Below are 72,089 nucleotides of genomic sequence, written 5' to 3' on the forward strand. Positions count from 1 at the left end.
CTTACTCAATTTGGTTACAAAGTATAGGTGTAAGCACTGCCCGGGATCCTTGAGATCCTTAGGGAACTCTGACGCACCTAGACAATGACATTGTCTATGGAATTTGGGCATTTGAGGCTATTAGAGGCTCTCGAAATCTAGGCCTATTTGTAGGCTCCCTATAGAATGACTTCTTATTTTTCTTATCTACTTATATAATTCATTCATATGGTTTGCAATAATTTGTAAACAAATATTGGGGTAACTAGTGAAAAAGGGTGGGTAATTACATATTTGTGGGGTGATATGGGTAGAAACCATGCCTATAGGACTTTATATTGTTGTTATGCTTGCCTTACCATGTTAGAAATCATGCCTATAGATATCAAGTGGTTACATAATAGAAATCATGTTATAGGTCTTAAAATCAACTTCATAAGTAGATACCATGCCTATAGAATATAATCCAGTCCAACTTCTGTTATAACGGATATTTATATGTGCTTTAATTTGTTATCATGCCTACCAGTTTCTAAAATTAGTTTTAAATAACTAGATATCATTCCTATAGGGAACACCACCAAAAATCCTGCCTATAGATTTAAATTATTAAGTCAATCCAGTCCACGATTAGTTCACTTCGAAACTGGTTTAATTAGTGTTTTATTTTCCTTGAAACATTCTCTTTCAAAAACTGCCTTAATCTACCATTAGATAGCATGCCTATAGGGATTCAAGAGTATTTTCTAAAATCTGCCATGTTTTTACTATATAAAGCGTAATTATCATCATTCCGTGTGTAGGCAAGCTTATAGGGCGTTTCTAAATCCTGTAACTCTGAAACTGTCTTTGTGACTTAATGTCATTCTGATTTTAACAGACTTTAGAAATCAATAGTCAAACTGATAGGGCCATTACTTCTGAGTTTATGAAATAAATTGTCTATCTTCTGTGCCTTGATATTCACTTAGATATCATGCCATAGGATATTGTTTAACAAAAGGCCCTCAGTTGTGCGTGAGTCATGCAGCTTATGTGTATTGTTTGAGGAGGTAAACTTAAGCCTCTAATTGCTCCCTTTTATCTTATGTGCTAAGGTCCTAATTGTTCTTGCATGTCGCCTTAGTATTTTCACCTTTAAACCTTAGGGGTCTGTCTAGAACCACTTATAGGTAGAGGTCCTAAATTTCCTCCAGGACTATTAAAAAGGGACGGATAGCAGCACGCAATAGAGATCGCTGACCAACACTCACTTTAATGGCCACTAAGGGGGTGGAAAGGATAGATATGGGATATGATGACTACGTGCTAATGTCACATGTAGCCCCTCATTGAGGAGTGTTTACCGGACTTTATGTGGGTGATTCTATAGGCTAACCAACCTAGGACCCCTCCTTTCCCAAATTCCTTGTGTTTTAAACTTTCCTTTATGTATACAACTTGTTCAAAAACCTTTGTCTTATTATTTGAAGCTATACAATGTCCAATGTCCTTTACTTGTAAATTATTTGATTCAACTATTTGTTAATGGACTAATCAAAAATTTAAGTTCGGTCGGGACCCACAGTTATGGACCAAAATGGGTGCCTAACACCTTCCCCTCAAGGTCATTTCGAGCCCTCACCCTAATCTTTGGTAATACAAACTAGTCGAAAAGTTAATCACTCTAGTTGCCCTAACGCACCATAACTCGTTAGGTGACGACTCTTTAAATACCCAATTCCCAAAAAGGAAATAAGTTATTACCCCCAAGAATGTCGAAACGGGGCGCAACAACATGGCGACTCTGCTGGGGATACCTTTTCGTCTCTTACCATAACGAACTTATTTTATGAATTAGTCCAAGCATGCTTTATCACGTACCCTTCTCCCTTATTTGAATTTAACTATCCGTTTTCTTTTAAGCATTTATGATTCTTTATCCCTAAAACTGACTTGTCTCTTTGTTTTCTTTTTCCTGTAACTATCTTTCAATTATTTAAATGTTGTATTTATTTTTCCTACATGCAAATACATGACTACATGTTGTTAATTGCTGCATAAATCATGCTTCACATCATATTCCACTCGTGCATATGAAATCCTATAGCAACGGTTTAATGAGTGGTTGCTCTCTTTCTATTTACTACCCTTAAATTCGGAAAGGCTTATTTGCAGTAAAACCATTCGATCAGCGGTGCAGTCGACGGTCTCGTGTCTTCCCTCTCAAGTTGTCCGCTTGAGGATACCACTCTAAAACCCCATAGTAACCTTACTCTGGTTAAAATTGTGCATGCATCATGGTCAAACCTAGTCAGATTAGTTATGTTGTCCTCATAATGATCCTTTAAGATAAGCCTTATCCAAAGTCCATCGGGTTTTCCATAATCTCAATGGACACAACCTCGTTCTGTGCATTAATTTGGAGAACTAAATGCCGATATGTTGATTATAAATAGTCCGAGTCCGGTGGGGGTAAGGTCTAACCCTTTTGTTTTGCAGAAAATGAGGCACGAGGTCCCCAGATTCGGTATAGTTAGCAATATCCCACCATTTCTGCTAGATTGGTGGGAGGACCTTTCCTCAAGTGACAAGAAACATGTGAGAAAGTACCTGGGTGACCTGCCTTCCTTGCTAAATATTGAGCCAAACAACAAATTGATCGAAGCTGCCATTTTATTCTGGGATAGTGAAAGGGTTATGTTTCGTTTCGGTGACATAGAAATGACGCCGCTTCTGGAGGAAATTGGAGGGCTTGCAGGATTGACATAGGATAGTCCTAGGCTATTGGTACTAGAGAACCATACGAGCAGGGGATTTTTCAAGATGATGGGGCTGAAGAAGAATGTCGACCTAGTGTGCTTAAAAGAATCATACATACCTTTCGAATACTTGTACGAGAGGTATGGTCATAGCAAGTCTTTTCGTACTTACCATGATGAGATCTCTCTCACTTCTATGGGTCACATCCACCACAGAGTGTTTGTATTCATTCTATTCTTCCTAGGCCTGATAGTGTTCCCAATGAAAAAGGGAAGAATCCACACTAGGTTGGCCATGGTTGCCAAGACTCTGATTGAAGGGATTAATAGACAGACATATACCATAGTCTCCATGATCATAACCGACATCTACAGGGCTCTGGAACGCTGTCAAAGAGGGGTCAAGCATTTTAAGGGTTGTAATTTGTTGCTACAGTTATTGTTGCTGGAACATTTCCAAAAGGTCGCTATCACCAAGAATTTCCTCAAAGGGCTTGGAACGACCATATTGCCTTCCATCACCCTAAGCAGATGACTTACATTCCAGACAGATTTGCTAAGCCAGAAAGCGCCAAATAATGGGTAGAGTTCTTCGACAATCTGATCGAGGAACAGGTGCAGTGGATGGTTGAATTGTTCCCAACAGACAAATTTATTATAGGATCCAGGGATGCTCCGCACTTGGTGCTGATCAGGTTGAGAGGGATATACCCATACGTCCCTATGCGAGTTGTGAGGCAAGCAGGTAGAAAACAGGTTGTACCAAGGGTTATCAAGATGAGCCATTTCAGGGCAGACTTCCAAGATGACGATGTCCCTTACAAGTGCCAAGCTCAGCACATGTGGCAGTGCAAAATCATTGGGGAGAAGAACACTGTTAAGCCAAACAGGTACCATGTAGGGTGCGAGCCTCTATACCTAGTATGGTTGGAGGACAATCTGAAAGGAATGGTAACACCAGGGGCCAGTCGAGGGAACAGAATCATAGATGAAGAAGCTAAAGCTCAAGTCAAATACAACAGGTTGCGCAAGAGGATCCACGACTCTGAGAATGAGCACCGGGAAATACATGAAAAGAATGTGAGGTTGATCGATGAGTGGAAAGAGATTGCAATCACTTCCAATAGGAAACTGGAATATCTGGAGTGAGGAATAGTGGAGCTAGAAAGCAAAGCCATAAAGAGGATTGAAAATTGCGAGAACACTAAAGGAGCTGAAGGAGGACATTTGGCCAGAGCCTACTTGCTGCTGGGGCTGCGCGAGCTGGGGGATATATATGTTGGAGCCCGGAAGATCGAATTTGGGGAAGGTCCTTCTAGGACCAAATAGGCTAGATTTACTTGCTTTTCCTACAAATGTAATAAGGCCAAGTGCTAGTAGTGACTTATTTTATTATTATCTTAGTGTCGTTTTAGGATTCGTCTATTTTTATATTATGAAATGAAGCATTTATTGGTATTTAAAGTTCTCCAAATATATTTGTCTCTAGGCCTACCTCGGGCGCAACGAGACTCCCAAATTAAGACGTAAATTTACATTTCTGCAATAAGTGTTTAAATACTGCAAATGTTTCAGGACCCTCACTGACTTGTTACCTTTTTTGTTTTTCTTTATTTTGATTATTCCCATCCCCCTAGGTTGGTTCACTCATACTGGCCTCATCAGCATATCATACCAGATCTATAGGTCCTCCACCACCTCCTCCTCCTCCAAGCAACACAAAAGTCCAAGGAAAAGCAAAAATGGACGACATGAGTCGGATCCGTAAGGAGAATATTAAGAATGCAGATGGTCATAGTACTCCGACCCCAAATGATCTAGTTTTGATACTGGAACAAAAGATACTGGAACTGCAAGGAGAACTTGAGCAGGTCCGCAACTTGGTAAACCTATCACTTACCCTAAATGTCCCTGACATCAACCAACATAACACTAAGAACCCGCACCTCCTCAAAGCACACAAAACCAACACCCATAAAATCCACCCACACCAAATCAATATGCAACTCCATCCCCAAATCCCAACCCATTACCAACTCTGCCGAAACAACACCATCAACCAATTCATTACCCGCCAACCACCACTTACCACACTCCCCAAAACACACCGCCACTCATTCCCGATCCCCAAAACTCCACCAATGACCATCACTATACCCAAGTTCCTAGCACCCATCAAAGTAACCCTATATATGTGGAAACTATACCTCATTCTACCCAACCAATCCCCTGTGAACCGGAATCCTACGAGAAGGACTTGCTCATTAAAAACATGTCTGAGGAACTCAAGAAGTTAACAAGCCGAGTTCAAGGTGTTGAAGGTGATAGAGGAATGGAAGGATTAAACTATGTAGACTTGTGCATATAGCCGGATGTCAAACTGCCAGAGGGGTACAAACCTCCCTAGTTCGAAATGTTTTAAGGTACAGGTGATCCCAGGGTTCATCTAAGGACCTACTGCGACAAGCTTGTTGGGGTCGGGAAAGATGAAATGATCCGGATGAAGCTCTTTATAAGGAGCCTTGCTGGGGATGCTTTGTCTTGGTATATCAGCCAAAATCCCAAGAAATGGTACAATTGGGTAAGCATGGCGTCAGACTTCATGGACCAGTTCAGGTTCAAACAGAGAATGCATCGGATGTCTTCTACATTTAGAATCTTAAAAAGAAACCTTCCGAGACTTTTCGTGAATACGCTACTCGTAGGAGGTCGAAATAGGCCAAGGTCGGGCCCTCTTTGGATGAAGAACAGATGAATAAATTCTTCGTCAAGGCACAAGATCCAGAATATTATGAGAGGTTGATGATTATCGAAAATTGCAAATTCTCTGACATCATCAAACTCGGGGAAAGAATCGAAGAAGGAATCAAGAGCGGGATGGTAACAAACTTCGAGGCACTTCAAGCCACGAATAAGGCACTACAATCAAGTGGCATATCGAAGAAGAGAGATGTTGGGGCAATAATGGTGGCCTAGGGCACAAAATCTCCACTCACATATCAAACACCTCCACCCACATATCAAATACCTCCACCTACATATAAATCTCCTCTTCCCACACACCAAGCATCACCGCCTACATATCAACCTTCATCTCCGAGATATTCCCCACCAGTCACAATCCATCACACTTATAATTCCCAACCATCCCACTTCCAATCACCACCAACTCGCCAAAATTATCCAAGAACAAGACCCAACTCCGACCGCTAGCCACCCAGACAATACACTGCTATTGTTGAGCACATCGACCAACTGTATGAAAGGTTGAAAGTCACAGGTTACGTCACTCATGTTCCTGCTGTGGCACTAGGAAATCCATCCTAATGGGTCAATTCAAATAAAACTTGTACGTGTCATTCTGGTATGAAAGGGCACACCACTGCTGAGTGCCAAATATTGAAGGATAAGATCCAGACACTAATTGACAACAAGGTCACACAAGCAAAGGAAGCCATACCTAACGTCTGGAACAATCCCCTCCCTGAGTACAGAGCTGATGATGTACATGTGATAGAGACAAATGAAGAATGGGACCCCGAGGGGTCGACGGGCTTATTCAAGAAGGTGATGACTTTAAGGTTGCAGTCACACTTACTCCTATTATGATTCAGACTCTAGCACTAATTGAGGTTGAGGTAATTGCATCAGTTCCATTCGAGGTGGAAGTGGCTCCGCCCGCAGCCACCCCCGATCCAATTGAAGTAGAAGTGGTCACACCTTTTATTGTGACAGTATCAGCCACACCCCCATTCAACTCAAAAGAAATACCTTGGGATTATGTTGCTGAGGCTCGGCGAAAAGGGAAGGCCAAGATAGAGGAATTTGACGCTACACAAGGAATGACTAGAACCGAAAGAGTCTATACACCTGAACACCTGGGAGGTTCAAGTAAGGAGGCCACTACTGGGCATCCTATCATTGAGACCGGGCCAAATGACCTGTGGAGGAAAGTACAAGCAAATGAGTATTCTGTTATTGACCATCTGAACAAAGTCCCTACTCAGATATCTATCCTGTCACTATTATAGAATTCAGAGGCACACAAGAACACTTTGATGAAAGTACTGAGCGAGGCTTATGTACCCAATAACATTACTGGTGGAGAAATGGCCAACATGGTTGGGAAAGTTCTAGAGAGCCATAAGATTATCTTCCACGAAGATGAGCTACCACCCGAGGGTTTGAATTGCAATCGAGCATTGCATATCACAGCGCAATTTGAAGACAAGTTCATTACCAGGGTCCTGGTTGATGGAGGTTCAAGCCTAAATATTTTTCCATTGGACACTCTCAAAAGGTTGGACAAAGGTTTCCATGAGATACGGGTAGGAAACATGAATGTGAAGTCTTTCGATGGGTCCCAGAGGGCCACAACCGGGGAAATCAACCTTTGCTTGCAGATGGGGCCAACTTGGTTCGACGTTGAATTTAGGTGCTTGACATACTAGCCTCATATAATCTTCTGTGCGAGCCATGTATCCACGCCGCTGAAGCCGTGCCTTCCACACTACATCAAGCCTTGAAGTTTGAACGGAATCGCCAGTAGGTAATCATTCACACAGATGGAAGTAACCCCATCTACACTAGTCAAACCATCCCGGCCATTGGACATAGAAGAAGGCTAAGAGGGGAGACCTATCATCATATTGAACGGGTCAATGCTATCGAGAAGGATAAGTGGTGGACTAACAAAATAGAAAGCATACTAGCATGATCCGGATATGAACCCGGTAAAGGATTGGGAAAGAACCTCCAAGGTATCACCAAACCAATACAGCTGAAAAATCATGGTACCACCTTTCGGCTCGGGTACTAGTATACATGGAAAGAGTACATGATAGGTCACCTCCATGGAGTGGATCGTATTACTCTCTTAAGAAACCAGTGCCACGTTCGGAACAAGTTTTTCATTAGGCTGACACAATATGGGGGACTGCAGAAGAGGAAGCACTGGCTGGGTTGAAGAATTTGTTCTTGGAGGATGAAGACATGGAATGCAGTGGCATAATTGAGGAGGAGGAGGAAGAAGGCCTCACTATTCAGACTGTGGCAAAGGGAGCTATTCTCAGGAACTAGACCGCCACACCATCCCGAGCATGTCGAGTCCCTAGGAATCCTGACAGATTTTACTTCTATAGTCGTTCTAGGTATTTAAGACTTCTAATAATCTCGTTTTAAGATCTACTTGTTTCAAAATAAATGCTCGATTCATCGAGCCAAACTTTGTCTGAATAGTGTTCTCAGTTTTAATCAAATGCATTTGTTTTTTATCATTATTCATTACTATCTCTAAACGTTTTCCTTCTACAGTGTTATTATTACTTTTCTTGATGAACCAGTGACTGTGATATGTAATGTGGCAACACAACGTGAGAATAGTGATTCAGAGGAAGAAGACGAGATACTTGAGGAAATTGTCAGGGAAGTCGAGAATTTTGAGAACAAGCCTAAGTCCAACCTGGACAAGACCGAAGCAGTAAATTTAGGAGACGCCAAGACCGTCAAGGAGACCCGCATCAGCATTCACTTGTTACCAATAGTGAAGGAAGAGTATGTCCGTTTCCTAAAAGAATATGAGGACATTTTTGCATGGTCATATGATGACATGACCTGCTTGAGCATGTCCATAGTTTCTCACAAGCTGCCTACTAATCCTATGTGTCCGCTAGTAAAGCAGAAACTCAAAAAGTTCAAACTAGACATGAGCCTGAAAATTAAAGAGGAATTTACCAAGCAGATCAAAGCCAAAGTTCTCAGGGTAGTTGAATATCCAACCTGGTTAGCTAACATTGTTCCAGTTCCGAAGAAGGACGGGAAGGTCAGAGTATGTGTTGACTACCGATATTTAAACAGAGCAAGTACCAAGGATGAATTCCCGCTACCAAATATACACATCCTGATCGATAACCGCACCAAGCATGAACTCCAATCCTTTGTAGATTGCTTCGAGGGTTATCACCAGATCTGGATAGATGAAGAAGATGCAGAAAAGATAGCTTTTATTACACCATTGGGTGTATATTGTTACAAAATGATGCCATTCAGTTTGAAGGACGCTGGGGCCACTTACATGAGAGCCATGACAACCATCTTCCATGATATGATACACAAAGAAATAGAGGTGTATGTGGACGATGTCATTATCAAATCCAAGAGGGCAGCAGATCACACAACGGATCTAAGAAAGTTCTTTGACAGGCTAAGGAGGTACAATTTGAAATTGAACCCCGCAAAGTGTGCATTCGGGGTTCCCACAGGAAAGTTACTGGAATTCATCGTCAGTCATCAAGGGATCGAACTGGATCCGTCTAAAGTCAAATCTATTTAGGAGTTATCGCCACCTAAGAGAAAAAAGGATGTGATGAGCTTCCTATGATGGCTCAACTACATCAGTCGATTCATAGCACAGTCCGCAGTCATATGTGAACCCATCTTCAAGATGCTGAGGAAAGATGTCGAAACAAGATGGATATAGGATTGTCAGAAGGCTTTTGACAAGATTAAGGAATAATTTTCCACACCAGCAGTTTTGGTCCTGCTAAAACCAGGACGACCTTTGCTACTTTATCTATCTGTGTTGGATGGGGCCTTCGGATGTGTTTTGGGACAACATGACAAGACAGGGAGAAGGGATCAAGCCATATACTACTTGAGTAAGAAGTTCACACCTTATGAAGCACAATATTCTCTACTTGAACGCACTTGCTGTGCTTTAACCTGGACGTCCCAAAAGTTAAAGAATTACTTCTGTGCCTACACTACATACCACATATCCAGGATGGATCCTCTAAAGTACATATTTCGGAAACCCATGCCTACTGGGAAGTTAGCTAAATGGAAGATACTACTAAGTGAGTTCGATATCGTCTATGTAACTCAAAAGGCGGTCAAGGGACAAGCATTGGCAGATCACCATGCTGAAAATTCGGTGGGAGGAGAATAAGAACCCTTGAAAACGTATTTTACTAATGAAGAAGTATCATTCATAGGAGAATACATTACCGAAGCATATGATGGTTGGAGAATGTTCTTTGACGGAGCCGCAAATTTCAAAGGAGTGGGCGTGGGAGCAGTTTTGGAGTCAGAAATGGGTTATCATTATCCGGTATCTGCTAAACTCAGATTTCTCTGCACCAACAACATGGCGAAATATGAAGCCTACATACTAGGTCACAACATGGTGGTCGATATGAACGTTTAGGTGTCGCTAGTGATTGGTGATTCAGATTTGCTTATGCACCAGGTACAAGGAGAGTGGGCCACCAAAAATTCCAAAATATTGCCATATCTGCACCATGTGTAGGAACTGAGAAAGAGGTTCACGAAGATAGAATTTCGACATGTGTCTATAATTCAGAATGAATTTTTCGATGCATTGGCCACCTTGTGATCTATGATACAACATCCAGATAAGAATTATATTGATCCCATTCTAGTAAAGATCCATAATCAGCCGGCATATTGTGCCCATGTTGAAGAAGCGATGGATGGAAAACCTTGGTTCCACGACATCAAGGAGTATTTGTCGAAGGGAGAATACCCAGAGCATGCAAATCACACTTAGAGATGCATGCTCTGGAGATTGTCAAATCACTTCTTCCATAGCGGAGGGAACTTGAATAGAAGAACTCCTGATTTGGGTTTACGCAAGGGGAGCTTCTAAGATACTTCAGGATGTGCATGCTGGGACTTGTGGTCCACACATGAATGGTTTCGTCTTGGCTAAGAAGATACTCAGGGTAGGTTATTTTTAGATGACCATGGAGACCAATTTCATCCAGTATGTCCGCAAATGCTTTCAATGTCAAGTGCATGCCGATATGATAAAAGTGACGGCGAACGAGCTCAATGCAACAATCTCACCTTGTCCATTAGTCGCCTGGGGAATGGATTTCATTTGTCTGATCGAGCCCACGGCTTCAAACGGAAAAATGTTTATTCTGGTAGCCATTGATTACTTCACAAAATGAGTAGAAACTGCATCTTACAAAGATGTGACCAAGAATTGTTTGTCAAGGATCGAATTGTTTGACGATTCGATGTTCATGAATCCATTGTCACAGATAATGCCACCAATCTCAACAGTGATCTGATGAAATCTATGTGTGAAACTTTCAAAATCAAGCACAAGAATTCTACAGACCTCAGATGAATGGAGTCGTAGAAGCCGCCAAGAAAAAAATCAAGAAGATACTAAGGAAGATGGTAGAGAACCACAAATAGTGGCATGAGAAGTTACCCTTTCCTTTGTTGGGGTATCGCACCACGGTTCGCACATCAACCGGGGCAATGCCCTACATGCTAGTTTATGGTACCGAGGCTGTCATCCCAGCGGAAGTGGAGATTCTTTCTTTAAGAATCATACAGGAAGCTGAACTCAGCGATGCAGAGTGGATAAGGAGGTGATATGAGCAATTGGACCTTATCAATGGAAAGAGGATGAACTCAGTATGTCACGGCCAACTTTATCAGAACAGAATGTCCAAAGCTTTCAACAAAAGGGTCAAACCAAGACAGTTCACACTAGGGCACCTAGTATTGAAAAAAATCTTCCCGCATCAGGAAGAAGCCAAAGGGAAATTCTCTCCCAACTAGCAAGGTCCGTATATGGTTCACAGTGTACTAATAGGAGGAGCACTCATACTTGCAGAAATGGATGGAGAAATCTGGCCAAAACCAATCATTTCAGACGCAGTCAATAGATACTATGCTTAGATTATGTACATTTCCTCATTTGATGTAATTGAACTACGCTTGATCTGATTCCCGTTTAAGAGGGGATACGTAGGCAGCCTTATGGGTTCGGTCATATCATAATAAAATTTTCATTTCCCCCAAGAGCAGAAACTATGGCAGAATTTTTAGGAGGATCCTCAAAATTCTGGAGCAAGTCCAGCCAGTGCCAACATGTGTCAGACAGTCAGGAAACTGGGGCAGAATTTAGAAAAGGATTCTCAAAATTCCGAAGAAGGTTCGGCAAGATTCATTTTCCACAAACGGTCAAAGATCATCCACCAAACTAGGGCAGAATTTTTAGTAGGACCCTCAAAACTCCAATATGAGAGAGCTGCAATGCCTTCGAGATGTGTTATAGTCACTAGTTTGTCCAAAATTACTTGATATATCAATACATTTCCAAAACAACTCTATTTTTATCAATAATTGCATATTTTTGAAAATTCTATTTCCATAACAGTCAGGTGTCACCCAGGGGAACTAGAAAGGCTTTCAGAACGGAGCAAAGCTAAGCCAGCCGACAGGAGCACGAACCAACCTTCCCCCTACAAAACTTACAATTTTTCTTTGAACATAGGCACATTTGACGTAATGATAGCATTCGCAAAACATGTATACACAAAGATAATTCACTATCAATCAGGCCATCAGACACCGAATATATCTCCAGCTAAGACATATACTACTCTTATTTACTATTTGCTCTCTGCATGAGGCTAATCTCTGTCTCCCTATTTGCATGAGTCTAATCCTTGACTCCATGAGGCTAATCCCTACCTCCGTACCTACATGAGGCTGATCCTTGCCTCCCTATTTGCATGAGACTAATCCATGACTCCACATTTACATGAGGCTAATCCTCGCCTCCCTATTTGCATGAGTCTAATCCCTGACTCCACATTTGCATGAGGCTAATCCTTGCCTCCCTATTTGCATGAGTTTAATCCATGACTCTATGAGGCTAATCCCTGCCTCCATATTTGCATGAGGATAATCCTTGCCTCCCTATCTACATGAGTCTAATCCTTGACTCCGTGAGGCTAATTCCTGCCTTCACATTTGCATGAGGCTAATCCTTGTCTCCCCATTTGCATTAGTCAAATCCTTGACTCCATGAGGCTAATCTCTGCCTCCCTATACTTGTATGCGGCTAATCCCTGCCTCCCTATTTGCATGAGTCTAATCCCTGGCTCCATACTTGCATAAGGTTAATCCCTGCCTCCCTATTTGCATAAGTCTAATCCTTAACTCCATACTTGCATGAGGCTAATCTCTGCCTCCCTACTTGCATGAGTCTAATCCTTGACTCCATACTCGCATAAGGTTAATCCCTGCCTCCCTACTTGCACAAATCTAATCCTTGACTCCCTATTTGCATCAGTCTAATCCTTGACTCCGTACTTGCATGAGGCTAATTGTATGCAGTGAAATCAGGGGATCTATTTCCCACTATTAAAGTACATTCGGAAAGTCATGACAGTATCTCGAGGTTATGGGATCACGATCGAGCTTCCTTTATCGAGGATCATTCGCGAACCAGCAGAGATTCCGAGGATAAGGATGTCGCTAGCGACCCGATGAAGGTTTCGAGGATGGGGAATTCCCGAGGCAGGCGGCTAGACTCAGCAAACTCTAGTACCTTGCCTCGCCATCCCATCCCCGTATCTTTACATTTAATGCAATCTATCTCTCTCTCTCTCTCTTTCTTTCTAACTTGCTCGTTCTCTTACTTGTTCTTCACTATATTGCTCAATACCGGTCTTAAAGAGCCGTGCTTAATTGTATCCTTAATTGTTATCCCATTCCCGGCTTCCCCCGATAGCTCAAGCTCGACTCGAATCTTGACCCTGAGGTCCCTATCGACCGGTTCTGCATCCGGGAAACAAGCCCCTTCGGTTTGATTACTGCCTCATTTTAGCTTGCACTTCATCGTTAAACTTCACGTTCTTAGCATCATCTGCTCTAACAACTAGATCGAGAATAGATCATGTATTTTTAGAATCCCATTTAAAAATTTAATTGTTGTTACCATTTTCACGGTAAACAATTTGGTGCCCACCGTGGGGCTAAAAATAATAGTGATTATTTTCTTGTTGGTTTCATTGCACAAATACACATTATCTTTCACACTTTTTCTTGTTCAAGATCCTTTGATTTTAGGTCAAAATGTTTGGCTCGGTAAACGGAGTTGAAAACGACAACCTCCAAAATCATGGGGAAAATGGTGTGGTTGTCCCGGCCACTGGAGCACCTCCACAGAATCCTGATATCGCACCCGGACCAATCCTAGTGGACGCAAATTCGCAGGACGCACAACAAGTCGACGAAACTTCTCATACCAACAGGAGCATACGACACAACGACCAAAAGGAAGCTAAAAACCCCAGCCCAGGAAGAACAGGAAGCTAGTCTTCATGTTATTTTTGAAATGTTGCAGGCATAGCAACTGGCCATTGCTTAGTTGCAAAGCCATCCGAGAACCCCCAGCACAACGGCACCAGCGATAGCTCCCCCCACTGAGCGAGTACTCGAAAGGTCAAGAAACAACGGGTCAGTGGCTGACCCAGCCATAGTAAAGATGCACGACGACCTCACCAAAAGGATCGAATTAGGTGAGAGAATGATTGCAGCTAACGATAAAAAGGTCGAGACCTACAACTCTAGGGTGGATCAGATCCCGGGAGCACCCCCGGTCCTAAAAGGTTTGGATTTGAAGAAGTTCATACAGAGGCCATTCCCCGAGGAAACGGCCCCAAAGCCTATTCCTAAAAAGTTCAAAATGCCAGAACTCCCTAAGTACTACGGTACTGCCGACCCCAATGAACACGTTATCGCTTATACTTGTGTAGTAAAAGGTAACGATATAAAGAACGACGAGATTGAGTCTGTATTGCTGAAGAAATTCAGAGAAACGCTTTTGAAGGGGGACATGATGTGGTATCACAACTTGGAACCCAACTCCATAGATTCATTCAACATATTAGCTGACTCCTTCGTAAGAACGCACGCCGATGCCATCAAGGTAGCAACAAGGCAGTCCGACGTGTTCAAGATTAAGCAAAGGGAGAATGAGATGCTGTGAGAGTTCATGTCTCGCTTCCAGATTGGAAAGGATGGAGCTGTCGTCGGTCTTCGATGACTGGGAAGTGCAGGCCTTCACCCAAGGCCTGAACGAACAAAGTTCAATGGCCTCGAAGCAGCTGAAGCAAAACCTGATCGAATATCCGGCTGTGACATGGTCAGACGTCCACAACCAGTATCAGTCAAAGATTAGGGCCGAGGACGACCAGTTGGGAGCCCCTTTGGGCTCAGTGTACCCAAACAGACTCCCAGTAAAAAAATCAAAACAAAACAAACAAAGATACCAGCCATATCTCGAAGATAGAAGGAACGCCCCGTGGCACAAGCTACCTCGCAATGATCGGAGGGTAGATCAAGGATAGGAGCCTCGCGGGTTCATCAACAGAACCAGGTTCGATCGAAGCATAGTACCAACACTTATCGGGATACAACTTCAGCGTTGATGTGCCAGACAATGTGTTCTCCATTAGCAAGATCGGAGACGCCAGGTGGCCTAGACCCTTGCATTCAGATCCTTCCCACAGAAACTACAATTTGATTTGCGAGTTTCACAACTTGCGCGGGCACCGAACCGAAGATTGAACTTCTCAGTAGACATGCTAGAAATCAATCGCGAGAAGGATAGATGGCAAAGGGAAACAAAGTAGACAAGCCTCGACACGTCGTGCAAACGATCTTTTGACGATCACCCCAAACGCGTTCAAATAAATGACCATTAAACAACTGCCAAATAGACGCCAGAACTCGAGAAGCGCCGTCACCACCGAGGTATAAGTGCCCCTCCCTCTTCCCATCTTCTACTTCACGATTACCCTTGTGCAATATAATAACCAAGATAATCGAGACAATACCCCGCTCGAAGATTCTGAGGCTTCAGAACGCCTGTTCCACTCTTTTCTTTTGATTAGATTTTCTATCCCGAAATGGGTTTTCTACCGGTAGGGGTTTTTAATGAGGCAGCACCGACGCACTTCCCAAAAAGGATCTAACAAGCCTACGGAACTTTCTCTACAACTGGCTCTCGCACCGGAAAATAACGAACAAGACCCCAACGGGAATAATGCAACGGACCGAACGGTCCAAGGAGCTGCGCCCGCGTGGGGCGAGCTCGCAACAACAAAACGGCATGTATTTACAGCATACATCTATGCCAAGCAATAAAGAATATCTTTCGGCATCTCATACTTCAGAAAGAGGAATTTTAACACGATTTTGGCAAATGCCTCTCCGCCGAATGCATCCCGAGTTACTCGGAGACTTAGCATCAGCAATTCAACACCCACATGATCCTAGGGTTGAAATCCGAGCTCATGAAGCATCCACAAGGCAACTCCGAGCTCATGAGAAGCGGTCTTCAAGCATAAACAAACTCGATGACACGGAGACTGCAATTAATCGCCATTTGCTGGAAAACCCGAAACTGTAAGACCCCTAGTGGGCAGCCTCGGCATAACCAGATCTATTCTACATTACACAAACTGTAAGACATCAACAGGCATGACAAACTGTAAGACATCAACAGGCATGACAAACTGTAAGACCTTAACAGGCATGACAAATTGAAAGACCTCAACAGGCATGACAAACTGTAAGACCTCAACAGGCATGAAAATCCCGAAGTTTAGGCTATACGTCGCATTTGTAAGAATCCCTAAAGGGCATACCCTCAGTGTAGACACCTAAACTATCACTGGGATCAAAAGTAGCTATGGCCAATCACATATGACTTTGGTCAAAACGGCTGATACACCCAAATTAGCGCGATTCGGGGACGCCCGACCATCGCTAAACAAAATTACATGCCACTACTTTGAATATACTTCGGAAAGAACTAGTTAAAATAGTCTTCCCTCAACAGGCAAAAACGAGCTCCGACCATGTCGGCTCCAAATTACAAGAGCATCGATCTACTCGACCTACAAGCTATGAACCTTCTGAGGTGCTCAAAACATCGCAAATAATGACTTGAAATCGAGGTTCTTCTAGAACCGACGATAGGTCAGGCAAAAATATCTCAAAAGACCTTAACAAGCAGAAAACAAAGCCTACAAAAAAGCCCACGGGCAAAAACAACGTAAAAGCCATTGTCGCAAGCTAAGCAAGCCTCCGGGCCACATTTTAAAAGGTCTCTATGACTAAACAGCGTAAGCGCCATTGTCGCCAGCTAAAAAATTGACAACTTAAGGATTAAAATGAGATCGAATCGTAACCCGATTCGGAGATCGAATCCAAAATAGTTAACTATACAAGCCTCCAGGCCACATATTGAAAGGTCTCAATGACCGAAACAGTGTAAGAGGCACTATCGCAATTCTAAAACCAAAGATACTTGAGGGTCAATTAAAGCTCAAGTCGTAATGCGACTCGGAGACTGGGCTCGAAATAGCTAAACCGTAGTATACCTAAGGGCATGGAACAAATGCCATCATCGCCAGCCCAAACAAACACAAAACTCGGGGGTATATTAAGCTCGAGTCGGATCCCGACTCAGAGACTAAACCTGAAGACGGTTAAAGCATGTAAGCCTAATGAAAATCCGGGATCCAATCGACCCAATTGAGACTCCAACGAGCAGAAATAAAGAAGATACAAATTGCGGGGTTCCCCTTCTTATTTCTACGTATTGATGACGAAGTGCAATCTTAGTCTGCGTCATATAGTGAAAGTTATATATACGCAACAAAGAAGCCAGGAAATATTCGTTCCCCATTTTCCCAGCAGCTATGGTCCGGCGGTCTCCTCCTCATCGTCCTCAGCATCGGACATCAGGAACTTGGCATCGAACTCCTCTCCTTTGGCTTGTTCGATCTCCCCCGAAATATCAAATCCTCTGGCGTAAATCTTCTCGAGGATTTCCCTTAGGTATCTGCACCTCTCGTACTCCCTACTATTGTTTTCACGATCGAGGGTCTTCTTCATCTCAGCCTTAACAGCGGCAGCGCTCCTTGAATGAGCTGCCATTTTCTGCCTCGGCCTGGTGTTATTCATTACAAACTCGGCCCAGACATTCACCAACTCAGTTTTTGCCCTTGACAGCTCAGATGAGAGTCCTGCGATCATCTTCACCTGAGCGGAATGATTTGCATGTGCGGCCTGAATTTGTGCCTCAAGAACGGATGCCACAGCCTGAGCCCTCTCTTTGGCCTCAGAATGAGCACTAATATGCATTTGCAGCTCAGTAAATCCACGTTTGACTTTGCCAACCTTGCCCCAGAGTTGTTCCAGCTCATCTGCCATATCTTTCAACTAAAACGGCAACACATCAAAGACGGTAGGACAAAAAAAGGAACGCAGGCTAGTGCAAAATGCAGAATACCTAATTCTCCAAGAGGGCCTCCCAGGCACAGTTGCGGTCCACCTCACGCCTTAAAGAAACAAGTTCGCTTTCCTTCGTCTCACAAAGAAGTTTGAGGGATTTTTCCCTATCTCTCAACGAAAGGAGTGCAGGGCCAGAACATCCTTACCGCAGCCAAAACTTACCATAAGGCCAAAACGTTGAGCCTCATCGAAGGCCGAAGTAATGTCCGATGGTGCACAAATCTCAGAAGCTTGCTGGCCAACCGAATCGCTTCCCCTTAACCGATGTGGATAAGTCACCTCACCACAAGCCTTCTCGCAACCCATAACACCTTTCCTTTTACCGGTGCTCCTTGATCCTGGGGCCAACAATCTCTGATCTTCCCTCGGGGAACCGAGTCTCGCCTCAAATGAACTCCTGGCACCTTTGGCAGATGAATCAGATGAATCAGCAAAAGGAAGTCGTCCCTAAAAAAAAGGGGGGAAGCCAGGCACCTACCATATTGCTTTGCCTCCCATTTCCCTTTTAAAAGTTCTCGCCATCGGCACCTATTGTAAGTCCAGCAAGCTGCCAGCTATGAGACCATTCGGCTAAATCAGGGACCTCGACGGGCAACTAATAAGTTGTTATAAACAAAGAACAGGAAGACATTGTTATAGGGCCAACCTCATATGAAGAAAAAGATAGTTCGAACAGAGCGCTTACGTGTGGAGTTCCATTTCTCAAGAAACGGTAAAAATTCTCTAGGGATAATGTCGGTCGTCCAGATTCGAACGAGCTAACTCATCCTTCCACGGTCCTTATCCTCCTCACTGTTGATTGCAGGGGCTCGGGTGGACCTACGCTGAAGAGCAATCATGCCCTTATAACGCAATGGCCGGTACAACCTTATGAGGTGGCTGAGGGTAAATTCTATCCCGACCTTGTCAGCAAAATATCTCATCGACTGCACTATCCTCCAAAGAAAGGGATGAACCTGAGCCAACGTTACTTGATATCTTCTATAAAAATCAAGCACGACTCGGCCCAGGGAACCCGACACAAGAATGTGGATATACACGCTCAAGAATCCCTCAACATATGTCATGACGCTCTCCTCGGGGGAAGTTACTTCCATAATCGCGCCTTACTCCCATCCGCATTCTCCCCTGATCATCTCGAGGTTCTCCTTCTTCACCGATGAAATAATCCTTGATACATGCTCTCGATGTCCCAGAACATTAGGAGGCTTCCCTCTTTTATATTTATATGCATCTGCAGTCCATTCCACACTTTTACGGGTCCGCACGCATGTACGATTATGATAGGAACACAGCAACTTCAATTGCCAATTCTAACTTCCAACTTCTCGATAACGGATGCCACAGCCTGAGCCCTCTCTTTGGCTTTGGAATAGGCACTAATATGCATTTGCAGCCCAGTAAATCCACGTTTGGCTTTGCTAACCTCGCCCCAGAGTTGTACCAGCTCATCCGCCTTATCTTTCAACTGAAACAGCAACACATCAAAGATGGCAGGACAAAAAAAGGAACACAGGCTAGTGCGAAATGCAGAATACCTATTTCTCCAAGAGGGCCTCTCGGGCGCAACTGTGGTCCACCTCACGCCGTAAAGAAATGAGCTCGCTTTCCTTCATCGCACAGAGAAGTTTGAGGGATTTTTCCCTATCTCGCAACGAAAGGAGTGCAGGGCAAAAACATCCTTACCGCGGCCAAAACTCACTACAAGGCCAAAACATTGAGCCTCGTTCGAAGGTCGAAGCAACGTCCAATGGTGCACCAATCCCGGAAGCTTTCTGGCCAACCGAATCGCTTCCCCTTAACCGATGTGGATAAGTCACCTCACCACAAGCCTTCTCGTATCCCGGAGCACCTTTCCTTTTACCGGTGCTCCTTGATCCCGGGGCCAACAATCTCTGATCTTCCCTCGGGGAACCGAGTCTCGCCTCAAATGAACTCCTGGCACCTTTGGCAGATGAATCAGCAAAAAGGAAGTCGTCCCTAAAAAGGGGGTGGACGCCAGGCGCCTACCATATTGCTTTGCCTCCCATCTCCCTTTTAAAAGATCTCGCCACCGGCGCCTATTGTAAGTCCAGCAAGCTACTAACTGCGAGACCATTCGGCTAAATCAGGGACCTTGCCGGGCAACTAATGAGTTGTTATAAACAAAGAACAGGAAGATATCGTTATGGGGCCAACCTTATATGAAGAAAAAGACAGTTCGAACAGAGCGCTTACGTGTGGAGTTCCATTTCTCAAGAAACGGTAAAAATTCTCCAGGGATAATGTCGGTCGTCCAGATTCGAACGAGCTGACTCATCCTTCCACGGTCCTTATCCTCCTCACTGTCAATTGCAGGGGCTCGGGTGGACCTACGCTGAAGAGCAATCAGGCCCCTATAACGCATTGGCCGGTACAACCTTATGAGGTGACTGAGGGTAAATTCTATCCCGACCTTGTCAGCAAAATATCTCATCGACTGCACTATCCTCCAAAGAAAGGGATGAACCTGAGCCAACGTTACTTGATATCTTCTACAAAAATCAAGCACAACCCGGTCTAGGGAACCCGGCACAAGAACGTAGATATACACGCTCAAGAATCCCTCAACATATGTCATGACGCTCTCCTCGGGGGAAGGTACTTGTAGAATTGCGCCTTACTCCCATCAGCATTCTCCCCTGATCATCTCGAGGTTCTCCTTCTTCACCGATGAAATAATCCTCGATACATGATCTCGATGTCCCGGAATATTAGGAGGCTTCCCCGATGTGACGGCCCTCTTCGAGGCAGGGTACCCCGAGCCTCGCTCTCCTGGTATCAGGGGCGAGCCGCTGGCGCCAAACGAAGGTGGAACATAGGAGGGACTCCCCTTCGTCCAAGGATCAGGTGTCCAAGCAGTGGCCATAACGACGGCAGAATAAAGAGAAGAAGAGGAAGATCCAGGCAAAAAACATTCTGAAGCAAAAGAGCAGAAGGACTGGCACAAAGAGCCAGGCTCTGCAGAGGAGATAGGCTTATCAAAGACTAAAAAATCGCCGCTTGAAGGGTGGGTAAACAAATATATAGGGGCTAAGCGACAACTGCTCATTTGCCCAAGAAGGCCAATTAATTCTAGTTGCGTTAACGTCACCTTCTCCTTGGGGAGTGCACTGGCAGAATCATTCCAGGCTCCCACATAACTCATAAAACCAAGGGACCTCGGTACATGGCTAGTCTTGGGGACCCCGGTCTGTCCTACAAAAAGGCTCCAAAGGGCCAATTCCAGAACGCAAAAACATAAAAGAAGAGAAAGAGAAAGCAGCAAGAAGGGCCGATAGAATAAAAGTTCCTTTCATACATTGACAAAAAGGAAAAATGTCTTAACACTATTCGTTTCCCAGGAGGGGAACACATGAAACAAAAAAGAAGGCATACAAAAAGGGCTCGAAGACTACCCCTGCCACTATCATCTTCACCCCCATCAGGGGCAATCAAGAGCGCTAGTCTTCCCTTCGCCGCACGAGCCTCCTCCAGGTCGGCAGACAGCTCGAAATCTTTGGCCTCGAGTTCTTCCAGGATCTCCCTCTTTGCCTCCGCTTTGGCATGTTTGACAGCTCGGATCAGTTTTTGCTCGGCCTCCAGGGATATGTCACGAACCATTGTATGCTTTGTGGCCGCATCCTCCTTATAAGTGGCAGCATCTTGTTTGGCCTCAGACTTAGCCATGGCCAAAGTAACAATCTCCCTGCAAGTGTCCGAGAGAAGATCTCGGGATGTTAACAATTCCCTGGCCACAATCTCATTTTGCTCTTTCAGCCCGGAGATCTCCGCTTCCAACTGACTAATCCGCAAGCTACTCTGCTCGACCTACGATGAAGGGCAAGTCGATGAATACATAAATCTAGAACATGTGTGAATACGGAGTAAAAGGGTGGGTATGGGCAAGGCAGAGTACCTGAGCAGCAAGAGTGGCCTTCTCCCGGAGCGCCGCCTCCAAAGAGGCCCAAAGCTCCCCTGACTCTTTATCTCCCTGGGCACCACGAGCCTCTTAGTCCTATAGCTTCGAAGCGATGTAATTACGCTCCTTCTCGTGGCAAAAAAGTTCCCCACAAAGCCAAAGAATGGCATGATCCTACATATCTTTACACTGCGGCACGATGAGAAAGTTAAGAAAGACGGCAAATAATGCCCGAGAACAAAAAGAAACACACAAGGAAAAGCTGTCACCTGCTGCATGGACTACTCTGCTTCTTCAACGGTTCTAGAGACGTCGAGATCATCCCTGTCGATTATGCCATCAAAAATATTGGCAATGAAGTCTCCCCCTCTAAGAGGAGTCCCAACTCTGGTGCCGATCATCCTTTCGGCATCCCTCAGTTCTCCTGATGAGACCGGAAAATTCTGAATGAAATCGTTCGGGTCACCGATTTCTCCAAATAGCAACCAACGTTCCTGGAAGGCCCCGAACTCTGATCTATCAGGACCGACGATCCTCCTAGCAAAAGCTACACTGAATCCGATTGCACAATCCAAAGCTACATCAGCGTCCTCTTCGAGGACCCCCAGCTCATTAGCCCTGCGGGAGCCAGCCATTCCAGACTCAGCAGTCTCCGACCGGGGTGCCTGAAAATCTCTCATGCTAGATCTTGTTCTCCTCTTCAACGAACTTCCATCATCTTCCTCCCCCTCGACATCGGGGTTCAACCCGGAGGTTGGGGCAGTAGTTTCATCAGGACGAGCAGTGACTGCCCTGCTTTTCTTTTTCTTATTCGTATCAGGCACCAAAGCCTCCGCTTCACTGTTAGGGGCAGCCTCATCTGCATATTCTCGCCGAGACCTGCACCATCACAAAATCGTGATACAATTTCACTAAGGGCTCGGATGAAAACACAGAATGCGAAGCGCAGGCGGTGAAGGAACCTCACTGTGATTCTTGGCCACCCAACGCTCTTTAGCCAGGACGGTCTAAGACCAAACGTGGTACGGGAAGTTCTCGTCCAAATGCCTGATCCATCCCAGCAAATCTGGGACCACCTCCGGATGCCAGGCAGCGGCTACAGAAAGCACGAATAGATTATTATGACGAATGAAGAGTAATCGAGAAGTGGTTAAAGGGAAATTCACTTACGTCAAGAATTCCACTACTCGGGAAGGCATCCTCCAAGTCGGGAAATGTCTGAGGTTCTCACCCGGACAAACCTGCTCATCCATCCCCGGTCCTTCCCCTCATCGACGCTCATGAAAAAAGATTTTTTGGACCGGTGATAGAGCTTGATTAAGCCTCGATACAGCCGAGGGCGTTACAATCTGATCAAATGGCTAAGGGTAAAACCCTCACCTTTAACCCCTTCGGTGAAACACCTAAGCATTAACACGATCCTCTAAAAGGATGGATAGATCTGACCGAGGGTCACCTAATATCGGGCATAGAAGTAAAGGATAATCGGGTCTATTCCCAAGGGAGGAGATTCGACAGATTTAGTAGGGCCCAGGGTGAATGGGTAGGTATATATGTAAATAAAGCCAGCCTTGAAGTTGGTAATGTTGTCGTTGGGGCCGGGAATCTCTACCTCCACTGCCTTGCTCCATCGGCAGTCCTCCTTCACTTTACTAACATTGGTCACGATGATAACATATCGAGATACGTTCTCACATAAACGCGGCATAGACGAGGGAGTCTCGATGTCGAATTCCTTCGATGTGTCAATATCAGGGGGAGTCCATTGCTCTAAAGTGGGAACCAACTTGTTTTCTGCCTCAGGTAATCGGGACGACGACACGGTATCATTTCGTTGGGGGACCATCCTAGAAGTCCTAGCTATGAAAAATGGTAAAACCTTTCTATGAAATGAGGGAAGGATGTCACATAGCAAAATTCTGATTCGAGGGCTTGAAGGAAGGATGAAGATGGGAAATATCTAGCAACCGGTGAATTTATAAGATTCGCGGCCCTACATGGTTCTCTAGGGCATAGCATTTAATTCTCTTAGACGTTTTGATGTCATGGAAATAATGACCTCGAGACGATGGTTCAATATTGTTTCCTACTACTTCGTTCTAGGAAAAGTGGAGACTATCTGTATGCGGTGAAATCAGGGGAATCTATTTCCCGCCATTAAAGTACATTCGGAAAGTCATGACAGCATCTTGAGGCTGTGGGATCACGATTGAGCTTCCTCTCTCGAGGATCGTCTATGAACCAACAGAGATTCTGAGAATAAGGAAGTCGCCAGCGACCTGATGAAGGTTTCGAGGATGGGGGATTCCCGAGGCAGGCGGCTAGACTCAGCAAAACTCTAGTACCTTGCCTCGCCGTCCCATCCCCTTATCTTTACATTTAATGCACTCTGTACCATACCGTATTCCCTCGCCTATATAAGGGGAACACATACCACTTTGTAAAGGGCTGATGTTGCTCCATTTCTCCACAACTGCAATAATATCTCTCTCTCTTTTTTTTCTAACTTGTTCGTTCTCATAGGCCCGAGGCCACTTTAATAGCTATCATTCTCTTATTTGTTCTTCATTATATTGCTCAATATCGGTCGTAAAAAGTCTTGCTTAATCGTATCCTTAATTATTATCCCATTCCCGGCTGCCCCCAATAGCTCGAGCTCGACTCGATTCTCGACCCCGAGGTCCCTATCTACCGATTCTACATTCGGGCAACAAGCCCCTTCGATTTGATTACTGCCTCATTTTAGCTTGCACTTCATCATTAAACTTCACGTTCTTAGCATCATCTGCTCTAATAACTAGCTCGAGAATAGATCACGTATTTATAGAATCCAATTTATAAATTTAATTGTTGTTACATTTTCACGGTAAACACTAATCCTTGCCTCCATACCTGTATGAGGCTAATCCTTGCCTCCACATTTACATGGAACTAAGTACTGCCCCTTTTTGCACATATATTGCTCTATTTTACTATCTATTTGTTTTCCAATCGGGCTAAGCATTGCCCTTCATTTCACAAAACTAATCATTATTTTGATAACATCATGACTATTGCATATCATGGGCTGAAATATCACCAATATATCCGAAGGCGTCATAGTCTAAAGGCATCATCCTCATAGCCGAAAGACACCATGCCAATGGCCTGAGGATCTCTCAAATTTGCATATCATTATTCAAAGGCATCATGGTTCGGAGGCACCATTTTCATGGCCCGAGAACATCATTTCATGGCCTGCAAATCCCTCACTTAAGAATTCATGGCCCAAGACGTCATGGTCTAAGGACGTCATCTTTAACCATCCAAAGACAACCTTCATGGTCCAAAGGGAATTTGCATCATGTTTAATTTTTTTGCAAATACATGTTTGTAGCATCTTTTATCCACAGGTAACAAGTAAGAAACCGCTATCCTAGCAGGAGCGATCTCGCTCAAGTTCCAACCGTCCCGAGCTTTAACCGTTCACCGTAGCCGCTTCCGCATCGCGTGTCCGTTCTTTTAGTAATTTCATCGGCATATTCCGCAGATGAATCCTGAACTACATATGACCTGATTCCTATAAAACTAGGGATATGTAGGCAGATCGAAGACCAGATTCCGGCCCCTGTCTTTCAAAACATCCTATCCGGTCAAAATTGGTCATCATTTCTTTACCCGAAAACTCTTTCATCCTTCCCGGGTAAAGAGGGCAGCTGTTGATACCCAATTTTTCCTATATATTTTTAACAAGCATAAATACTTTCAAAATAGCATATATATGCATATATAAGCATGCACAAGGTTTGTATAATTTTCCTATAATTTTAAAGATTTTAAATTGATTTATTTCCTTCCCTTTTACTCATAAATCCCCAATAATTATCCCTCAAATTATTGTTGGGGTGATTTAGTCATTTAAATTCTTTATTTTATGCCCAAATATTGTTAAAATATTTTTAATGTACTTTTATAATTGCATTTTGTATTTTTAAAGATAAATTGCATATAATTGCAATATTAGCCTTATTAATGTATAATTATATTTATATGCATGAAATTGATCTTCTATATTTTAAAATGTTAAATATATATTTTAAATCATTTTAGTATACAAAATTATTTTCCAAAAATTATCTGTTATTTATTATAAACCATATAGGGATAAATTGGCTATTTAAAATATAGCCAGATTGTATTTCAATCATAGCCTCAATTAAACCCAATACCCAGCCCAATTTTAGGATAAAATACCCGGCACAAACCCTAAACCCACTTACCCAACCCAGAACCCATTAAATCATGGTCGTTGATCATTAACCCTTGCCTTTTTTAACTCTAAACAACCCCTAACCCTAATTCATTCTCCCAAACCCGCCGCCTCTGTATTTTTTCCTCTCCTCTCTCAGAAACTCAATCAAACCCTAGCCATTCAACCGCCGACCTCTCTTCTTCGGTCTTCTCCGGTGATCTCTCATCGACTCCTAAGCCTCCAATGGCTTCTCTCATGCCATGCTAGCTTTCTCTAAGGTTTTCAAGGGCCCAGGGCCACACCGGCTTGCACCTAGGGTTCGTCACATGTCTATTCTTGGCTACTCTAGTGTGATTTCGAGCAAAATCACGCTGTATTTGTTACGATCCTTGGGATTCTAGACAGCTTCTTTCATCTTTATTTGGGTTTCTTCTGAAACCCTAATTTCTGCCTGTATCTCCTAGATCTGTATAGATCTAGAACGATTTGAGTTTGTTTCCTTAATGTTTTACACTGTCCTTGGAACTCTTTACAAGAATCATGTGATTTCAAGTGTTTTCGTCCCCTTCTAAAAATTAGGGTTTTGGAACTTCTTTTAAAACTTTGTTTAAACTGATTTTCTATGTTTAAACTTCTATTTCTTGCATATTTTGACTGGTTCTGTGATTTTAGTACCTCTTCAACTTGCCTATGTTGAAATCCCTAATTTTCTAGATTTTTCTTCATTTGGTTATGTGTGTTAGCATGACTGATCGTTGCTTGTTTGAGTTTATGTGACTTTCTTGCTTCGAATATGTTCCTACTGAATTTTAGCCTAACTTATATCACCTCTATGTGCTTATGCTCATCTTGATTGTTTAGACTTGCCTCTTTCTATCAGTGTTGTTTAACCTGCATGTTTGCTATGTTTGGTTATTCTTATCTTACTCTATTTATATGTTGGATACTGAATCATGACTTCCTCTTTGATTGATTCTGGATTCCCTTTTTCATGGTTTGATTGGAAGACCTTCCTTTAAACCCTCAATTTCTAACCTTTCTATTCAAATTAACTGATTTGCCTACCTTGTCTGCTGTGGTACTTTATTCTTACTGATTGTTTCCTTAATTACAATTTTCTGAACTTATCCCTAATTGTTTACCCTATACTTACTGAATTTGAAATCTTTCCTTATTAGTCATACACTGATTTCTTTCCTTATTTGTTACTTGTTCTCATTGTTTGAGTTGATTCCCTTAACTTAAGGGGGTACTTGTGCTGATTTTGATCTAATTGGTTTTGAGTTCCATAATTACTATACTATTGTGATTCTTACCTTATTTTACCTAGTTCGAACTACTATATATACATACTCTCTCATTAACACAAACACACGAACACATTGGTTCAAAACTATCTCTCACACAAAAACTCTCTTCTGCTATCTTTTCTCTGGTTACTTGCTATTGTTTTAAGTCAGCCGGCTGCAAGCCAAGGCTGATTACTTTACTTTCTTGATCCTCACTTTGTGTTTACTACCTTCTTTACTAGTATGTTCAAATTTCAATTCAAGTTACAAAAATAATATGGTCCTTTTATTACTTCAATTCATCTTGTTTCTAGTTTGCTTTTACTTATAGTTTTGCTGTGAAACCTGTACTTAATATGTTTACATGAATAGAATGTTATGTACTCCCCTTCCTTAGGATCAGTATGAGAATGTTTCCCCTTTCTATGTTGTCTGTCTCTATGTAATCTTGCTCTATCTGGTTTCTGGTATGAATCTCCTTGTAAAGTTGTCTGCACTCTTTAACTTGTATGATTCTGGGATTGATTTTAAATCATGTTGATACTATACTGAACCCCTTAAGCATTGCTGATTCTATGACTCTGTCTAACAAGTGTTTCTGAGCATATCTGCCTGCTATGTGTTTACCATTATTTGTTTCACCTGTCCCCAATTCCCATTTACCTATGTGTGAAGGCTTGTGGTGCTAAACATGTCTTGGTTCTTTGTTCTATGTGTGATATTAAACCTATTTTGGTTTTGATATTGGTCTATTGTTTGTTGATTGCCCTACTCTTTTCAAAATTGTCTCATGGAATAAATCCTCTTTTGTTTTACTAAATTATTTCAAGCAAATCTCTTTTAAAAGTTGTTTTCCCACTAAAACCTTTCAAACTATGTCAAGCACTCTCACTCTACTCCTAAGTCACTAGGTTCTGCCCCCTCCAGTGTGTGTATTGCCTTGGGATCCTCTTGAGAACCCTCTGAATTCTGGCACACTAAGTTTGGCCCTTCCACACTGCATGTCACGACCAAAACTGGAGGGCCATGACTAGCACCCGGCCATACTTGCCGAGCACCAACGTATATTTTATCTAACCTTCTTTATTATCTTTTAGGGCCAACGAGATCAATATAATTGGTAGACATGAATCATGGACAACTAAAAACAAAAGATGATGACATAAATATACATAACATGGGATGACCAGACAATCAAGAAACAGTATATAAGGTACGAGCTACCACGCTACCATGAAAGACTATACAACAAAAATCAACCGACAAAGCATATCGAACTATACATGAGTCGACACCTGTCTATGAGCCTCTAAAGGAACATAAATGCTGCAACATTGCCAAAACAGGGCCCCGACATACCCATTATATCTATAACAAAAATGCATACCAAGACCACGACAAGTCTGAAGAAGGGATCTTACCAATCACCGCTTAATTGGACCGCCTACTGTGGTGGGGGAGCTGCTCCTGGCTGTCTATCAGAACCTGCAGCATTACATGCAGCATCCACAAATAAAAGGACGTCAGTACAAATAAAGTACTGAGTATGTAAGGCAAGGAAACATAAGTACGAACAGTAATTGTTACACCCCATATTTTCGTACATGAAAATACTCCATAAATAAATTAATGAGAGCCCGGAAGTGAGATGTCACATCCCGCAGTACTACATTACGACGATGTTGCACCCTGTAATGTTGTACGTTAAATTGTCATAAGGTAATTGACATCAGTCCAAGGACAAGATTATTTGGGGATTACAAGGATTATGCTATTTCACAACTGATTAGTAAATTCACGAAGGTGAAAGGGGGAGCAAGTCTAAGAAAACGAATTTTGTCAAAGTTTGGCATTTTTGGATAAAATACGGTCTGAGCTAAAATTACCCGGCATTTATGGACTAGTACCATGCAAGAACATATAAAGTACATATGAAGTATTTTAGTAATAAATAGAATTTTAAGTAATTTGGGGTAATTTTTAAATTATGCGGCTAATTGGTTAATTACCGGGTAACGAGACATTACTCGGTTAATTAATTAGTGGATAAAAATTTATAATTATCTCCAAAACAAAGCGTGGCAGCCACATGGAGATACATATAATGAATCTTGCATTTGAGGGAAAAGGTGTCACATTAGTACACAACAAGTTTTATATTCTTTAAAGCCTTCTAACGTGCAAGCATATAGGTATTCATTTTAGCATTCTTGAAAGCCTTCTGAAAGTAGGTTAATTTGTTTAAGAATTTGATTGATGTCTTTATTTTAAAAGAAAAGACTTTTTGTTTGCTAAGAAAAGTGAAATCTAGCTATTGTATTTTTGGGTGTTTATAAAAAGATGGCAACTTGTGGTAGTATGTTGTTCATGATTTTGGGAAGTCCAGTAGTGTCAAAGTTTTCAAAAAAAAGAGTGGTGTGAATCAGTTCGTTCGAAACTGTTTTATTCCACGCCTCAGGGGAATTCTAGTTATAGTATTAAGTGTATGTACGAGATTAGTAGATATAACACCGCATTTCAAAGTGACTGCATATGTGAGTTACAATGGTCGGAGATGTAACGTGAAATTTTGCGATTCTAAAAGAGTACGGTGCAATCTTTTCTAAGAGTATTATATGGAGTTTTTCCTACTTCAGGTATGTTAAGGCTAAGTTCTTCTTTCATTTGGCATGATCTCATCATTACATTAATATCCCGGAATTTATGTATATTTTGCTAGTCTCGCAAATTGCGTATATTTTTTTAGTGTTGTAAGTTATAATATTCTCCCTATCGGGATTTCATATTCAGTTGAGTATTTCCTTCTTCCAGTCAAGAGAGCAGGGAAGTTACATATATACAGTATTAAAAGTATTTTCATTACCATCGAGCTATAATCGATGGGCAGGCCCTTATTGGGCAACCTCTGATCAGATGGTAAGTTATATACCGAGCCTACTATGGCCGAGCGCTTATGAGAGAGCCCAGTTGGTCGAGATACAGAGCCTAGTATGGTCGAGCGCTTATGAGAGAGCCCAGTTGGTCGAGATACAGAGCCTAGTATGGCCGAGCGCTTATGAGCAAGCCTACTACGGCAGAGCAGATATATATGTATACCGAGCGTATATATACCGAGCCTTATAGGGCCGAACAATTATTTTACTTACTATTTTGAGAGAGTTGAGTCAGTATCAGCAGGTAAGCATATCTTCAGATTATCTTTGACTTCCAGCTACTTACAATTATTATATTATCAGTTCAGTTTCAGTTTTCAGTATACTGCCTTACATACTCAGTGCATTATTTTGTACTGACGTCCCTTTTCTAGGGGCGCTGCATTTCATGCATGCAGGTTCAGACAGACAGACGGGTAGACTTCCTCATCAAGTGTTTTCCGAATTCAGCTTGATCAGTAAGCTCCATGCCTTTTGGAGTTTCCGGGTCTAGAGCTTTATGTATATCTTGTGTATATATGTATATATGTTATGAATAGGTCAGGGAGTTGTCCCGATCACAGTATGTCCATTAGTAGAGGCTTGTAGACATATCCTGTCAGTTAGTATAGTATGTTGGGCTTCCAGGCCTTGTATGTATATTTGGTTGGTTTATCAGCTGTAGTAATTATGACAGCCTTGTCTGCCTAGTTTTATATTGACATTTAGTCATTATTCGCAGTCGTCTTACAATGTGGCCCATGGCCAAAGTATGACATCATATGTTCAGAGCCCCTTAGTTGCAAGTTGGTACGCAATGATAGGTGAGGCACTGGTGTCCGTCGCGGCCCAAGTTCGGGGTGTGACAAAGTGGTATCAGAGTAGTTCTGTCCTAGGGAGTCTACAAGTCGTGTGTAGTAGAGTCTTGTTTATGGGTGTGTCGAGCACCACACTTGTAAGCAGGAGGCTACAGGGCATTTAGAATTGTCACTCTTTCTTCCCTAAAGCAAGCAATGGGAGCAAAGTTAATCTTAAGGGAATGTATGTGCCAGTTACACTAAGTGTAACCATCGTGAGTAAGGAATTTTGTTTTCATTGGCACAAAAGGATTACTGCAAGGCGAGTAAGGGTCATCGATGATATGAAAGGATGCCGAAGATGAAGAGGTAGAACAAATATAGAATGGTCATCGTAGCTCCAACTCTTAGTACACCCTAAAGGGGGGAATATGGAGTGATGTGACATTAAGTCAGAATTAAGTGGTTCTAGTGACTATGGAGTGGTAGAGGAGGAATGCGATAAATGAAAGAGATGATATGGAACTTATCCAAATCTTACAGATACACTACGATTCAAGAATATTGTGCAAGCACGACGTCAAGGAGAGGAAGTAAAGGTTCCTTCCTAAGCTGTTATTAATAAATAAGGAGCCAATGCGAGGCATAAGTTAAGACAAAGAAAATAACCCAAGAAATATTACGAGTAGTATTGATATGAGAATGGGCCAATGAGTAATTAGTAATTGGTCAGGAGGATCCGAGTTATGGCTAAACAGGAGGTTACAGACAAGTCATCAGATCATGTAAGATAAACATAGTAGAACCCAACATGCAGAATTCAGCCTAAAAGAATATCATTATAATACTTGAGATATATTCAAACATGAGTCGGGGTAGTTAAAGGTACTGTATGAGTATTACGGGGATAAAAGAAAGTGTCACTGGGAAGACAGTCAAAATATCAGTTCAGAAGCAACCGTATAAGCACAAGGGCATGGAAGTAAGCAACTACAGATGATTATAGGTAAGTAAGGACATCGAAAAGGTCTGTAATAAGTTCACAGTTTTACGAGTGTCAAGGGTTCTCCCTAAGTAATGCAACAAAAGACTAGCTGGGGAGATAAGAAAGAAGGATTTAATCTAAGCACAACGACCTAAAGAGGAAATGGTCGTGTAACAACAATATTGCAACAACATTGTAAGCATTCTAAAGGAAAGTGGCATCTACCGTGGCTAATGAACAGGAAGTAAGAATAAAAGTAATATTCGAGAGCATATGAGTTGCAAGTGTGGGCACTAAGATAAGCTAAGTATGGACGCAACAAGAGGGCAGAAAAACCAAGAAAAGTAATAGCTTGCGTTGAAAGAAAGCTAAGACAGAATGAAAGAATTATTTGATCAATGATCCAGTGTTAGTACGTTACGGATACACTCAAGATTTTGGAGGCATTATCTAGGCGGCATATTTGTTGATAATCATACAGTCATGAAAGACTCTGATATAAGTTAAAAAGAATTAAGCCCAGGGCATAGACAAAGGATTGAATTATTAGAAGATTATATCATGGATATTCCATAACGCCCATGAAAGGCTAAGGTAATAACTGATACCATGAACCACAGATCGGAAGATAGCTTAAGCCTACGTAAAGGCTGATCAGAAGGAAGAGGAAACTAAAGAATTACATCACCCCAGGTAAATCAGGAATCTGATTATCGGACCTAGAAAAATTATAGAAGTTGTGCTTGAGAACATGACAGAATCACTCTTAATATCAGACGTTCAAGATAAATAACACAACAACCATAATCTATAAGGGCTCTACAAGGAAGCCAGTTAGAAGAAGTACCAGCCTCATAAGAAGTTAGTACGAAGCTCCCAACGGATTGTATGTGTACCAAAGGTGTGAGTATTATAATAGAGCTTCAAGTTATGGACGTGAATTACACCTAGATGGAAGGGAGGTTATGAAAGAGATAGAAAATATAATACGAGATTATAAGTAAGGTAAAAGTGAACAACGTATGAGATACTAAAATGCAGGAAGTTGTGAATATTCCATACTTTGAATAGAAGGTTATAAGCACGGGGATCCAATAACCAGGAATGATAGCGGCATCGTCGGCGGCATGTATTCTAGCATATGGTTTCTAAGTACTGAGAGATCCAGTTAAGAGAATAGAGAAAAGTTGGAGATAATGTGATGTCTCGCTTGACGTTCCAGAATAACATAAGGAAATCTATGGTACAAGTAAGTTGAAGGAAATTTTATAAATGGATATGCATAGGTTGCAAGCTAAAGTATTGTAAAGCGACAAAGTTTTAAGGAAACATGAATAAGGATAAGGAAAGTCAAGTGAAAGGTGATGAGAATGGATAAGTCTTTATGATTAAGCCCATGAAAACAAGAAGAGCAGACAGTTTCTATATGTTATACAAAGCTCACTATAGCCTGAATGAACTCAAAGGAGTCTAAGACTAATAGCATTTAGAATGCCACCCTAGTAATAGAATGAGGGTGTAATTGTGATAAATAAAAGATGACATTTGGGCCTTCGATTAAGTAATGATTCAATGAAGAAAAGAAACGGATCTTATGAATTGGACAGGATTAAAGTACCCACGATAGGTGAATCGCATTGGGATGCTGTGAGGTATGGTTATGAAACCAGGGTATCTCCCTAGGTGGATCAATCTAATCACTTCAGACGTTCCCCGATAAAATGTGAATCCTAGCAGCAATATTACATAAAAGGTTAAGTTATCAAAGGTGGATTATGGATTAAAATTGAAGTGAATCAATAATGGATGGATAAAATTTATAAAGTATGAGAAGAGATTAGGCCTTCATTCTTAAGATGAACAGTAATGTGGAAACATTAGAGAACATAGATTTATACGTATGGGATAAGCAATGAAAGTAACCTGGGAATTGGTAGCAGACCTTAGTAACGAGAAGTCGAGGTAAGAGTTATGGTATAGTATGACCAATGTAGATATAGTAAAATTTTACAAATGGATAACCAGGTCTATAAAATAAGATAGAGCAATATTCGTAAGTTCGACAATATACCAAGCGAAGAACTTCAGGATTGGCTAAAAAAAATGGAGGAAAAGGGATAGGACAGTCGCATAGACACACTTACAAGGTTAGTATTGTAGGAACTGCATGATGGAAGGTAGGAACAGTTACGAGATTAGAAGGAATTCGATCACAAGTCATGGCATGAGGAAGAGGCCTAAAGGGGGGAATGCCCTGGCCTTTGGACTTATTCACAAAATATTTGCCTAGATGGCAAGAGGACTACTAAAGTATTCTAAAGAGATATGAGATATGAGAACGATAAGTGCATCAGTCAACATTCGAGGACGAATGTTCCAAAGGGGGGAATGAAGTTACACCCCATATTTTCGTACATGAAAATACTCTGTAAATAAATTAATGAGTACCCGGAAGTGAGATGTCACGTCCTGCAGTACAACATTACGACGATGTTGCACCCTGTAATGTTGTACGTTAAATTGTCATAAGGTAACTGACATCAGTCCAAGTAAAAGATTATTTGGAAATCATAAGGATTATGCTATTTCACAAGTGATTAGTAAATTCATGAAGGTGAAAAGGGGGAGCAAGTCAAAGAAAATAAATTTTGTTCAAGTTTGGCATTTTGGGGTAAAATACGGCCCGAGAAATACCCAATATTTATGGACTAGTACCATGCAAGGTACCATATGACCACGGTAGTATAACATATAAAGTACATATGAAGTATTTTAGTAATAAATAGAATTTTAAGTAATTTGGGGTAATTTTTAAATTATTCGGGTAATTGGTTAATTACCGGGTAACGAGACATTACTCGGTTAGCTAATAAGTGAATAAAAATTTATAATTATCTCCAAAACCAAGCGTGGCAGCCACATTGAGATACCTATAATGACTCTTGCATTAGAGTGAAAAGGTGTCACATTAGTACACAACAAGTTTTATATTCTTTAAAGCCTTCTAACGTGCAAGCATATAGGTATTCATTTTAGAATTCTTGAAAGCCTTCTGAAAGTAGGTTAAGTTGTTTAAGAATTTGATTGATGTCTTTCTTTTAAAAGAAAAGTCTTTTTGTTTGCTAAAAAAAGTGAAATCTAGCTATTGCATTTTTGGGTGTTTATAAAAAGATGGTAACTTGTGGTAGTATGCTGTTCATGATTTTGGGAAGTCCAGTAGTGTCAAAGTTTTCAAAAAAAAGAATGGTGTGAATCAGTTCGTTCGAAACTGTTTTATTCCATGCCTCAGGGGAATTCTAGTTATAGTATTAAGTGTATGTACGAGATTAGTAGATATTACATCGCATTTCAAAGTGACTGCATATGTGAGTTACAATGGTCGGAGATGTAACGTGAAATTTTGCGATTCTAAAAGAGTACGGTGCAATCTTTTCCAAGAGTATTATATGGAGTTTTTCCTACTCCAGGTATGTTAAGGCTAAGTTCTTCTTTCATTTTTCATGATCTCGTCATTACATTCATATCCCGGAATTTATGTATATTTTGCTAGTCTCACAAATTGCGTATATTTTTCTAGTGTTGTAAGTTATAATATTCTCCCTATCGGGATTTCATATTCAGTTGAGTATTTCCTTCTTCCAGTCAAGAGAGCAGGGAAGTTACGTATATACAGTATTAAAAGTATTTTCATTACCATCGAGCTATAATCGATGGGCAGGCCCCTATTGGGCAACCTCTGATCAGATGGTAAGTTATATACCGAGCCTACTATGGTCGAGCGCTTATGAGCGAGCCCAGTTGGTCGAGATACAGAGCCTAGTATGTCTGAGCGCTTATGAGCGAGCCTACTACGGAAGAGCAGTTATATATATACCGAGCCTACTGTGGTCGAGCGCTTAATAGCGAGCCCAGTTGGCCGAGATACAGAGCCTAGTATGGCCGAGCGCTTATGAGCGAGCCTACTACGGCAGAGCAGTTCTATATATATATATATATATATATATATATATATATATATATATATATATACCGAGCCTTATAGGGTCGGACAACTATTTTACTTACTATATTGAGAGAGTTGAGTCAGTATCAGCATGTAAGCATATCTTCAGATTATCTTTGACTTCCAGCTACTTGCAGTTATTATATTATCAGTTCAGTTTCAATTTTTAGTGTACTGCCTTACATAATCAGTACATTATTTCGTACTGATGTCCCTTTTCTGAGGGCGCTGCATTTCATGCGTGCAGGTTCAGACAGACAGACGGGTAGACTTCCTCATCAAGTGTTTTCCGAGTTCAGCTTGATCGGTAAGTTCCATGCCTTTTAGAGTTGCCGGGTCTAGAGCTTTATGTATATCTTGTGTATATATGTATATATGTTATGAATAGGTCAGGGAGTTGTCCCGATCACAGTATGCCCATCAGTAGAGGCTTGTAGACATATCATGTCAGTTAGTGTAGTATGTTGGGCTTCCAGGTCTTGTATGTATATTTGATTGCTTTGTTAGCTGTAATAATTATGACAGCCTTGTCGGCCCAGTTTTAAATTGACATTTAGTCAGCATTCGCAGTCGTCTTACAATAGGTCTTATGGCCAAAGTATGACATCATATGTTCAGAGCCCCTTAGTTACAAGTTGGTACGCAAGGATAGGTGAGGCACTGGGTGTCCATCGCGGCCCAAGTTCGGGGCGTGACAGTAATGTAAGCAGGGATAGAGAATATATAACCTGTAACGTCTGGGTACCTCTGAGGGCTACTGACATGCAATGCATGATACATATGTATATATGCATAAACTTTTAAAACATATGCCTCTATGGGAATCATCATCATCATATCATACCCGGCCGTAATAGGATCGGTAAAAACGTACCCGGACATCATAAGGCTCGGTAGAATCGTACCCGGCCACGTGGAGCTCGGTAAAACCCAACTGATCAGTGGTTACACAATAGGTGTCGTACCCGGCTGACTATAGCGCGGCTCGGTAGAGTAAAATAGATACATATATAATACTGCATGCTCGACTCATGGAATCACGTTCTAAACCTTTTGGAGTGATGTAAGGTTGGAATCTCTATATACGTTATTAGGACTATCTGTTCACTATGAACTTTATAAGAATTAGGAAGGACCAACAACATTGATCATATAAGAATAAGAGAATCAACATCAACATTAATCGTTCCATAAGAGGGAAAATAATGTAAGTACTACTAGCTTCTAAGAGTAGAGTATCTTTGGAAGCTCGTTCATTACATTATGTATAATCGGAGTCGTGCAAAAGAAGGAAAGGGATAGCCTCAAATACCTTGTATATACTGCCCAACCTCAAGCTATGCAAATATCAAGACTCCTTAGTCTACAATAGGAGAAATGACATTATCATTAACGTTTAAGCGTCATAACTATTATGTACCGACCACAACCTATTTTATGATGAAACGGACAGCACCTCCCCTATTTATATGACTTCCACAAGTGAAAACAATCACCAAACAGCCAAAACAACATCAATGTTAATCATATTGAACATCCCAAAACAGTCCAACAACCGATAACATTACTACCAAGCCTTTCGATATATATTCCACAAGTTCTAGCTTCAATGACTTAGCCGCAACTTGGATAATCTTAAATACATATAGAGTAAGATGTTCCTTACATTTATACAGAAATAACAACTCCAATTTGACCTTAATTTTCCATGAAATATCCCTCCAATGCTGCCACAACATCAAGAAAGCGAAACTAGCAATCAATTAGTATTTTTCGGCACTAAAATCACTTTAGAAGGCTCAAAATCTCCAAGGGTTTATATTAAGAACTTGAGGGAATATTTACAGAACATAAACCTTTTTAAATAACCTCCCACACAAGCTGGAACAACACAAAAATGAGCAACAACAAGAAGAAAAAGAAACTTACTAGCGCCACGGGATTCCCGACACTTGATTTGTGTTATTTGCCCTTTGTTTGGGTCTTGAATCTTGAGAGAACCTTGAGAGGGTGTTCCTAGGGTTCTAAGGTCTGAATATCGTGAAAAGAATGACTTAAAACGGGTTGGAGGCATCATATATATACCCAAATGTCTTAAACCACCTAAGTGGGCCCCATAGAGAGGTGCTGGACGCAGTTTCACGAAAATGCGAATATCTCTCTACTCCAAGATCGTATCGATGAACGGTTTAATGTGTTGGAAAATAGACTCATAGATCTTCAATTTTGTTGGTATATTACCCCATAATTCTATGTAAATTGGGAGGAAAGCGTAGTAACATTTGACCTAATGTTTAAGTAAAATTATGAACCTAAGTTGTGACAACTTTTGTCGACTTTTGTCTCATAACTCATTTGACTTCAAGACTTATAATATGGATATTATATGATTCAAATACCTTAAAACACTACCTATTGAGTTTATTAAGCACCTCTAGGTTTATCCGAAAATACGGCTGACAACATCCTTGATTCGTTTAACTTCTAATACTTGTTAACCACCCTTATACACCTTTGTATTATTTTAGACCAATAGGATTAACTTCTTATCATCTTAAAGATAATCTATTCATGGGTTTGCGTTGACTACCTTATGGTATGAGCTAACATACGTGAATATAGGTTGTAACACCCTCCCCCCCTTAGGAACATTCGTCCTCGAATGTAAGGGTCTATGGGGAGTCCAAATCATCATGGATTCCAACGGAAATTTCCGATTAATTTTCCCCTATAAAATGGTCACTAGAAAAATTTGCAAGTAGTTAAGACCAACATATGGCCTCACAAGGCTACACAAAGCATTATGGATATTTACATTATCCGCATATCACCATTTTGTATTAAGGAAGAGTATTCTCAAGTTATTGCTTACCTCATAGAGCCATTTCACCTTCCAATGTATCATGTGTTCCACCAGCATCCTTGTTATCTTCTTTCTGGAATAGGTATGGGTATTTAGACTTCATCTCCTCTTCTGCTTCCCATGTCATTTCTTCCATATTCTTGTTCATCCACAATACTTTGACGGAAGCTACATCTTTTGTTCTCAGCTTGCGGACTTGTCGATATAATATAGCCACTGGCACTTCTTCATATGATAGGTCATCTGTAACTTGTACATCTTTGATAGGGACGACTCGAGAAGGGTCTCCAATACATTTCCTCAACATAGATACATGGAATACTGGGTGGACAAATTCCAATTCGGATGGCAATTCTAACTCATAAGCAACCTGTCCAATTCGTCGAAGAATTTTATACGGCTCGATATACCTTGGACTCAGTTTACCTTTCTTCCCAAAACGCATAACACCCTTCATTGGTGAGATCATCAGGAAAACTCAATCACCAACCTCAAACTCCAGATCACGACGTCGGACATCGAAATAAGATTTTTACCTGCTTTGTGTCGTCCTCAATTGCTCTTGTATTACTTTCAACTTCTCAATTGCTTGGTGAATCAAATTTGGCCCATATAATTCTGTTTCACAAACTTCGAACCATCTAACTGGTGATCTACATCTCCTCCCGTATAGTGCCTCGTATGGGGCCATTTTAATACTGGAATGGTAGCTATTATTGTAGGCGAATTCTATGAGTGGAAGATGATCATCCCAATTCCCTTTAAAATCTAGAACACATGCTCGTAGCATATCTTCCAGTGTCTAAATGGTACGTTCAGCCTGTCCATCAGTCTGCGGATGAAATGCAGTGTTGAGATTCACTTGTGTGACTAAACCCTTTTGAAAAAACCTCCAAAAGTTAGTCATAAATTGAGCTCCTCGGTCTGATATAATAGATACCGGCACACCATGAAGCCTAACAATATCCTTGATATACAACTTCGCATAATCTTCAGCCGTGTAAGTTGTCTTAACTGGCAGAAAATGGGCACATTTTGTAAGTCGATCAATTATCACCCAGATGGAGTCAAACTTATGATAAGAGCGAGGTATTCCAATAATTAAGTCTATATTAATCACCTCCCACTTCCAGGTCGAAATCTCTATATTCTGAAGCAATCCATCGGGTTTCTGATGTTCTATCTTTACTTGTTGACAATTGGGACACTTGGCTACAAATTCTACAATAGACTTCTTCATGTTATCCCACCAATACTGTTGTTTGACATCATGATACATCTTTGTCGAGCCGGGATGGTTGGAATATCGGGATTGATGAATCTCATTCATAATCTTCTCTCGCAATCCTGCCACATTAGGCACACATAATTGGCCCTGGTATCTCAGTTCCCCATCTCTTCCGATCTCAAAAGCTGTACTTTTACACTGCTGAATGCTCTCTCTTAATCGTACTAAGGTAGGATCTTCATATTGCCGTGCTTTTACCTCGGCTACCAAAGATGACTCTGATGTATTCTGTAAAGTAACACCTCCGTCATCAGAGTCTAACAATCTGATTCTCATATTGGCTAGCTGATGAAGCTCTTTAGTCAACCCCCATCTACATGTCTCAATATGTATATTAAGCTTCCCATTGACTTACGGCTGAGAGCGTCTGCCACAACATTGGCTTTATCGGGATGATACAATATCTTGACATAGTAGTCTTTCAGTAATTCAAGCCACCTACGCTGCCTCAAATTCAACTCTTTTTGCTTGAAGATGTATTGTAAACTCGTGTGATCTGTGTAGATGTCAACATGGACACTGTATAAGTAGTACCGCAATATCTTCAAAGCATATATTACTGCAACCAATTCCAAATCATGGGTTGGACAATTCCTTTCATGCTTCTTCAATTGTCTTGATGCATAAGCAATCACCTTCCCACGCTGCATCAATACGCACCCTAAACCTATACCTGAGGCATCACAATATACCACAAAACCTTCTGTTACTTCAGGGAGAGTGAGCACTGGTGCAGATGTCAATCGATTCTTCAGCTCCTGAATACATTCACAAGTGTTAGACTACTAGAACTTGGTAGCTTTCTGTGTTAACTTAGTCAATGGTGCTGATATAAAGTAAACCCCTTATATAAACCACCTATAATATCCTGCTAGCCCCAGGAAGCTGCGGACTTCTAATGGTGTTGTAGGTCTCGGCCAATTCTTTACTACATCAATCTTCTGAGTGTCGACACTAATACCTTCGTCAGATATCACATGGCCAAGGAACGCTACTGAGTTTAGCCAAAATTCACATTTGGAGATCTTATCATATAACTTACGATCCTGAAGCGTCTGTAATACTATCCGCAAGTGGCCCGTATGTTCCGCCTCCGAACGAGAATACACTGGAATGTCATCAATGAATAAAATCACGAACACATCAAGATAGGGCCTAAATACAGTATTCATGAGATTCATAAAAGCTGCTGGGACATTTGTTAGCCCAAACGACATCATCAAGAACTCAAAGTGCCCATATCTTGTCCGGAAGGTCGTCTTTGGAATATCTATCTCCTTAACACTAACCTGATGATACCCTAAATGTAAATCAATCTTGGAGAAATATTTGGTACCCTGGAGTTGGTCAAACAGGTCGTCAATTCTTGGAAGTGGATACTTGTTCTTTATAGTAAACTTATTCAACTGTCGATAGTCGATACACATCCGTAACGACCCGTCTTTCTTCCGCACGAATAGGACTGGTGCAACCCAAGGTGAAGTGCTAGGCCTAATGAAGCCTTTATCCAGCAAGTCCTTCAACTGCACCTTCAACTCTCGCAACTCTGTCGGGTCCATTCTGTATAGAGGGATAGAGATCAGTTGAGTGTCAGGCAACACATCAATGCTAAACTCAATCTCCTTTTTAGGAGGAAGGCTGGGAGTTCATCTAGGAAAATATCTGGAAATTCGTTGACCACGGGGATTGATTGTAGAGTAGGCGGCTTCGCCTCTGCATCCCTAACGCGAACGAGATGATAAATATAACCTTTTGAGATCATTTTCCTTGCCTTAATATAGGAAATAAACCTACCTTTCGGTGTAGCAATGTTCCCCTTCCATTCAATGACGGGTTCACCAGGAAATTGAAACCTAACCATCTTCGTACGACAGTCAACATTTGCATAGCTTGAGGCCAACCAATCCATTCCCATTATCACATCAAAATCAACCATTTCTAACTCAAATAAATTTGCCAAGGTTTGACGACTATAAATCATAACAGTGCAACCTCTATATACCCTTCTAGCAATCACAGAATCTCCTATCGGAGTAGATACCTCAAGGGGTTTACTTATCAATGCAGGTTCAATGCCAAACTTATTAGCCACAAAGGGTGTAACATATGATAATGTAGATCCCGGATCAATCAGCGCGTATACATCATAAGAAAACACAGACAATATACCTGTAACAACATCTGGAGATGACTCGAGATCCTGTTAACCTACTAGAGCATAGGTTCGATTTTGAGCACCACTCAAACTCGCCACTGCACCTCTACCTCTACCACAACATGTCGACTGCTGAAAACCCCGTGCTGGAGGTCGAACTGGCGAGGAAGAACCAGATACAGATCTAGTCGGTTGAGTCATACCATCACCTCCTCTATTAGGACAATCTCACATCATATGACCAGGTTGTCCACAAGAATAACACACATCAGAACCTCGATGGCACAGTCCAAAGTGGGCCTTGCCGCACTGATCATAACGTGGTGTTGGGGGTCTCGTCTGATTAGTATCACTGTGATGTTGCGAGCTTGATGCCCGCGAACTCTGACCCGGACCAGAATAGGTAAATCGATCATATCGAGGCCTCTAAAACTATGGAGGAGCACTAGCTACAGGTAACGCCAAACTCCTCAAATACTAGGGCCTAACGTTGCCTCCGAAGTCATCAGAATAACCTGCAAAACTCGCCCTCTTATATTGGACCCTATCCTGCTCCCTATCAGCCCTCTATTGGCACTTACGATCCTTTAGGGTCTGGGCATAAGCCTGAATACGGGAAATATCCATGCCCTCCACCAAGGAGGTTGTTGTACACTCATTTATCAGATGTGGTCCCAACCCGTTCACGAATAGATTCACCCTATCACTCATCTCGGCCACCATATGGGGATCATAACTTGCCAAAGAATCAAACTACATACTATACTCTCGCACACTCATACTACCTTGTCGAAGGTTCAAGAACTTATCAGCTCTAGCTCATTGTATCTCAACTAGCAAGTAGTGACGAAGAAAGGCCTCAGAAAATTCCTTCCACATAGCTGGAGGAGCGTTCGGACCACTGGATATCTCCCAACTATCATACCAGAAAACCGCTAAATCCTGTAACCGATAAGAAGTCAATTCTACTACCTCCGTATCACTATCATGCATAACCCGCAGTGTACGATGAACCTGGTCAATAAAGGTCTGCGGGTCCTCCTTGGGGTCTGATCCGGCAAACACTGGAGGGTCTAAATTAATCAAATCACGAACTCTCGTACTAACTGGTTTATCAGCAGCACCTGTATTCTGCCTCTGAGCCTGAGCAGCTACCAAGCTAGTCAACAACTGCAAAGCACTATGCATATCCTGGTCTGTAGTGCCAAACGGAGGAACTGGAGGTGCTGAGTGCCTCCTAATATCCTCTAGAGGAGACGGAGCAAATGAGGTATGAGAGGGCATCTCACTTTGAGCCTCACTTTGTCCTGCTCTAACTTGGGGCACCTGACTGGTACCCTCTCCCACTGCTGTATCAAGCTGTCTACTAATCGTTTGCTTCCTAGTCGAAGGCATCACTGAAAAAAACAAGGTGAATATTAGAGACGAACACTTATGACTCAACTCTACGCATGATCTAGATTCAAGAAGAAGGTAACAACCCTAGATTTCATGTAGCCTCCTGATTATAAATGTGGCGCACTACACATCCATAATCAAGACTTTACTAGATACGGCTCATAGACAACCCCTAGGACACACCTGGCTCTAATACCAAGTTTGTCATGACCTAAACTGGAGGGCCATGACTAGAACCCGGCCATACTTGCCGAGCACCAATGTACATTTTATCTAACCTTCTTTATTATCTTATAGGGCCGACGAGATCAATATAATTGGTAGACATGGATCATTGACAACTAACAACAAAAGATGATAACATAAACATACATAACATGGGATGACCAGACAATCAAGAAACTATATATAAGGTACGAGCTACCATGCTACCATGAAAGACTATACAACAAAAATCAACCGACAAAGCATACCAAACTATACATGAGTCGACATCTATCTATGAGCCTCTAAAGGAACATAAGTGCTGCAACATTGCTGGAATAGGGCCCCGACATACCCATAATGTCTATAACAAAAATGCATACCAAGACCACGGCAAGTACGAAGAAGGGATCTCACCAATCACCACTGAATTGGACCGCCTACTGTGGTGGGGGAGCTGCGCCTAGCTGTCTATCAGGACCTGCAGCACGACATGTAGTGTCCACAAATAAAAGGATGTCAGTACAAATAAAGTACTGAGTATGTAAGGCAGGGAACCATAAGTACGAACAGTAATGTAAGTAGGGATAGAGAATATACAACCTGTAACGTCTGGGTACCTCTGAGGGCTATTGACATGCAATGCATGATACATATATATATATGCATAAACTTTTAAAACATACGCCTCTGTGGGCATCATATCATACCCGACCGTAATAGGCTTGGTAAAAATGTACCCGACCATCATAAGGCTCGATAGAATCGTACTCGGCCACGTGGAGCTCGGTAAAACCAAAAAGATCAGTGGTTTCACAATAGGTGTCGTACCCTGCTGACTATAGCATGGCTCGGTAGAGTAAAATAGATACATATATAATACTGCATGCTCGACTCATGGAATCACATTCTAAACCTTTTGGAGTAACGTAACGACGGTATCCTCTGTACACGTTATTAGGACTAACTTTTCACTATGAACCTTATAAGAATTAGGAAGTACCAACAACATTGATCATATAAGAATAAGAGAAGCAAGATCAACATTAATCGTTCCATAAGAGGGGAAATAATGTAAGTACTGCTAGCTTCTAAGAGTAGAGTATCTTTGGAATCTCGTTCATTACATTATGTATAATTGGAGTCGTGCAAAAGAAGGAAAGGGATATCCTCACATACCTTGAATATACTGCCCAACCTCAAGCTATGCAAATGTCAAAACTCCTTAGTCTACAATAGGGGAAATGAAACTATCGTTAACGTTTAAGCGTCGTAACTATTATATACCGACCACAACCTATTTTATGATGAAACGGACATCACCTCCCCTATTTATATGACTTCCACAAATGAAAACAATCACCACATCCCAAACAACATCAATGTTAATCATATTGAACCTCCTAAAACAGTCCACCAACCGATAACATTACTACCAAGGCTTTCGATATATATTCCACAAGTTCTAGCTTCAATGACTTAGCCGCAACTTGGATAATCTTAAATACATATAGAGTAAGATGTTCCTTACCTTTATACAGAAATAACAACTCCATTTGACCTTAATTTTCCATGAAATATCCCTCCAATACTGCCACAACAACAACAAAGCGAAACTAGCAATCAACTAGTGTTTTTCGGCACTAAAATCACTTTAGAAGGCTCGAAATATCCTAGGGTTGATATTAAGAACTTGAGGTAGTATTTACAGAACATAAACATTTTAAAACAACCTACCACACGAGCTGGAACAACATAAAAGTGATCAACAACAAGAAGAAAAAGAAACTTACTAGCGTCATGGGATTCCCGACACTTGATTTGTGTTTTTTGTCCTTTGTTTGGGTCTTGAATCTTGAGAGAACATTTCCTAGGGTTCTAAGGTCTGAATATCGTAACAAAATTAATTAAAATGGGTTGGAGGCATCATATATATACCCAAATGTCTCAAACCGCCTAAGTGGGCCCCATAGAGAGGTGCTTGGTGCAGTCTCACGAAAACATGAATAGCTCTTTACTCTGAGATCATATCGATGAACGGTTTAATGTGTTGGAAACTAGACTCATAGATCTTAAATTTGGTGGGTAGATTACCCCATAATTCTAAGTAAATTGGGATAAAAGCTTAGTAACATTTGACCTAATATTTAAGTAAAATTATGAACCTAAGTTGTGACAACTTTTGTCGACTTTTGTCTCATAACTCGTTTGACTTCAAGACTTATAATACTGATATTATATGATTCAAATACTTTAAAAAATTAACTCTTGAGTGTATTAAGCACCTCTAGGTTTATCCAAAAATATGGCTGACAACATCCTTGATTCGTTTAACTTCTAATACTTGTTAACCACGCTTATACACCTTTGTATCATTTAAGACTAATAGGATTAACTTCTTATCATCTTAAAGATAATCTCTTCATGGGTTTATGTTGACTACCTTATGGCATGAGCTAACATGCGTGAATATGGGTTGTAACACTACACTTACTTAATTTGGTTACCAAGTCTAGGTGCGAGCACTGCCCGGGATCCTTGAGATTCTTAGGCAACTTTGAAGCACCTAGACAATGACATTGTCTATGGAATTTGGGCATTTGAGGCTATTGGAGGCTTTGGAAATCTAGGCCTCTTTGTAGGCTACCTATATAATAACTTCTTATTTTTCTTATCTACTTAAGTAATTCATTCATATGGTTTGTAATAATTTGTAAACGAATATTGGGGTAACTAGTGAAAAGGGGTGGGTAATTACATATTTGTGGGGTAATACGGGTAGAAACCATGCCTATAGGACTTTATATTGTTGCTATGTTTGCCTTACCATGTTAGAAACCATGCCTATAGGTCTCAAGTGGTTCCATAATAGAAATCATGTAATAGGTCTTAAAATCAACTTCACAAGTAGAGACCATGCCTATAGAATATGATCCAGTCCAACTTTTATTATAACGGATATTTATATGTGCTTTCATTTGTTATCATGATTACCAATTTCTAAAATCAGTTTTAAACAACTAGATATCATGCCTATAGGGAACACCACCAGAAATCCTGCCTATAGATTTAAAGCAATAAGTCAATCCAGTCTACGATTAGTTCACTTTGAAACTGGATTAATTGGTGTTTTATTTTCCCTGAAATGATCTCTTTCAAAAACTGCCTTAATGTACAATTATACAGCATGCCTATTTGGATTCAAGAGTCTGTTCTAAAATCTGCCCTATTTTTACTATATAAAACGTAGTTATCATTATTCCGTGTGTAGGTAAGCGTATAGGGCGTTTCCAAATCCTGTAACTCTGAAACTGTTTTAGTGACTTAATGTCGTTCTGATTTTAACAGGCTTTAGAAATTAGTAGGCAAACTGATAGGGCCATTACTTCTGAGTTTATGAAATAAATTGTCTATCTTTTGTGCCTTGATATTCACTTAAACATCATGCCTTAGGATATTGTTTAACAAAAGGCCCTTAATTGTTCTTGAGTCATGTAGCTTATATCTATTGTTTGAGGAGGTAAACTTGAGCCTCTAATTGCTCCATTTTATCTTGTGTGCTAACGTCCTAATTGTTCTTGCCTGTCGCCTTAGTATTTTCACCTTTAAACCTTAGGGGTCTGTCTAGAACCACCTATAGGTAGAGGCCCTAAATTTTCTCCAAGACCATTAACAAGGGACGGGTAACAACATGCAATAGAGATTGCAGACCAATACTCGCTTTAATGACCACTAAGGGGGTGGGAAGGGTAGATATGGGATATGATGACTACGTGCTAATGTCACGTGTAGCCCCTCATTGAGGAGTGTTTACCGGACATTGTGTGTGGTGATCCTATAGGCTAACCAACCTAGGACACCTCCTTTCCCAAATTCCTTGTGTTTTAAACTTTACTTTATGTATACAACTTGTTCAAAAACCTTTGTCTTATTATTTGAAGTTATGCAACATCCACCGTGCTTTACTTGTAAATTATTTGATTCAACTATTTTTTAATGGACTAATTTGAAAATTTAAGTTCGGTCGGGACCCACAGTTGTGGACCAAGAGGGGTGCCTAACACCTTCCCCTCGAGGTCATTTCAAGCCCTTACCTTAATCTCTGGTAATGCAAACTAGTCTAAGAGTTAATCCATCTAGGTGCCCCAACGCATCATAACTCGTTAGGTAGCGACTCTTCAAATACCCAATTCCCAAAAAGTAAATGAGTTATTACCTCCATGAATGTCGAAACCTGGACCTCTCTCCACGAAGGAAAAAAGGGGGCGCAACAAAATACACCAAAATCTGACCACAAACGACCCCTCAAATTCCTAAATCAAAGTCTCAAATTCCAAGCCCTAGTCTCCCAACTTTATTCCCTGTTTTTCCACTAATAACATGATTAAACAAAGTAAAAATGGCCATAAACACAAATAATAAGGCTTAAGAAGCATACACAACTGAAACCCTTCGATTCTGTTGAAAAATCACTGCCCTGGCTCTCTTCCCGTCTTCAAAAATGGCAAAACTTAGCAAAATTTTGCGAAGGCATCTATTTATATGTTCTTCCCAGCGATACCGCACCTGTGGACTTATTACTCTCACCTGCGGACCCGCACATGTGGTTCCAGGTGCACACCTGCGAAGTCACTTATCTGCCCAAAAAAATCGTATTTGTGCTCAAATAAACGTACCTACGCCATCGCAGGTACGCTCAGCTCTCTGCATTCGTGGCTCCTTCCCTTCACAACTTTGACTGCATCTGCAGCCCATTCCACGCTTCTGCGGGCCCGCACCTACGGTCCCTAATCCGCATGTGCGATTATGATAGGAACACAGCAACTTCAGTTGCAAATTCTAACTTCCAACTTCTCGATAACCATCCGAAATAATCCCGAGGCCCCCCGGGACTTCATCCAAGAGTACGAACAAGTCATATAACACTATTCAAACTTATACCAATCTTCGGAAAACTCAAAAAAATGTTGAAACACCAAATCACCCTCGGATTCAAGCCTAAGGATTCCAAAACTTCTGAATTCCGCAAACGATCAAAAAGTCTATCAAACCTCCTCCGAATAAACATAAATTTTGCACACACATCACAAATGACACAATGGACCTACTCCAATTTCAGGAATTCCATTCGGAACCCGATATCAAAATTTTCACTACCAACCGGAAAGCACCAAAATTCCAGTTTCGCCAATTCAAACCTAAATCTACTACGAACCTCCAAATTACATTTTGAACACACTAAGTCCCAAATCACCTCACAAAGCTATCCAAATCATAAAAACCAAGTTCCGAGATTGTTTACTCACAAGTCAACTTCCGGTTGATTTTTCCAACTAAATAGCCAACTTTAGAGACTAAGTGTCTCATTCCTCTACAAAACCACCCGACCCCGAACCAACCAACCTGATACCATATAATACAGCTGAACAAGACATAAAGAAGTAGAAATGGGGGGGGAAATAGAGTGGTAACTCATGAAACGACCGGCTGGGTCGTTACACTCAATTTCAACTCTTTTCAAGGCAATTAGTAAGTGTACTCAATCTCAAATCTTTTCAAGGAAAATAATAAACATAATCAGTGAATAACATAAATTAAATACTAAAAATAAACATAAACAAATAACTGTATCAACAAGGCATGGTGTAAACCTAAATCTACCCATACATAGGCATAATTAGTAGCTACTTACGGACTCTCATCACCTCGTATGTATGTAGCCCCCACAAAAAAGAGAACACATGAATTCAATTCACATATGGGGTTAATTCCCTCTTACAAGGTTAGAAAAGAGACTTTCCTCGCTCTGAAGATCCATAGCCAGCTCCCAAGCCTTTCCAACAACTCAAACCGATTCCAACGCTCCAAAACTAGTCAATAAATATGCAAATCCATAAATAAATAATCTAATACTCATTATAATCCCATTTATAACAAATTTTCAACTCCGCTCGAAAAGTCGATAAAATTACCCTCAGATCCACGTGCCTGGATTCCGAATATTTTCAAAGATAAATTTTACACATAACACCACGAACTCAAAAATATAATTTATTCCAAATTCCATGTCCAATTTAGTGGTAAAAAACAAAAAATACAAATTTCTAGGTTTTCCACCAAAACCCCAAATTTCCAATAATTTTCCATGAATTTCCATGTTAAAATCCATATATTAACCAAGTATTTAACTTGCAATAGGTGGGATTAACTTACCTCCAAGTTTCTAGGTGAATACTCCCCTGAAGAAGCTCCAAAATCGCTCAAGAATGAAGAGAAATGGCAAAAATGGCTGAGCCCTGCTCTTTTAAGCATTCTGCCCAGCAACTCCCGCACCTGCGGACTCCTTGGCCACTCTTGTGCATCCACTTCTGCGGCATTTCTTCCGCACCTGCGGCCTTGCCGCTTCTACACTCACTGCCTTCGCACCTGCGTTGTCATAGGTGCGCAACTTTTTCCGCTCCTATGGTCCTCAGAATCCTTGGCCCCTTCCGCTTCTACGATCCATTTCCTGCACCTGTGGCTAGCCATGTGCAGGTGCAGTCGCACCAAAAATAGAAACTTCAGCATTTTCTTTCCCTTAAGTCAAAAATTGATCTGTCAACCTTCTGGAATCCATCCGAGGCCCTCGGGACCTTAACCAATTATGCCACCCATCCCAAAACAAATTATGAACTTGTCGAGTCTTAAAATCACATCAAACAATGCTAAAACCATGAATCGATCCCCAATTCAAACTTAATGAACTTTAGAACTTCAAACTTCTTTATTTGATGTCGGAACCTATCAAATCATGTCTGATTGACCTCAAATTTTTCACACAAGTCACCTTTGACATTACAGACCTACTCCAACTTCCAGAATCAGAATCCGACCCCGATATCAAAAAGTCCACTCTCGGTCAAACTTTCCAAAAACCTTCAAATTTCCAATTTTTGCCAGATGACTCTGAAATGACCTACGGACCTCCAAATCCACATCCAGACACGTTCCTAAGACCAGAATCACCATAAGGATCTATTCCTAGGCTCAAAATCCCAAATGGACATCGATGACATTGAAATACACTTCAACCCAAATTCATGAAATTCTTTCAAAATGCCAAATTTCTACAATAGGCGCCGAAACACTCTTGGGTCATCCAAAATCCAATCCGGACATACGTCCAAGTTCAAAAATCATCATACGAACCTATTGGAACCTTTAAAACCCAATTCCGAGGTCGTTTACTCAATAGTCAACACTTAGTTAGTTTCTCTAACTTAAAACTTCCAAAATTAGAATTTTCTTTCCAAATCAACTCCGAACTTTCCAAAATTTAATTCCGACCACACGTACAAGTCATAATACCTAAAGTCAATCTACTCATGGCCTCAAACCGATCGACGCACTAGAGCTCAAAATGACCGGTTGGGTCATTACAAAAACTAGATACCCTTACTTAGAAAAACAACACCCGCCTTGCTAAGTGCCTCGAGGAAACTGAAGCCATATTTTCAGTGCCATCCTATATGTGTTGTGGCTACTTACCCATTACGAAATATAATGCATAAACCTAAATTCTTGGGATGATTGGCCAAATGGGCCGTGGAAATCAGCGGGTACGATATTGAGCATCGATGCCGAACAGCCATTAAATCTCAAATTTTGGCAAATTTTAAGGTCGACATTACACCGGCCCTAATACCCGAGGTCGAAAAAGAGATGTTAGTAAACTTGAGGACTTCTTCGGGGATCTGGACCCTCCTTACGGAGGTCACCTCGAACGCAAAAGGGTCTGGACTTGGCATCATAGTGAAGCCACCTAAAGGCAATGTAGTTAGACAATCTATTAGAACTGTGAAATTGACTAACAATGAGGCCATTATTGCAAGTCTCGAACTAGCCAAAAGCTTGTGATCGAAGCAAAGTGCGATGCCCTCCTTGTGGTGAACCAAGTTAATATGACATTCGAGGTTAGAGAAGAACATATAGAAAGGTACCTCGATAAGTTGAAGGTAAAATTACACTGGTTCAAGGAGTGGACTTTGCAACATGTACCTCAAGATCAAAATAGCGAGGCTGATGCCCTTACAAACTTAGGGTCGTCAGTCGAGGGTGACGAGCTCAACTCGAGGGCAGTCGTACAACTCATGAGATCGGTGGTGGAAGTAGGTCACACCGAAATAAAATCTACAAGCTTGACTTTGGATTGGAGAACCAAATATGTAAATTTTTTGAAGACTTGGAAGCTACCCTCGGATCTAAAAGAATCAAGGACCCTGCATACGAAGGCAGTCCAGTTTAGCTTGTTCGAAGATGGAACCTTGTCAAAAAGAATGTTCGATGGCCCACTAGCAATATGTCTAGGACAAAGAGATACCAAGTATGTTCTGAGGAAAATACACGAAGGCACCTGCAGAAATCATTCAGGCGCTGAATCATTGGTTCGAAAGGTAATCAGAGTCGGCTACTACTGAATAGATATGGAAAAGGACACAGAGGAGTTTGTATGAAAGTGTGATCAATGTTAAAGACATGCTCCGGTGATACATCAAATAAAAGATCTCATGCATTAGGTTTTGTCACCATGGGCATTCATGAAGTGGGGAATGGACATCATTGGAAACCTTTCATGGGCACTCGATAAGGCTCAATTCATATTATTTATGACTGAATATTTTTCTAAGTGGGTTGAATCCCAGACATACGAGAAGTTTAATGAGAAGGAAGTCATCGACTTTGTTGGGGGTCACATCATATGTCGGTTCGGAATGTCATCCAAAATCGTGTATATCAACGGGAAATAATTTATCGGCAGCAAAGTGACCAAATTTCTCGAAGACCATAAGATCAAAAGGATCCTGGCAATGCCTTATCACCCTAATGGGAATGGACAAGCAAAATCGACCAATAAAACCATACACCAAAACCTCAAAAATAGGTTAACTGATGTTGTTTACCATGCAAATGGTAATAACAATTAAATTTGATTATGGGACTCTAAAAATACGTGATCTATTTTTATGCTAGTTGTTAAGCAGTTGATGCTATGTATGTGAGACTTAGAAACGAAATGAGAGTCAAGGACAAGGTGATAACCAAACCGAGAGTTTAACAATCGGGGCCTCGAGCTTGTCGATTCGGGGGCCTCGAGCTTGATTCCGGAGCTCGGCTGGGAGTTGTCGAGGGGGGTCGAAGTATGGCTAATAGTTATGATAAAATAAATGGAGGATCTTTATGGCCAATGATAAGCAATAAATGATGAACAATGACGAAGATAATAAATGAAAGCAATAATATCAAGAGAGTTGCTAGAGAGCAAAGAGAATGTTCTTATATATTTCGTGTGGAGCAATTGAAGCAACAGAACCTTGCAAAATGATAAGGATCCCCTTTATATATAAGGGGAATCCCAACATAGTACAAAATGTATTAATTACAAAGATAAAGGGATGGGACAACATATGACACCCTGATTCAGGGCTAGGGTACAACTAGGCTATGTTAGTCCTAGTCGTGTACCTTGGGAACTCCCCATTTCTATCACAGTCACGGTCAACATTGTCCTTAGGTCGAGCGTTGGTGAACCTCGTGGGAGGAAACTTGACCATAGCCTTGCATCCTCGAGCCTTCGAGATGACCATCTGAGATGCCTCAATGATGTGGAATTGGACACTCTGATTTCACCGTATACAGATAGTCCTCGTGTTTCTTATAGAGGAGCAATAAGAAATGATTTTGACATCCAACTCTTCAAACATCCTGCAATGATGTCACATTGATGATATAATAATTATGACGTAAGCCTTCACAATAACCGGGACATAACATGGACTTGTGTTTTCAGCGTCATTCAATGCGCTGCCAATTCCCATTTTTCGAAGCGAGCCTATCATCGTTGATCCAGTTTCTAATAGCGCATTGATTGTGTCTGCTGATTCGTCTTTCAAAGGCATTGATGGCATTATTAGCCTTACTATCACCCCTATAAATTGGGGCCTTCCGGTATTATATTTTTATCCAAGTGCCTTTCAACACCTTTCCATTCCTTTCCTTCTATTATCCTCCTCATTTGCTACCCACCATGTTTAGGGTCTATGGCCTTAAGGCTCTATAGTGACATTCCCATCACCTACACTATGGCCTTTTGCCTGGGTTGTTCTTCGTCGAGCGAGATTATACTGTCATATCGTTGTTGTTGTTGTTGTTGTTACGGTTGTTACTACTGTCGTCATTAGTTCGAAGTGATGAGATAGTGGGGTCGACTCCTTTTGACTTAGGAGGATGTTTGGACTCTACATTGCTGCTCGGGAGAGTGTTTGGACTATACACCGCTGCTCACTCTCCTACCCTGGCCTGGTATGGCACTTCATCCCCTTAGTTTTCTAAGGGATAATAAATGGCACCACTAGAGATTAGACTTGCACGGCTCAATGTCTTAGAAGGAAGACCCAGAGCAGTCGTGCAAGTAGGGTTGACGCCCGCTAAATCTTCAACCTCTGGCTTCGGCGGGCTATGTCTCTTTCTTCTGCTTCTTCTGCGTCACTTTCCTCTTCTTCATCTTCGCCTTTTCCTCTTCTTCATCTTCACCCTCAGGGATATTATTCTAAAGGATTGAGATGGAACACCAGAGTAAGTGGCGATCGAAGATGTTGTCACCGGGGATGTATGCCTGAAGAGATGGCGCTCGAGGATACTGCTGTCGAGGATGCACCTTTGGGAGTAGGCTAGGCTCTAGGCTCTTGCTACATGTGTACTTTTTCTCTTCTTTGTTTCTGTGTAAGGACCCCTCATGGGCTTTTGTTATCATATGTTATAACCCCTTGAGGGCTCTTGTAATCAAGTATTTTCTGAATATAAAGACAGTTTCTCAATTTTTTTTTTGATACTTGTTGTATTCCCCTTATTTACATTTATGGAGATTCTAAATGTATGACTCTATTAGTTAGTGCCAATGTCGAGCCCAGAGGTGGGTGTTTTTTCCTGATTTTTGATTGATTAGTACGGTTTCTCGTGGAGCCCTTCATTGTTCCTTGCAGCGAGCTTGGATTGGACCGATAAACTCGGGTCATCGGGTCACTTACTTCGAGTCGAATAGAAGTAATGCTTCGAGCCTTGAAATCGTGATATATCACAAAGTCTCCGCGGTAACCTCTGACGGGAAATTAGCTCGGAGGCCCGTGGCCGGGGACTGCCTTTGAGCTTTCGAGGGCAATCCCTGAGTGGAGGTTCATTCAAATCCAGACCACCTGGAAACTTGCTTTGAACTTGGTGTAAATAGCCTTAAGGTGCTGGAGATAGATCCTAGAATAGGGTTTGTCCGAGCTCAAAAGGCACCCCGAGGCCAAGCCCATATGGGTGGAGTTCAAATGCTTATTTCCCTGGAGCTTGATTCCTTTTTGACAAGAGTCCTCCAGGTCGGGTACCACCTCGGGACTAGCGATGATGTCGTTGGCTTCTTAGAGCCTAACCTTTCTGTGATGGAGGTCCTCAAGGTCGGGTACCACCTCAGGACTAGGGATGATGTCGTTAGCTCCTTAGAGCCTAACTTTTCTTTGATGGAGGTCCTCGAGGTCGGGTACCACCTCGAGACCGGAGATTATATCGTTGGCTCCTTAGAGCCTAACTTTTCTTTGATGGAGGTCCTCGAGGTCGGGTACCACCTCGGGACCGACGATGATGTTATTGGCTTCTTGGAGCCTAACCTTTGTTTGATAGAGGTCCTCGAGGTCGGGTACCACCTCGGGACTGGCAATAATACGAGGATTTCCATTTTCAAAACATTACATGGTGTTGCCTAGTGTACGATATGGTTGCCAAGTTGTTGGGGCGATTTGATGATATCGGCCAATTTTTTTAATCGGCTTCGAGGCAAGCAGATCGTCACCGTTTTTTTCATATATAAATAGGGTTGTTTCTGCTCTTTTGGAGATCCCACCATTTTAAGTAGTTACCCTTCTTTTTCATTGCTCCAGTACTGATGTACTTGCACGGATTCCTGCTTTAGTTCTCTAATTTTCCCATAGCTATGACTGTTACATTGGGGTATGTTCGGTATTGAGGGGAGAGTTCTGCCTCCGACATTCAGGACCAACGAGAATATACTTTTAAGATTACTTCTTTGATAGGAGAAGAGCACCTTGAGTTAGTGAGAAAAGACTGCAGATGGGAGGAGAAAGTAGTATTACAGACATTTTCCACGGATAAGGTCATCACGGATTGTGCCAATGGGTTTTTAAATGTGTACACGAATCCTTTTTCATTGGGACCCCTTGATAGGGTTGTGCTCGACTTCTGTTTAAAGTATCGGGTTACCTTAGCGCAGATCCACCCATCGTTTTGGTGAATAGTGTTGATGATGAGATTTTTTGTGGAAAAGGTGGGGCTTGAACTTACTCTCAGTCATCTTGTTAGGTTGTACCGACCCTTTAACCATCGAGGCCTGCTAACCTTGCGATGTCAATGGACCACGCCATTCATTGTTGATGATGAGGAAGATGGAGACCGGGAGTGGATGAGTCGATTCGTCCAAGTGCGGACCACCGACATAATCCCCGTGGAGCTTATGTCATTCCCTGAGTAATGGAACTATACACGTAAGCGGTGCATTCTGTGCCTTCTCAATTTAGTCTATGGCAAAAGCTGGTTTCGTAACTATACCTTCTTTCCTTTTTCTGCAGCGGTTTAATGGGCACCAGGCGATGTTCCTAATTTGTCGGATTAGGTTCAGAAATTGGCGACCCACTCGACCTGTGATGAGCGCAAGTGGCAAGTTTTGTCCCGGGGAAGATGGGAAACAAAATATCATGGTGCGTGTTTTGCTATTATTTCCTTTCCCTTCCTTCATTTGGAGAAGCATTTTCCCTTTATGCGTATTAATCTTGCTTTTGTAGGAATTGGAGAGTCGTTCGAGGTGAGGCCACACTCCTCTGGGGAGGGGGAAGGGTTGCCAGCTTTCGGGCTAAAGAACGACAATAATAAGCAAGAGATGCCTTTACAGGGCGATGGCGCTCAAAGCAAGGCAAAACGGGACCGGGGCTTCAGAGCGGGAGCATCACCTCAGCCTACCGCATCCGTGATTCCTAATTCTGGAAAGATGGTTTCCCCGTCGTTGTCACCTTCTTTTTCCGTCGATAGTACTTCGAAGGATACTAGGAATTCAGGGTCGCATACACCAAGCGACCATGCCTCAACCGGAGTCGATCCTTTCAGAGCTGGGGAAACTAGGTTGGCAGATGTGTGCTTGTCCTTCGAGGAAGCCCAGCAGCTTCACTTTGTGGTGAGTTTCGGCACAGGTCTTTCAAGCTTCGCGCCTTCCCTTCCTTATTGGGTTTTTTTTTGCAGGCCTTCGACAAGCTTAAGTCCGGGATGCTTCATTGTGAAGCCAGGTTGCGAAAAGCTCTTCGAAGGAAGTCAAATCGGTACACTTGTGGTATGAGGTGGGCTGGAGCTTGAATTACGAGAACCACTTGAAGGAGCGGGTAATTTTCCGTCCCGGGTGAGCGTATATTCTACCTTCTAGCTTCTGAGGCTAACTCTTTGTTTATTTCAGTTGCAGAAAAATACGGAGGCCCTGGAGCACCTTCGAGATGAAGTTGGCCGGTCCAGGCGTGAGCATGATGAGCTAAAATCTCAGGCGGAGGCTCAGGCTTTAGAGGGGGAAGGTGCTCTATCTAAAGATCCCGCTTTTGAGGCTCAACTTCGCTTAGCTCGTGATAATGCTTCGATTCAAATAGATATGATTACAAAGCTCGAGTCCAAGCTTTCGAAGTTCAGGGCCGAGATCGTTGATACCCGGGCTAAAGCCGTAATGAGCTGAGCTAAGGCTGATTAGGAAATGGCGATTTATTTAAAAGATGATACCGATGCTCAAGCTGAGCTTAGAAGAATACTCGGTCATGAAGAGAGGATTGAAATATATGCTCACTTCAAGTCTCGAAGAAAGACCCTCGAGGAGATTCGTGCTAGAGGTTTCGCCCTCTCGGAAGAGTTGGCGCGAGCGAGGGCAGACGAGCGTGATGCTCGGTTGCTTTTGTTCGATGCTGAAAAGAGAGAAAATGAGGCCGGCAGGCCATAGCTCCCTGGGGGCGTAGATTTTGCCACCTGTATATAGCATTTTCAAAGCATGTATGTAGATGGAGGTTGTGTTTTTTCGCATATGTGTATAAAGAAAACCTTGCTGCTTTATTTTTATGTATCTCATTTTTGTCTTGAATTTGGCCAGGTCAACTGATCTTTGAGTTGGTAGGAATCTTTAGAATCATGATATGGCCCTGGGGCTCATTAGGCTGGCCTGTAGGCTCTTACGTATTCGGTCAATGCGACCTTTTATGTGGGCTGGCGACAATGGCTCTTATGCCTTGCTCTTAGGCATATTTAGTTAACTATTTTAGGTTTCTTATCCGAATCGGATTACGACTCAAGCTCATTTGACCCTCAAGTTTTCGGATTTGAGTGGGCTGGCGACAATGGCTTTTACGCCTTGGGCCAATGCGGCTCGTTTAGTGTGGGCTGGCGACATTAGATCTTACGCCTTGGGTTGAAGCGACCTTTTATGTGGGCTGGAGATAATGGCTCTTACGCGTTGCTCTTAGGCATATTTAGTTAACTATTTTGGGTTGCGTCTCCTAATCAGGTTATGACTCGAGCTCATTTGACCCTCAAGTTTTTGGATTTGAGTGGGCTGGCGACAGTTGCTCTTACGCCTTAGGCCGATGCGGACCTTTTAGTGTGGGCTGGAGACAATGGCTCTTACGCCTTGGGTTGAACGACCTTTTATGTGTGTGACCCTGAGGCTCATTAGGCTGGCAACAATGGCTCTTATGCCTTGGGTCAAAGCGACCTTTTATGTATGTGGCTCTAAGACTTGAGACTAATTTTTTGAAATAGTGATCGAGCACCTAGGGAGGTTTGGCTCGGAGGCTGAGTATCTCAAAGCTGCTGTTTAGGAGCTTACATGGTCGAAGCTCTTTTGACTGTATTAAGGTAGCCTATTTACCCGGTTCTTTTTGAAGTAGATTCGATGTAATTGAAGGCCTGTAATTTTTGCAGTGATGGTCGGGCGTCCCCGAGTCGCATTAGTTTGGCTAGTATAGCCTTTTGACCGGATTCATTTGTGTTCGGTCGGAGCCTTTGAATCCCGAGTGAAGTAGTTTCGGCATCTATATCGAGGGTATGCCTTTTTAAGGGTCTTACAAGTTCGATTTATAGCAACTTTAGGATCGGGTTTATGCTTTTAATAAGGTCTTACAAGTTTTACATGCCTTTGAGGTCTTATAGTTTTGGATACTTGGCACATGTATTGTTCATGCCTTGCTTGAGGTCTTACAGATATAGTTGCTGCCTTATGTAGGTCTTACGAGACTGAGTCTGCCCGCTCGGGGTCTTATAGCCTCAGGTTTTTAATGAATGGCGATTGGCGATAGTCCTCGATTTATCGAGGGTATCTTGGCTCAAAAGCTGTCACTTGTAAACTTTGTATTGCCTCATTGAGGACTTACAATTTTGGAGATCCTAACCCTGAGGTCATGCGTTTTCTGAGATTTTGACGCTAGTCCCCGAGTATTCGGGGCACTTTCGGCCTTGGAGACATTTCGTGATTTCATGTTGCCTCATTGAGGGCTTGCGATCTTGGAGTCCCAACCCGGAGGTCGTTCAGGTATTGAATTGTTGATGCCAGTCCCTAAGTGTTTGGGACATTTTCGGCGGAGAAGTCATTTTTACGGAGGTGCCGAGCTTCTTTTGGAGTGTGAGATGCTTTGATAAAAGATATTCTCCAATTATTTGGTACAAGTGTACATGTTTTCGCCGTCGGGGGCGCGGCTATACGGACACGGTTCATTCGACCATTTGGCCAGGTACATCATTTTCCTATTGGGACCCTATTTGGAATTTCTTGCCTTTTCCGAGTGGGTGACCTTCCAAGGGGATGTCCCCCGGTGTTCGAGGTTGATTGCAAAAGAAGCCTCGAATACTTGTTGAGTCTTCCTTAGGTAGCATGTAGATGTTGCCTAGTTAAAAACATTGCTGGTAAAACCCTTTTCGGGATAAAACTCGGCCGAAGGAAAAGAGTGCAATAGATGCTTTAATACCTTAAGGTCTTTGAGCTGGGTTAGCGCTTTGACTGCTTCGGTCGGGTGCCTGCAAAAGGGTTAGTATGAAATATAAAATGAAAAGGGAGATGGTTATACCTTAGTGTGGGATGTGCTCGCAACGTTTCGAGGTCCGATATATCCCAGTTTCTCGAGATCAGGATGCGGTACGGTCCTTTACTTTCTTTAATCAGGCTTAATCGAAGGTGTAGTTTGATTTCCCTTCGGCTTTTCTGTGAGTGGTGCCATGTCGTGCACCGCGAACATCTCTCTCGCCGCATGCTATTCTCCGTAGATGGTTTTAATCCAATCCTTTGTCGGGAATTTCATCATTTGGTGGAGGGTGGACGGTACTGCTCTCATGCAGTGTATCCATGGTCGTTCGAACAAAGTATTGTACCTCATGTCTCCTTCGATGACATGGAATTTGACATTTTGGGTCGTGCCGGCCATGTTGACTATGAGGGTGATTTCTCCTTTCGCTATTTCACTTGCCATGTTGAATCTGTTAAGGACTCGAGTGGTGGGCACGATTTGGTCCAGTAGTCTGAGCTGCTCTATCACCCTCGACCTGATAATGTTGGCTGAACTACCTGGATCCACGAGTACATGTTTTACTTGAAAAGAATTTACAAGGAAAGAGATTACTAGTGCATCATTGTGGGGTTGAGATAAGGTCTCGGTGTCTGCTTCGCTGAATGTGAGGGCGTCCTCGGGTATATACCCCTGGGTTTGCTTTTCTCTGGTGATGGATATTTTTGTCTTTCACATCAGGGGTTCCTGCGGGGCATCGATGCCTCCCAAGATCATGTGGATGACATGTTGTGGCTCATTTGTTTCGTTCTTATTGGCTGCCTCTCTTTCTAGTAACTGATTTTTGTCTCGGTCGTTGAGGAATTCCCGGAGGTGACCTTTGCTAAGTAGTCGGGCAACCTTTTCTCGGAGTTGGTGGCAATCCTCGGTCCTGTGGCCGTGCATGTTGTGAAACTCGCACACTAAGTTATGATTCCTTTGTGAAGGATCTGATTGTACATGCTTGGGCCACCTGGCGTCTCTAATTTTACTGATGGCGAACACGATGTCCGATACATTGACGTTGAAATTGTATTCTTATAAGTGGGGTGCCTCTATTGGCCCTGCGTTCATACCAAATCAGGCTCTCTTGATGAGTCCCCGAGGATTCTATCCTCGGTCTATCCTTCGATCAATGCGAGGTGGGTTATGCCTCGAGGTGTTCCTTCTGTCTTCACTGTATGGCTGATATCTTTCTTTGTTTGGCTTTGGTTCCTTCACCGGAAGCCTGCTTGGGTAAACTGAGCCCGAGGGGGCTCCTAGCTGGTCGTCTTCGGCCCTGATCTTCGACTGGTATCAGTTGTGGATGTCTGACCAGGTCACAGCAGGATACTTGACCAAATTATGTTTCAATTGCTTTGAAGCCATTGAGCTTCATTCATTCATACCTTGACTGAAGGCCTGCACTGCCCAGTCATTGGAGACTGACGGTAGTTCCATCCGTTCCATTTGAAAATGAGATATGAATTCTCACAACATTTCGTCCTCTCTGCTTGATTTTGAATATTCAGACTTCCTTGTTGCTACTTTGATGGCACCGGCATGTGCCTCTATGAAGGAGTCTGCCAGCATGGCAAATGAGTCTATGGAGTTAGGAGCTAGGTTGTGATACCACATCATGGCCCCCTTCGAGAGTGTTTCCCCGAACTTCTTTAGTACAACAGACTCGATCTCGTCATCCTTTATATCATTACCCTTCACTGCACAAGTGTAAGCAGTAACGTGCTCATTAGGGTCTGAGGTCCCGTTGTACCTTAGGAGTTCTAGCATTCTGAACTTCTTTGGAATGGGTTTCGGGGCCGCTTCCTCTGGGAACAGCCTTTGTATGAACTTCTTCAAATCCACACCTTTCAGGACTAGGGTGCGCCCAGAATTTGGTCGACCCTGGAGTTGTAGGTCTCGATCTTCTTATCGTTGGCTTCTATCATTTTCTCGCCTGATTCGATCCTTCTGGTGAGTTACTCGAGCATTTTTACAATGACGGGATCGGCCATTGACCCGTTTTTGCTCGATCTCTCCGGTACCTGTTCGGCTAGGGGAGTTGTCCCCGGTACTACCGTGATGGAAGTTTTCTGGTGACTTTGCAGCTAAGCAATAGCTAGTTGTTGTGCCTGCAACATTTCAAAAATAACATGAAGGCTAACCTCCCGTTCTTCTTGAGTTGGGGTTTTCTGGGCCTTTTGTTGTTCCCCTTGGTGCACACTCTTGTCAGTGTTGGAACTTACGTCGATGCGTTGGGCATCGCATGAGACCGCATCCATGGGTATTGGTTCTGGCGCATTCCCAGGGTTTTGTGGTGGCACATCAACACCTGGAACACCCACACTGTTTTCTCTGTGGTCCTCAATATTGTTGTTTTTGCTTTCATTCACTGAGTTAGACATTTGGACCTGAAATCGAAGATCTTGGACAAGAGAAAGCGTGAAAGATAATTTGCATTATGTAGTAAAACCAGTAACAAAATAATCACTATTATTTTTAGCCCCACAGTGGGCGCCAAACTGTTTACCATTAAAATGGTAATAACAATTAAATTTGATTATGGGACACTAAAAATGCGTGATCTATATTTATGCTAGTTGTTAAATAGTTGATGTTATGCATGTGAGACTTAGAAACGAAATGAGAGTCAAGGACAAGGTGATAACCAAACCGATAGTTTAACAATCGGGGCCTCGAGCTTGTCGATCCGGGGGCCTCGAGCTTGTCGATCCGGGGGCCTCGAGTTTGATTTTTGAAGCTCGGCTAGGAGCTATCCGGGGGTCGAAGTATGGCTAACAGTTATGATAAAATAAACGGAGGCTCTTTGTGGCCAATGATAAGCAATAAATGATGAACAATGACGAAGATAATAAATGAAAGCAATAATATCAAGAGAGTATGTTAGAGAGCAAAGAGAATGTTCTTGTATATTTCGTGTGGAGAAATTGAAGCAATAGAACCTTGCAAAATGATAAGGATCCCCTTTATATATGAGGAGAATCCCAAAATAGTAAGAAAAATGTATTAATTACAAAGATAAAGGGATGGGACGGTTATATGACACCCTGATTCAGGGCTAGGGCACCGCTAGGCTCTATCAGTCCTAGCCGTGTACCTTGGGAACTCCCTATTTCTATCACAGTCGTGGTCAACATTGTCCGTAGGTCGAGCGTTGATGAACCTCGAGGAAGGAAAATCGACCATAGCCTCGCAGCCTCGATCCTTCGAGATGATCATATGAGGTTCCCCGATTATGTGGAATTGGACCCTCCGATTTCATCGTATACAAACGCCAAAGGAAAATAGAAGGAAATCCTATCCGAGGTTTTATAGGCATATTGTACGACCTCGTAGTCCAGTATCGAGGCGACCCTGTTCTCGTTAGTTTTATGATGCCGAATCTCTTATACCAGTTGAAGTCGGTGAACCAAGTATCAGATTCCAAGATGCAACAAAGGAATCGAATGACGAGGCTATGAGTACGATCCTGGAGTTATTAGATAAAAAGTGCGAAGCTGCCCTCATCCGGTTGGCCGCCCAAAAATAGCGGATCAAGAGATATTACAATTGAAGGACCAACCTTCGACACTTCAATATCGAGGACTTAGTACTAAGTAAGGTCACACTGAACACCCAGAACTCGAACAACGGGATGTTGGGTCCAAACTGGGAACGACAGTACAAAAGTTCTCAAGATCACCGGAAAAGGATCATACAAACTCGGGGCAATAAATGGTGAACGGATACCGAATAACTAGAACATAACTCACTTGAAGCGATACTGCAATAAGGTACGAGCCCATTCATTTCCTTTTTACTTATTTTTGAACTAACACTTATAGGTAACCAACAAAAAGAGGTAGAAATTTTTAGGTCTAAAAGCACGCATTGCACTCTTTTTCCCTTGAACAGGTTTTTTCCCAAATGGGTTTTTTGGAAAGGTTTTTAACGAGGCAACAGTAGATTGTACAAACTTAGAAAAGAAGGCATGTCATAAACCGGTGTCTCTATTATCAACCTCGAATACTGGGGGGCATTACCCTCGGATATCGACTTTAGCAAGGAAAGAAACTTCGTGATTGAAGGGTCTCGATAGATAGGATATATTGTAAGGGCCAAACGGTCAAATGAACCATGCCCACATAGACTACTTAAGCCCTGGCACAAAGCATGTATATATGTATAACTATTTTGCACATGAATAAAAAGAAGTCTCTTTCTTGCGGATAAATACCTTGTCTTTTAAAAAAAATCCTATATTTCTCAAGGAATTTCCTGCATCCGATCCCCTAAAGGTATTGATCCCAAGGGACACCTTAATCCGAGTTCAAACAATCACTCTCACTCAGGGACTACCGTCCAAAAATAAGCTCGGATGGTCTTGGCTATCGGAGTTCAGGGGCATAAACCCTATCAGGAAATGCCCGAATCTTAAAGGCCACGGCCATCCCTACTCAGGGACTGTTATCTTAGGCAGGTCTGAATAACTTGGGTTACAAGCCCACTGAGCAGTACCTGAACTAAAAAGTCTATGGCTGAATTAAAACGGCTCGAAGATGTCCGAGATCCGTAACAAAAACATCAAGGATATAAAATTTCTTAACCGGTTCTAAAGACTACCCTTGGCAGACTATGATCTAAAAAAGTCTAAGCACATTGGGAAAAACATTTCCGGTCATACCGAACCCTCGTGAAGCGTTAAAACAAAATAAAGTTGAAGGCAAGGTTTGTTCGGACCTCCGTAAACCTAACTATTTCATGCTAAGGCTTTATCAATATAAGTAAATAAATCAAAGAGAAAATTCAAAGCTGTTGAAGGAAAAAAGCCTTTTATACCTAATCAAAAATTCTTTTTACAAGGGCCAAACAGCCCTAATGCAAATTTTTACAAAGGTCAAACTTCCTCAACAAAAAGATAATACAAAAAACAAAAACATCTAAAAAGGCCTAAGTGGCTTAGTCTTTGTCGGGGGCAGCATAATCACCATCGGTGTCTCCGCCACCCTCGGACTTGCCTAAATCTTTGGACTCCTTGTCGTCTTCGGGATAGGCCAATTTTTTGGCTTCAGTTTTGAGCTATTTGCCACTCTTAATCTCAGCCGATAAGTTGAAACCCCAAACATGAATTTCCTCAAGTGCCTCGCTTCGAGATTTCCACTTCATGTGCTCGATGAGATCTTTCGCTCGAACTGAGCCACCTCGGCATCAGCCTTATAAACGGCCACCATATCATCGGCATCAACTTTAATTACTTTGGCCTCCGACTTGACCGTTTCAAGCTCCTTGGCCAGATTTTCTCGATCAAAGATGACCGAATTCAACTGGGACTGGAGCTTCTCGATCTTCATGTCCTGCACCAAGGACTTCTACTTTACAGCTCGAAGCTGGACCTCAGTCGAAGCTAGTTGTGCCCAGGCGGTCTCCTTTTCTGAGGCCAGGCGGTCCATGTTCTTTTTCCATTCTTTGACCTCGGCCTTTATTGCATCCACCTCTACCTAGAGCTGTCTGATCTGGTCAAGCTTCTATTGGACCTACGGGTTCGGACCATTAGCTACCTTATTTGCCTCATCATCACTGACCTCAAATACTCTCCTTACCTGCTCGACCAGGTTGGTATGCTCCTTTCAAGCTGCCTCTAGCTTAGCTTGGAGTTTCTTGACCTCCCCCTCATGTTGCTTACTTAGAAGTTTGTAAGAATCCTTATTCTCAATGAGCCCTCGGGTCTCGACCTCATGGAGCACTGAGGCCTACAAACACAAAGGAAAGAGTTAAGATTTTTTATTACTTAATCTAAATACATAATAAAAGTCGTCAAAAGGCATTCAAAGTTACCTGGCTTAATGCCTATTGGGATTTGTTGAACAGGCAGGGCGTGTCCACATCGTTCATATTTTCTTGATCCTCTTCGCTTATCAGGCATCAAAGATAACTTGCAACCCCCACTGAGGCAGAGAGGAACCAGGCATCCCCCGGAATAGACATAATAATTATCCTCTTCTGGTCAGGATCTGCACTTGGAGATGGGAACCGGTTTACTAGTTTCGGACATGAAGAAGACCCGCTATTTCCCGATGACGGACTCTTATTTGGTACCGATAATTCATCCTACCCAGTGATGTCCTCTGAGGCGGTAGAATTTAAGCCATCAAAAAAGTTAGGAAAGGAGTCTGTTACCCCTTGGGGCCCCTCATTTGGGCATCCTTTCAGCGTCTAAGCCTCATTGATCATTGAGTTAGTAAGTGAAGGCAAATCGGAGATATCTACCACCCAAGTGCATCCTTTGGGGTATTATCCTCTGGTGGAGAAGCACAGGCCGCGGTCTCTTTGTTGGCCTCCCTAGCTTGGGGCAAAATGGCCTCACCTCTCTTTGGTTCGGAAGCCTCGGCCACTGCCCCATCATCCCCCTCCCCCCTAGTTTGAGGCAGTTCAGTGTCGCCTCGCACGCAGGCCACCAGTTGGAAAACTTCTTCTTCTTCTTCGGACTCACCCCTCAGGTAATGGAGTTAGTCCGATGGGAGCTCTGGGGCGCTGGTGCTTTCTTTGGATTTGCACACCAGCCTCCTTCTCGATTTTTTCTTCTCCGACTTCAGAAAACTAGGAGCCCTTTTTATCTTCCTCTCTTCACCCTGCCTCGGAGCAGGGGACTCGATGGGTCTATCCTTGTCACTGGATGGAGGCCTCATGGCAATATCCTTGGAAAGACCTACAAAGAAAAAAAAGAAATTAGTAAGAACTGAGCAGAACAAGGAAACCTAAGTGTTGTTCACTCAAGAAATTAATCTCACTGTGATAATGGGCCTCCCACCGACCCTTCAAAAGCTTGCGCCATGTGCTTTCGGAATACGATTTCTATGATATAATTCCCTTGACCCAATCCTTGAGTCGAGGAACTTTATCCGGAACCCGAGCAATAGTTGCATCATTACCAAACGTCGATAAGAAAGGAGAAAAAAAGAGAAAAAATAAAATTCTGGGAAAATGGAACTTTACTTACGTTTTGTGATCCACTCCTCGGGGAACGACGTGTACTTGGCCGGGATTAGGTCCGAGGTCCTCACTCGTACAAATCGGCCTAACCAACATCGGTCTCAATATTCATCGATGCTCGAGAACGGGGCTTTAGTATCCCAGCGCACAAGTTTAATCAGCCACCCCCCAGAAGAATCGGGGATTGTATAGGCACATCGGATGGTCAACGGTAAATGGGCATCCATCAATCTTACTCATGAAGAATCGAAGAAGAATGACTATCCTCCAAAACTAGGGGTGGATCTGACCAAGGCACTCCTCGTACCTTTTACAGAATTCGATGATCACTAGGTCCGACAGGCCCAATGTAAAGCGATAAGTTTAAACACTTAAGTATCCCTTAACGTGGTAGTGATATCTTCTTCGGTCCTGGGAACCACCACGTCTTTTCCGACCCAATTGCACTCCTTTTTGACTGTAGGGAGGATCTCTTTAGTGATCGAGCAAATATACCTCAAGACTTTCTCACCCAAGCCCGGAACGGGTAAAGGTTTTTCAACATTGAAGCCGGCGGTCACTGAGCACCCGCTAGGGATAAACGCGCCAAGAAGAGGTTTCGCTGCTAGTTCATCGCCGGCCGGCTGTGATGAAGAAGCTACTTCTTTTTAAGGAACTGTCTTAGAGTTCTTCGCCATTTTCTTTTAAATAAAGATGAAAGAGAGGAAATTAAAAGGATACAATTAGTGGTTTCGAGTGAAGACAAGTGAGAGTTCTTACAAAGATCTCAAGAAATTTGGGTACGAGTGCCAGAAAATGCAAAGATTTTTTAGAACAAGAGTAGAGAAGGTTGAATGTAATGTTTGAAAAAATGAAGAAGAGGGTATTTATAATTTTCAAACGATGGTTCAACATCACGAGTGGCCGACCAACAACTAACGAGCATTTAATGCCATTAAGAAGTGAGTGATGAGACATTTTGTTCATTTTGTCGTTTCCGACACGGAGTATCGAGGTGAGATTAGGGAGCTCATATCGTTTCTCATCGATTATTCTCCAAAAACTGATGGGACTATCTGTATACGGTCGAAATCGGGCTCGGCTATTGCATGACAAATCGAGATAGAAACGTGAAGGGTTGAAGATCGACCCCAAGCTCCATCGAACTAGGATACGAAGTCAGAATGCATGTCCTCGAGAACATTGAGTCCATAACCCCGGAATCAACCATGGCCCAAAATGATCTCGAGGAAACATTGTCATACCGAATAACGGAAGGCCAAAATACCCATAACCGGTCAGGTACCATGGTGGGAATCTCGGTATGTATCAATGAAAAATCGGCTAATTAGCACATCATGGGATTTTTTTTCTTTTATAGAATTATACCTAAAGTAGGATTCCCCTACTATATAAAGGGGGTCTGATTATTTGTGAAATACATTGTAACACGCATCACAAAGTAATATACTTTTATTTTCTCTTTAAAGTTGTTATTCAACTGTGTTTTAATACTGATCAAAGTGCATTCCGTTCAAGGGCGATCCACCTCTTCAGGATTGTTATTGTTCAATTTGTGAGGTTTGAATTTGCTTTATCGTACTTTATTCCAATTGCAATTAAATTAATCTCTTTGTATCAACTTAATCCACATATCCTTAAAACTACTTACAAATTCAATTGTTATCCGATTTTGAGGGTAAACAGTTGGAGTAGACAAGTACCCGCTACTAATTGAACTAATCATCTACACATAATAATTAATACAAGGTGAGGTTGCAACCATACAATTAGTGCTTCAAAATATTCTTGTGACCAAACAGCAAAACGAAAAGATCCGCAAATATTTAAAAGTTGTGCAAATTTTTATTTATTTTGTTTGCCTTGTTTTTAAGTAACACGTAGAGACATCAAATCAAGAAAAGGCAGCCCTCCAAATCATTAACTTCAGAGTCCCTAGAGAGCCCCAATCATCCACGTTTCATATCTAGATTGTGTATATAGTAGTAGGTATTAGTATTATGTGAGTAATTAATTACTATCTCAAGATTTTTGGAGTTCATTCATGTGACTCTTTAACAAATTTAACCTAAATTCTTAATTCTACAACTATCACTCACATTAACTTTCTTTCTTCATTTTCTGTCAACATAAAATGCTAATTTTGGGTAATGAGGATTTTGTGCTCCCTTAACTTGTTTGACTTGAAAAAGGATCCAGTGATCTAGTTTCATTGGGTTAGGTTCTGTTCTGATACAAAATAGTAAGGACTTGAGACAGTTGAAGAATCTTGAGAAGAATCATCTAATTCATGACTTAGAGATATCAAATGTTGTTCTTAAAATTTGGCACCACATTTTGTATGATAAGTTTATTTACCCTAAAATCTGAATAACAATTAAACTTCTATTGTGGTTTTAAGTATATATGATTTAATCCAATACCAATTGATAAAAAAGGAATTAAACATATAAATTAAAGAATAAAATAAGTCAAACCGGCGTGCAAGACAAATCTCGACCTCGAATTATGACAGTTTCGAGGTGGAATAGTGGGAATAGCAAGTTATAAGACAACCCTGATGAACAGTAATAGCTAGAGAGTAAATTGCATGTATTTCTTATCAGTAAAAAAATGTGTCTTACAAAAAGAATGGGCTCCCCTTTATATAATAGAGGAATCCTAAATAAGGTACACTTCTAATTACAGTAAGAAATCATGACAGACAGCTGTCTAACCATTGATCGGGGCCAACCCTACACCACTACGGAGTGGCGAGAGCGGTCGAAGCAGCTTTTACCCGAGATGGTCGGGATCGAATCCACAGAGAGCTAGAAGTGGGAATTGGATTCCTATCTAAACTAGAGATGTGTAGTGTTCTTAATTACTCTTCCAATCATCTTTTGTTTGGATATTACTTATAATATTTATGTTATTGATAAGCTAAATTAAACTAAGAATGATTGCTTGTAGGGTTTTCTAATTAGTTAAAGAGGCACTAGGGAAGTGACTTTCTCCTAGGTGAATACTTGACGGGATCTAAAGCCTAAGGAAAAGACGTTATATTGGGGATTGTGATATAGCCAATGCACGGAATTACTCACTCTATACCTCTCAGTAGCATGAGTGACCGTGCCCTAATTGACTTTCTCAAGACCAATTGGGTGCCAAAATTGTGCAAGCAATATAGGCTCAAGTTGGGTATTACTATCTCTAGGTTTAACCCTTTAATTGGGGCTATCAATCTCTTGATTACACCCCAATTCCTTGTTGGACTGATTTTCCTAGACTCAAACTCTCTTTCTCAAGAAGAGCATATGTCAAATAAGCACAAATTAGTATTTACAACCACTAATTCAACATGGAAAACACAAATCAGTCCAAATATCAACTACCCATAAACATATAAGTCTTAAATCAAAAGACCCATCAAATACTCACACTAGGGTTGAGCCACAACCCTAGCTAATGGGTCTAACTACTCATAATATTGAAAGAAAACAAAGAAATAGATGAAGAAGAACCCATAAGATTTAATTACAAGTTAATAATTGAAGATTCAATGATAAACCCACTATAAAATTACCAAAATAGTTAAACATAGTCGTTCACGAGCTCTGCTCAAAATTAGATTACAAAAGATAACCTAAAAATGGGAAAAGAAAGTATTTATACTAGGCTGAATTTTCTGAACAAAAATACCCCTAACGAGGTAGTGTGGTCCGCATAAAATGCACCGCGGACCGCAATGAGGCTTCTTGTCTTAAAACTCTGCTCTCTGAACTTGGCCACCGAGGGCCGCATAAAATACACTGCAGCCGCGGTGGCTTCAACTGCACTCCGCACAAAAAGGACTACGGACCGCATGGGCAATTACCTCCAAAATTCCAACTCTCTGAACCCCATCTTTGCAGACCGCTCAAACTTGATTACGGCCGTGGTGAGGCCACTACAGTCCGCACAAAATGCTTTGTGGTCGCAGCGCTTGAGGTTCCAAAATGTGCACCTCTTTGAATCTCCTCACTGAGGAGCGCACTAAATGGAATGCGGTCGCAGTGGATCTGTTTCAATGTGCATGGACTTGTTCTTGGTACTTGTGCATGTTTCACTCCCTTTTGAGCTGGTTTTGACTAATTGACGCCTTTTTGACCAAACCCTACAAACAAGTACAACATGTAAGTCTTTGGGACTATTTTATATACATTTTTAATCACAACTCAAGTAAAAGGAAGTGTAAAATGGACTAGAATCCCTAGTTATCAACTCTCCCAAACTTAAGGTTTTGCTTGTCCTCAAGCAAACAAAATAAGACCCATCTCTTAAGACTAAATCCAAGAAAATTCAGCTGCCCTAAAGTGTTCTCATCTAGCATCAATTGGAACTAACAATTGCCCTCAATTCAAATGAATTATTAACAACATTCGACCTTCTAAACACCATGGATTTAGTGCGACACAAGAGCATCAAGAATTGACTCAACCCATCAAAGAAACTCTTTTTACTACTTTGGTCATTGTGGAACCCAAACTTATACTCCTCAACTCTCCCAAAGCAAACCTCACTTTTAGATTGAATCACTCCGAACGAGGATTAAAATACACTCATCTCTCTCAAAGAAAGGTCACAAATTCGGCTCTAAGTACCATAAGCTTGCCCCTTATGTGAGTCACCACTAATGTAAGCTTCATTTAACTCAAGATCATATAGGGCTTTTGTGGAGATATAGTGAAGGCTTTTGGTTCAGGGTAGGAAATATTTGGTCTAAGTATGTTCCATCTTCCCTTTAGAACTTCATTTGCTTCATTTTGGCACACACTCTCTTGACTTTTTAAGTCATTTGCTTCTTTCTTATGGGTTAGAGAGACACACTGTCACTCTTTGTTGTTCTTTTAGAACCTTTTTCTCCCTTTTAAACATTCCACACCTTTCATCTCTTTTCTTTTATTGAATCCCTTCATTTCTTCTAGGTTGTTCATTCTTTTTGACTTTTTGATTTTCTTTCTTTTCATTACCTTTCCTTTTCTTCATTTTGTACCTTTTACCACTTTGTTGCACTTCTCGTCTCTTCCCCAAACTTATGCTTTTGCCTTGTGCTAA

The sequence above is a fragment of the Nicotiana tabacum genome, chromosome 18 (assembly GCF_000715075.1).
Source record: "Nicotiana tabacum cultivar K326 chromosome 18, ASM71507v2, whole genome shotgun sequence".
NCBI lineage: Eukaryota > Viridiplantae > Streptophyta > Magnoliopsida > Solanales > Solanaceae > Nicotiana > Nicotiana tabacum.